The sequence below is a fragment of the Cornus florida genome, unplaced genomic scaffold (genome assembly GCF_030987335.1).
Source record: "Cornus florida cultivar Cherokee Brave unplaced genomic scaffold, ASM3098733v1 CherokeeBrave_3.0.0_Hap2_Chr05, whole genome shotgun sequence".
Classification (NCBI taxonomy): Eukaryota; Viridiplantae; Streptophyta; class Magnoliopsida; order Cornales; family Cornaceae; genus Cornus; species Cornus florida.
Window position 1 is genome coordinate 54,704,828 of NW_026775575.1, and position 66,498 is coordinate 54,771,325.

At 33.5% G+C, this 66,498-nt stretch overlaps 5 protein-coding genes across 6 annotated transcripts; 1 reads left to right on the forward strand and 4 right to left on the reverse strand.

Moving 5' to 3' along the window:
* Window positions 1-468: 468 nt before the first annotated feature.
* LOC132306501 (methylesterase 17-like) lies at window positions 469-5,539 on the forward strand. Its single transcript, XM_059803906.1, has 4 exons — window positions 469-1,923; window positions 2,034-2,174; window positions 4,694-4,816; window positions 5,021-5,539. The coding sequence occupies exons 1-4, from the start codon at window positions 1,555-1,557 to the stop codon at window positions 5,297-5,299; spliced, it is 912 nt and encodes a 303-aa protein (XP_059659889.1). The 5' UTR covers window positions 469-1,554; the 3' UTR covers window positions 5,300-5,539.
* A 15,579-nt stretch (window positions 5,540-21,118) lies between these two features.
* Window positions 21,119-29,576, reverse strand: LOC132306502 (eukaryotic translation initiation factor 2 subunit beta-like). Of its 2 annotated transcripts, none has more exons than XM_059803908.1 (10): window positions 29,421-29,576; window positions 28,920-28,993; window positions 28,298-28,406; window positions 28,120-28,175; window positions 27,968-28,025; window positions 27,761-27,852; window positions 26,133-26,278; window positions 22,541-22,683; window positions 22,083-22,168; window positions 21,119-21,531 (listed from the first exon to the last, which is right to left on the reverse strand). In XM_059803908.1, exons 2-10 carry the CDS (start codon window positions 28,977-28,979, stop codon window positions 21,454-21,456), a joined length of 828 nt encoding a protein of 275 aa, XP_059659891.1. In that variant the 5' UTR covers window positions 28,980-28,993; window positions 29,421-29,576; the 3' UTR covers window positions 21,119-21,453. The 2 variants fall into 2 exon arrangements, with proteins under 2 accessions (XP_059659891.1, XP_059659892.1); XM_059803909.1 differs by having other exon boundaries at window positions 29,381-29,565.
* A 10,709-nt stretch (window positions 29,577-40,285) lies between these two features.
* On the reverse strand, window positions 40,286-41,693 carry LOC132306503 (pathogenesis-related genes transcriptional activator PTI6-like). Its single transcript, XM_059803910.1, has one exon. The coding sequence runs from the start codon at window positions 41,348-41,350 to the stop codon at window positions 40,559-40,561; it is 792 nt and encodes a 263-aa protein (XP_059659893.1). The 5' UTR covers window positions 41,351-41,693; the 3' UTR covers window positions 40,286-40,558.
* A 6,503-nt stretch (window positions 41,694-48,196) lies between these two features.
* LOC132306505 (ubiquitin-conjugating enzyme E2-17 kDa-like) lies at window positions 48,197-52,941 on the reverse strand. Its single transcript, XM_059803912.1, has 5 exons — window positions 52,785-52,941; window positions 52,555-52,635; window positions 51,134-51,261; window positions 49,814-49,918; window positions 48,197-48,595 (listed from the first exon to the last, which is right to left on the reverse strand). The coding sequence occupies exons 2-5, from the start codon at window positions 52,622-52,624 to the stop codon at window positions 48,452-48,454; spliced, it is 447 nt and encodes a 148-aa protein (XP_059659895.1). The 5' UTR covers window positions 52,625-52,635; window positions 52,785-52,941; the 3' UTR covers window positions 48,197-48,451.
* A 1,721-nt stretch (window positions 52,942-54,662) lies between these two features.
* On the reverse strand, window positions 54,663-59,789 carry LOC132306504 (probable inactive receptor kinase At5g58300). Its single transcript, XM_059803911.1, has 3 exons — window positions 59,262-59,789; window positions 55,890-57,227; window positions 54,663-55,636 (listed from the first exon to the last, which is right to left on the reverse strand). The coding sequence occupies exons 1-3, from the start codon at window positions 59,269-59,271 to the stop codon at window positions 55,032-55,034; spliced, it is 1,953 nt and encodes a 650-aa protein (XP_059659894.1). The 5' UTR covers window positions 59,272-59,789; the 3' UTR covers window positions 54,663-55,031.
* Between the last annotated feature and the right edge of the window lie 6,709 nt (window positions 59,790-66,498).

Here is a 66,498-nt window from a genome sequence, read left to right on the forward strand (position 1 = left end):
ATTTGATTGGTGGGTGGATGGATTAAATGCATTTAGCATGTCATTAATATTTTAGGAGAGGGAGAAGATATTTTAGGATCATAAAAGGCAAAAGAGCATAAAAAAAATTTTATTTTATACTATTGTTGCATAATACCCCCTTTAAATTATTTTTGAAAATAAATTAACCCTTTAATTATAGAAATGTTGCATGTTACCCCTTAGACAACACTTTCCGGCAATCGAAGTCACTTTCCCACTGGCAGGAGGCACAATTACTAATCAACCCTTATTTTTTAATTTATTATAAAAAAAATTAGAAATATAATATATATATATATAATACCAATAATACCCTCACAAGACCCACAACTCCGTCGAGGCTATGCTGTACGATTTGGTGTTGCTTCAGTACTGTCCGATTCTGTCCTGTGATTTGAGAACGGGGCTATTTACAGCCAAACGATCAAGGACAAGTGTATCCACTGCCTACTGAAACTGACTTCTTCTTTCTCCACACATTTTCTACCCCCACCAACTCACTTTTGACTTATTCAGGTTCCTTTCTTCACTTACCCTCATTTCTTTCTCTATCCTCCATTATTCTTCTTCTCACATCATCTCACTTTCTGATCCTTCACATGCACCCACTTCATACACATTCTTTCTAATCCTTCAGTTGCTGTGCGATTTGGTGTTGATGTGGGTTTCAGTGTGTGGCAGGTCGATGGTAGCCGAAACAAGCTACCAGAGTTCCTTCGTATCACCGAGAGACTTGCAAGGGCTTTATCGATGTTTTGTGTTGCCAGAAGTTGCAGAGGGTCATCGTCGGAAGTTGCAGAGGGTCATTGCCTGAAGTTGCAGAGGGTCGCGATCTATGCTTACAACATATTTGTTTGAAGAGACGAAGAAATCCTAATCATCTACCACTACCAGTCATTGTTGTCGGAATCCCTCACAAGCTCCATCAATGGCCTCCTCACTAGCTCTCACCACCAGTCTCATGAAACTCCTCCGCTCACGCCTCTCACCCCATGTGGCCAGTTCCGAAGCCAACTCCGATCTCACCACCGCCGTTGATCACACAAAGCTTTGTTCCGGCAGAAATCACCGGCATCACTGTGGGCGATCGCAGCCTTTGACTTCGGCTTTATGCGGCGCCGAAGACTGAAGAATAAAAAAATAGAATAAAAAAATGAGAGCATTATTGGTATTTTATACCCATGAATTTCTTATTTTTTATAATAATTTAATAATTAATGATAAATTAGTAATTGTATTTGTCACTCCAAAAGTTGTCTCCACGGTCTTAAAGGGTATTTTAATTGCTTTTAATAGTTAAGGGGTGTAATTTACTTTCAAAAATAATTTAGAGGGGCATTTTGCAATAATTGTATAGTTTAGGGTTTTTTTTTAAATTTTGCTCTTTCTTCCTAAAATTATCAGATTTCTTTACAGATGGTTTTCGAGAAATGAGCCAGACAGACTTGTTTTATTTTTTTTTTGTCCTCTCTCTCTCTCTATCTATATATATATATATATATAGCTGAAGTTGTAGCAAGCGCCAGAGTGAAAATGTCCCAAAGGGTTTTTACATTTCCTTTCCTCTTCTTTCTTGTTCTTTTTGTCATCTCCTTCTCTGTTTGGTACGGAAGTGAATGGAGTGACGATCATGTTGATTACCTAAGAGTCATAAGTGAGGGAAGAATTACGAAAAGAGTGAGATGCCCAATGCCACACTTTGTTCTAGTGCATGGCTATGGAGGCGGAGCTTGGCAATGGTACAAAATCAGGGCCCTCTTGGAGACATACGGCTACAAAGTCACCTGTCTCGACCTCAAGAGTGCCGGTATCGATCGGTCCGATGCTTGTGAAGTTCGTAGTTTTGAAGAGTATAACAAGCCTCTCATCAATTTCATGGCCAATTTGAGTGATCATGAGAAGGTATCCTTTGATTTTTTTTTAATTTTTTTTTTTTTTTCTTTTTTGAATGGCCTTTAAATTAATTTGACACACAGTCACACATCTATACATATTGATTATATATGTTGCAGGTGATATTGGTAGGGCACAGTGCTGGAGGTCTGAGCGTGACGGACGCAAGTCGCAAGTTTGGTAAGAAAATTGGGGTAGCAGTATATGTTGCAGGTACAATGTTGGAGCATGGGTTCATGACAGATCAAGACAAGAAGGATGTAAAATTTCTATCACCTATTATTAAGTACTTTTTTTTTTTTTTTTTTCCTTTTTGGGTTTTGGTTATCTTTTTCTGTAGTTTTGACTCTAATGCAAATTAGTTGATAAATTAAGTGCAACATTTGAAAATTCATCTTAGGATAGAAATAGAATAGCAAAAATCTGGATTTCTTTAATTTTTTTTTTTTAGAATTGAAAATCAGAAAATTGTACAAAAATTTGTTTGGTTAAGAGTTTCGAAAATCAGTTTTTGAAAATTCGGTTAAGAAAATGTATTTTTCATAGAACCTACTTGTTAAAATCAGAATTCAACGTAGGCAATAGTTTTCTTATAATTGTTAAGTTTTGTGTTTTTTATACAAGTTTAAAAAATAATAATAAAAAAAAAGCTCTTCTTTAATTATCTGATGAAATAAGTTTAGGGGGTTGAGTTTTTTTTTTTTTTTTTTTTGTTTTGGGTAAGCAGGGCTTGAGAGTATTAATTATATAGGAACAAATGAGGTATTTTAATTTCTGAAGGCATCTGCACTATAGATGATAGATATACTGTATACTTGTGGCTTGAAGTTTCTATTAATATGGTTTAAATTTGACACCCATTAGTGCTTTGATATTTGGTATGTTGATAATGTGATTAATACCATGAACCTTGTGATATTGGTATGTTTGGTATTGTGATTAATTGTTGTCTTCCCCATTGACACCTGGTCAACCGTTTTTCCATTATGTGAGTTTTAACTTTCTCTCTCTTTCTCTGGATTAAACATTTACATTACAACTTTGTTAAGAACTTTTTTTTTTTTTTTTTGAAGTTTTACTTTTTAAAATCCAATTTTATAAAAAGGAAAAAGTTAGAAAAACACCCTTATTAATGTTTTAATTTTGGGCAAATAACATTCCTATAGTTTATTTAACTCCGTTAAGTTTGAAAAAATGAGCAAAAGAAATGCTTGAAGTTACCATTATCAAGATATAAAATTCTGAAAACACCCTTATCTCTTCCTCGAATGCCCTTATAAGGGCAAAGTGAGAAAAACACTCTTAATATTTACATTTTGACCAAATAATATTCATATCCTTTATTTTGAGTATGTAAGTCTGTTAAGTTTGAAAAAATGTGACAAAGAAGGAGTAGATGTCATTGTTTCGTTAAAAATGTATTCATATGCATTGCACGTGACATTTTTAAGATATAAAATTATAAAAATACCCTTGTCTCTTCTAATAATGTCCTTATATATGTATATATTTATATATATATATATATACACACACACATTTGTCACATTTAATTACTTTTTTTACCTATTTTTTATTCAGTTGTAGAGGGATGCTTTAGTCTTTTCGGCATTCAAGTCCTTGTTTGCACCAAATTTGAATGTTAAGGAGGTTTAGAATGTACAAGGGGTTATATACTTCATATGTATACCATAAGGGTGTTTTTTTCTTGCAACCCTATATTATATATATAAAAAGATGGACAGTTTAGTTATTTCACATTTGATTAGCTTTTTTACCTATTTTTTATTCGGTTATTGAGGGGCACTTTAGTCTTTTCAACATTCAAGCCCTTATTTGCTCCAAAATTGAATGTTAGTGACTTTTTAGAACGTATAGGGGTTATACACTCTATATGCATACCATAGGTGTGTTTTTCGTTTGCGACCCTTTATGTAATGAAAGACAATATAGCCCATATGGGCCATATTTATCTTTTTCCCCTTGTTTTACTATTTTTTAACTTTAGACTTTTTTTCATTTACAAATATATGCATGCCAAACTTAAAACATATTTTTGTATGCATGGGTTATAAAATACTTTTTCTTTATATTTGATCATAAATACTTTTTCTTTATATTTGATCATTCTTTTATATATATGTATATATATATATATTAAAATTTTTATTTATTGTGTACTAGTGCTTTGGGGAATGGTTTCTTGAAAATTTGTTTATAATTTTTTATATTTTTTACATTTTGTTACTAAGCCCATTTTTTCTAATCCGAGCATGGGTTGGACCGTAGTTTAAGGTTATCTCGCCAATATTTCTCTTTCTGAAGACATGAACGTACCCTCAACTTTTCACTTAAGACGTATTAAACCTTTGCATTATAAAAAATGATTGTTAGTCCCAACAGTTTGATGGATAGAGGTAGTTTATGGGTTGGTAGAGTAGGAAAAACACCCGTGTCCGATACTGATAGCAAGGAGATGGGCTCGTGAAATGGTACATGGTGAAAAGGTATATAAACGGTGTTGGTACTCTAATATTATAATATCGCTATGAATCATAGTAGAACCTCTTCTCATCCGTGGATGTAGACCGATTTTTGTTGAACCGCATTATATCTTGTGTTTGTGTTTGATTGCTTTTTTAGCTTTCATTGAATCTTTGTATTAATTTGGTTCCACTGCCCTGACATGTTTTATATAAATTTGTAAATTATAACACAACTTTTATGAAATTCCCTTACTCTGTTTATTTCTTTTTCCCCTTCTAATTATATGAAACAGGGAATTCCATATTATGCACTTAGCAACTTGAACAACTACAAATGTGTTTCGGGACTTGATCAGCCTTCAACCACCTTAAAGCATAGTCGCTATCAAATCAATGCTAATATAGGACCCCAAGAGGTAACCCCAGATTTCTTGAAATTATTAAGCTTTTTGAGTTCAAATCTTACCATCACCTCAATAACTACTAACTAGAACTATTAATTTCATATCCGGTATTGTTTCATTTATAATAAATAATATGATAAATACATTTGTAGGGTCTTTTCGTTATTTGCTTAGAGCAGTTGGTGGTTAACATGGTCGCAATTTGTATTCTATCAGGAGGAGGTATTAGGTTTGATGCTTCACCGGTCTGGACCACCATTGAAGGCAATAGTAGGAGCTCAATTCGAAGGAGATGGTGCAGATGATGTGCCACGTGTATACATCATGACAAGGTATGATCATGTTCTCAGACCGGCGCAGCAAGCCGCTATGATAAGGAAGTGGGCACCATTGAAGACCTATGTTGTGGAAAGCGGTCACGCCCCACTTTTCTCTGACCCTTTTGTGCTTTCTGGGTTGCTAGTCAAAGCTGCAAACTTCATCGAATGTAACTGAACTTGGGTCAGCATATATACGAATATATAGGTGTATATATGTATAATGAAGAGGCTGGTTGAAATCAGATGGTTAGGGTCGTGAAGAGGCTGTCTTGGACTAGTTCCTATGATGATGAGAAAAAGTTCTACTTGTAAAATGGAGTATGGTTTAATCAGTTGATAAAATTGAACTATTTGGCCATACTAAAACATATGGAGTCTTATTCTATGAAAATTGAATCAGCTTAATTTACTTTCACATTTCTTTTATAAGGCATGTACAGCTTTAGAAATCATTACATAAAGTCATTGCCAGCATCTAAAGCTTTCTCAGTGGAGAGTGATCACAGCCCATTAAAATGCCTCTAAAGCTTTCTAAGTGGAGAGAGATCACGGCCCATAAAAATGTACTCCGTAGTAATTAAATTCTAAGTAACATATTCTAATTCGCAAGAGTTTGACTCTCACCAATATCTTAAAACTTCACAAAAATTTGCTACATTTTAAACCTGATTTTTGAGTTAAATTATGTAAAATCAAAAGTTGTGACTTGAGCCATGCGGAATAGGTTGTGAAATTTAATGTTAAAAACCCTCAGAGGGGATGAATAAGTGAACTAGCTCATTTACCCAAATTTTTATTTATTTAATTTTACCAAAATAAAATTAAAATTAATCAACCCACAAAGTAAACATAAATGCAAGTAAACTAAAGAATAAAGTTAGAGTGACACTGGAATTTTAGTGAGTACACCCTGATTGGCATAATAGACCGATCGTTTGAAAAAAACCTCGAGGACTTTCTTAGTCCTAAGCAAAACGATCCATATATGTATGAATCAATGTACTATAGACTCGGACTCATACTCACACCCCCTCACTCTACCAAGAACTACCTCGCTAAACGCATTTGGCTGCAGAAGGATTGCTGGTTGATCAACAACACTCTCCACGAATGCTTTGAACCCTTCAAAGTGTGATCGCTCCCTCCGTTTCTTCAAAACATAATTTTTGAAGTAGAAACGAATCTGCTTGTTGACCGGTAGCAATGGAATATTCAATCAAGCAAACACCAATCGAACGATGAACAACAACCTAAATCAGTCAAGTGTATAGGTGTGTTCTCAAAAATAATAAACTCTGAAAAACTCACACAAAGATGTTTTCTAGGGTTTTGAAATCTTCAATGCAAAAGTCGAGATAAATTGTGTGTGAATGTGAGTTTATATAGAGACTTAGAGAGTCGTATTAGGGTTAGAATTTGTGCTTAGACATCCCCCTAATTCAGATAAAAAATGTAATTGAAGTTGGCAAAAACAAAACTTTCCTTTTTGGTTCAAGAGAAATACAACCGGTTCAATTTAAAATGCAACCATTCTACTTTTCCTGAGTGTTATTTTTGTGCAGAAAATGCAACCAGTTCGATTTTAAATGAAACCGGTTGGAAAAATCTTGAGAGTTATTCTTAGCAAAAAGTGTAACTGGTTCTAAACTGATACAACCGGTTTAACTTGTGAAAAACCCTAAGTGCTCTCATCCAACTCCAAACCTATACTAAGTGATCTTTACACACTCACCTTGAATATATGTTGTCCATTGTCGAACCGAAGTTGTCGTGAGTAGCTTTAGTTGAATTTTTCGCTTCCGAAACTGAGACTCAAAAAAATGGAAAAATTACTACTCAATACGGACTTTGTTTCGATCACCGAAGTATGCCCATTTCATTTTTATAACTTATAATCTCTCCATTTGGCAATTTTGTGACAACATCTAGACAAATCATAATCTACCTAAGTAGAAATATAAATTACAATTTTGTCCACAAAAAAAAAAATTTGTGGAACCAAAAATCTTCATGAGTAGCTTCACAAGTAGCTTTAGTCACTTCAAGAATCAAACCAGTAATCTGCACAAGACTTAAACAATACTTTTTTTTTTTCCTAATTGGTACTCACACACACTTGTCTTTTCTTAGATTTGAACCCCTGACGTCCCTTTGAAAAGTAAGAGGCTGATACTACTCAACCACTGATCCGTTGGTTGACTTAAACAATACTACCTGTGAAAGGTTAATAAATATAGCCAAAATAAATATAAATTATATCCCCCTTAAAGAATACATCTCCCCTTTAATCATGAATATTTCTCCCCCTTTTGTAAGAAATTGACAAAGCAATCAATCAAGAAAATAGAGAAAAAGTTAAAGCAAAATGGAGATAATATTCAAGAAAAGTAGATAAAAAGACATATTCTCACATGACTATAGATATAACATGAAAAACATAGCTATACAAGACAAAAGAATGTGAGAACCAATATATTAAAACGGTGAGTATCGAGGTTTAGAGGTGCGTAATCGCTTTTTAAAGATAGTTGAAGCCTCTCTCATATGCAACGGAAGCCAAATGACAGCACTATATCCGGGATTCAACTAAGCCTAGATATCAAATATGTATACTCATGAATGTTGCACTTCTTTCATGAACTTATGTATTTATCTCCGTCTAATCAACTGAAAATATGAAACTCACACACTCAAAGTCAATAGTTTGAAAACACTTTTTCAAATCCCTTTTGATTCACTCTAATTAGTTTAGAGAGAGTGTCCTGAGTAGGCTACATAGGCCTTCTCTTTTCTACTAGTATAAGTAGAGATATAATAAATTAATATTAATGAAGTTATACTTAATTTTTCACTTAAATAATACATAAGTAATTAAGGTAAGTTAATTTATCAGGTATAAAAAACTTTATTTATAGCATACTAAAACTTCATTAAAACATCTTTTAAGAATCAGTTGGAGTTTTAGTAATTAATAACTAATAAATTTGAAACACATAACTCCAACAAAGAATAGCTAAGCAGGACAAAAATATCGGTCATCCATGCAAGTAGCCACAATGGCGAAAAATAAAACCGAATGGTTTTCTTGAAAGCCTTGTAATATTGTTCACTATGGAACATGTCTAGCTTGAAGCTTATAGACCTTTCTTGCTCACTTCTTCCTCTGCTCTATTTCACTTTCACTTGAGAGCCATGACAAATTTTGAAGCAAAAACGAGCTTCAAATTCAACCTAACTTCACTGAGGCAATTTAGCAAACACTTGGCGTTATGTTTAGATATTTCGATTATTCTGCAATGGATTTGGTGAAAAGAAATTCCTTGGAGCACGATGAGGAGCTTCTGCGATGTAGTTATGTATATATGAAAAAACTTGTACATTATATAAAGATAGCAGCTATGAGGGCACTTTGCTTCATGGGTTTTCTTTAAGCAAGGATATGAATGTCTTTTTACATAAGCTTAAATGGACAGAAATATCCTCACAGATATTTCAAGGGTAGTATAGTCGTTTTGAGGGTGAGAGAGTGATGACGTCAGCATTAACTGCCTTTGATCGTACCGGGAACTAACCAGAGGGGTGTATTTGTCACAAAGGTATTAACTGGAGAGGAGGCAAGTAAGATTATCCAAATTAGAGGAGAAGCGGGAGTAATTTTCCCTATTTACAGGGGAGGTAATTGTAATTTGCCCTTTATTTCATAACTCTCTAAAGAATTAATTTCTAATTTCAGATTTCATTACAAAGATTTTCCAAAATGAACCAGACAGGCCCTTGTTTTTTATTTTCTTTTGTCCTTTCTTTTTTGTTATCTTTTCCAAGGTGTTGACTAGACTACCTCCTATATGGTTGAGAATATGAAGGTGAAGCTAGCTCTGGAGTGAAAATGTCCCAAAGGGTTTTCACATTTCCCTTCCTCTCCTTTCTTGTCCTTCCTCTCCTCTCCTGCTGTGTTTGGTACAGAAGTGAATCGAGTGATCATCATCATCAGCACCTAGGAATCAGAACGGAGGGAAGAATCATGAGGACATGCCCAAAGCCACACTTTGTTCTAGTGCATGGTTATGGAGTTGGAGCTTGGAGTTGGTACAAAGTCAGGACCCTCTTGGAGACATATGGCTGCAAGGTCACATGTCTAGACCTCAAAGGTGCCGGTATCGACCGGTCGGATCCTTGTAAAATTCATACTTTTGAAGCTTACAACAAGCCTCTTCTCAATTTCATGGCCAATTTGAGTGATCATAAAAAGGTTGTCCTTTGCTCCTTGATTGATTACTACATGTTTTTTATTTTTATTTTTTATACTATCATAAATTAATTTGAATTCTTACATACACATGCATGTGGGTTATGGATTATGCATGTTGTAGGTGATATTGGTAGGGCATAGTGCTGGAGGTCTGAGCGTAACGGACGCGAGTCAAAGGTTTGGTAAGAAAATTGGGGTTGCGGTATACGTTGCTGCTACAATGTTAAAGTATGGGTACTTGACAGACCAAGACAGGAAGGATGTAAAATTTCTATTCTCTATTTCTAAACCTTTTTGCATAATTTTCCTTTTTCTATAGTGTTTAATTAAGGTTACTCTAGTATTGACTCTTGTTGGTAAGTTAAGTTCAACATTTGGAAATTCATCTTAGGATAGAAATAGAATAGAAAAATTTTGGATTTATTTTTTATATATATACAAGTTAAAATACAGTTCCTTTTTGTAATCTAAAGAAATTTTAGGATACTTACCAAAAGAAGAAAAAAAAAAAAATTTGAAATTTATGATGAGAATCATATAGACAGAAATTTTAGGATACTTACCAAAAAAAAACAAAAAACCAAGTATATATATATATATGGTATAGAAACAAATAAGATATAGTCTCTGTGTAAAAAAAAAGAGATGTCCTGTTTTTGGAGAGTAGAAATTTTTAAGGTGACATTTGGACCATGTATTGGAGAGTAGAAAATATTTAAATCTAAAATTTTTAACTTCAATGACATTTATAAAAATATATAAAATATATTATTTAAAAAATAAATAAGTTTTGTAATACAGTCTTGCATACTCACTTAAGAGTAAGTCATTCCTACTTATCGGTAATATGAAAAGTGATAAATAAAGGACAAGACTTGCCTACTCATTGACAGGTAAGTCATTCATACTAACCCGTAATATGTAATTATAAAATTTAAAAAGTAATAAGTAAAAAATCACAAAAATGGTAATTAAATTTTATTCCTTACAAAAATTATTTTTATTATTTATTACTTTCTTAATTTTGTAATTATAATTAAATTGGACTAAACATTAAGTAGGGATGACTTACAGCAATAGGCAGGCAAGTCTTGTCCTTATAAATGCTATGTAAGGAGAGTAACTAATACATAAAAGATTGTTGCTGGAGAATACATACTTGGTAAGGACAGAACGTCCTTTCAAGGATAAGAACAAAAAAGGCTTAGTGAGTGGAATATGGTCAATTTTGTTTAAATGAGCCGGACAATCAGTGGGATTTCATTGAAAATGACAAGCATATCCTTAAATTTATGAATACATTGCTTAATTTATAATACCATAATTAATTAATTACCTTTTTAACTTATAAATTATTAATTAATTTATAAGAGTTATTTTTTTATAACTCTTTTTTACCTTCTTTACTTCTTTTATTTTTTCCTTCACACAAAAGAAATAATTTATTCAACAAAACAACATGGCATCAGAAATAAAATGAATTTTTACAAGGTATAAAGGTGTTCAAGAAATAGTAAAATATATAATTTTGCATACGTTAGGACTTTACCTAATAACAGTAAGACGTAATAGAAAACCTTGATACGATGAAGTTAGTCAAAATAAGAATAAAATGATATACTTGCGTGTTGAGAACTTTTATGTAGCAACACGAAGTCGCATACCCAATGCTAGCTCTATTGTGTTGGAAAAAATTAAAGGAATATACACTACCATGTTTTGGGAAACAACTGATAACAAGAAAATAAATATAGGATCAGATGAACTTAGAAAATAAACAACTGTGAATACATTGCTCTTCAGAGTGTATCCACCTGAGATGTCTCGGTGTAATGGGCTTATGGCATCCCACCTTTCGGAATACAACAGTTTAATCATATGTAAACGTACACTTTTAGTGTAGAGGAAGTTAAAACAACTTTAATATGGTCCTCTGATGAATGGAATTTCATAATACAATCGTAGCCAAGTGGTATTTGGCAAAACAATGGTAGCCGAATTGTGTTAAGCATAAAACACGAACAAGAGTAACCAAAATAGGGCTTAGTATTATATTCTAACCACAACAGGAATTGAATATAGCAACAGTCTTTTGAATATATATTGCAGAAGACCGAACGATTATATTTTTGTGTTATAAATGAAGAGACCTTGAGGTGTATTTATGGCCAAATATTACGACAATATATGTCAGTAGTTGCAAGATATTAGTATCTGCACTTGCAAGACATTAGGGTAACATTATATTGAAGCTATTCATAACGGGTTGACGAGAATAGGCCTTGAGGAGAGAGGGGGGCTAGGGGTGGCCATTGCCTCCCAAATTTTTGTGTAACTTCTATTAGTGGTGTATATTTATACTTATTAAAGGTAATTTAGTATAGAAAAATTTAAATTGGCCCCCTTAAAATTTTCTGTAACTTCTATTAATATTGTATATTTATAATTATTAATGGTAATTTACTATAGAAAAATTAAAATTGGCCCTCCAAATTTTCAAAAAATACTTATTTATGGTTATTAAAGATGGTTTGCAAAAGAAATTGCTTGTGTTCCTCAAAGTCTAACGAAATTTTTTTTTTTTTCTTTTCCGGAAGGTTAGTATTGCAATCTTGAAATAACATATGAGTACTCTATTCATATCCTTTATCAATATTCAGTTTTATTATTATATAGTACTCTATGCATTTACACACGCACACTACACACACACATATATATTGTTTTTTATGAATTAAAAATAAAAATAAAAATAAAAAATTAATTTGACAACCTTATTTATTGACTGTCGTATGTTCTTCTCTCCATTTTTTCTTTACATATCATTTATAGACATGTTCACGTAAAATCTAATTATTACATGAATTTCTTTTTTTTTAATAAATTAAAATCTAATTATTTAATTGAATTTTTTTTTTAAATTTTGCCATAAATATTATTTGTGTTTGTTCAAAAAGTTTGATAAAAAATTTCTTTAAATAACTAGTTTTTTTATTTAAATAAATTGGCAAAAGTTTAGATACATATATTTTTGTATGAATATAACAAATAGTAAAAAAAATTTGCCCATTTTATTTATTTATTTATTTTTTTTAAAGTTCTATCTAGCTAATGTTGCTTATAATTTTGGCCCCCCAACCTCAAGAACCTGGCTCCGCCCCTGGGCATGTAAGTTTCTTACCAAGAAAAAAAAAACACACTCAAAATTTGATAGTTTGCAAAAACAAAGAGAAAAATAAAATTAAATTAAATTAATCAAAATGGCATCCATATATTGTTTTATGAAATTCCCTTACTCTCTAATTCTTTTACCCCTTCTAATTACATGAAACAGGGAGCTCCAGGTTCTCTACTTAGCAGCTTGATGAACTACAACTGTGGTTTGGAATCTCATCAACTTTCAACCAACTTAAAGGGTAGGAACATGTCTCACCACCAAATCAATGCTCATGTGGGACCCCAAGAGGTAAGCCGAGATTTCTTTCTATAGCCCAAAGAACAATTCAAAATTTCTTCCATAATTTTGAATACAAAACATTGCATAAATTATCATCCATCACACAATAATGTATTTATAGTCCTTTTTTCTCTGAAGAGTTCAAATCTTACTATCTCCTTAATACTATAATTAATAGTTTGATACCCCATGTTGTCCACTCATAAAAAATATAATCCGTCATTTTAGAGCAGTTGATGGTTAACATGAATTTCGTATCAAATTTGAAGTGTCATGCATAACACGTACTAATTTGGTTTTCGCATCAGGAAGCTGTGTTAGCTTCGATGCTGTACCGACCAGGACCATTGAAGGCAATAATACAAGCTCAATTTGAAGGAGACGGTGCAGATGATGTGCGGCGTGTATATATCAAAACGAGGTATGATCAAGTTCTCAGACCGGAGCAGCAAGTCACTATGATAAGGAAGTGGCCGCCATCGAAGACCTTTGTTCTGGAAAGCGATCACAACCCACTTTTCTCCGACCCTCTTGTGCTCTCTGGGTTGCTATTTAAAGTTGCAGCTTCCATTGAATGTAACTGAACTTCGTATATGCAAAAATATATAATCGCACATATAGAATCCATCGATGTGTTCAGTTTGACACTGTTACTCATCAATAAAAGTTTACTCTTCTTTGCATTAGTTGAAATGTAATCAAATTCTAATTAGCAAATGCTAATATGTAAGAGTTTTGAGTATCTTAAAAACTTTACATAAATTCATTAGAAATCAAAGTTGATGGTTTGAGTTTTATGTAATAGTTTGTACCAGGCACCTCAGGTTTCATCTATGTCAGTCAACCCTAAACTTTTGTACTTTTTCTTAATTGGAATAAAATGTTTTACGAGGGTTGGTTCTCCCAAATATTATACTATTTTATTAGAGCTCTTGTTTCCAACCAAATGTACCTAAAACTAGAAAATTGAAACTGGGAATTTTGGACACCATCGGATGACGTTCAGAAACAAAAACATATTACTTTTTCCATTCAAATCATAAAATAAAAACCAATACTATTCCAAATAATCATATAATCCCATGTAGTATCAAACAAAAGTAAACATTTTATTCAATTTTGTGACCGATTTGTTTATTTGGTTGTGAAATGGTAAAGTTGACCTTACTGATTTAACTTGAATTTAAAAGCTGAAAAGTGTATATAAATGAGCATTTTGATCATATTGGAGAGTAAGTTGGTTAGTGTCTAAAGCAAACTAAGGGGAAGGAAGTAACTTGATGACAATTTGAAAAGTTAGGAGAGTTTTACAAGGTTTACTTAATATAAGAGGGCATAATTTCGTGATACGAGGGGTTATATGATTTTATCCCTACTATAGTAGTTAATGCACACAATGTGTGTGTTCGAGTAGATATTTGGTACGCCTGGTGCACGTAACGTATATCGGGCTAATTTGTGTCATGCATGCACAACACGCGTCGACGCGTGCGTAACACGAACTGTTCAGATTAGCGCGGTGCACCAGGCGAAATATTTATTCCATTCGAGAAATTATTAGTTACAACGATTATGTCAAGTCATTGATACAACTCATCAATAAAAATTTTCACTAACGTAAAATGGTTAAATTTACTAAGCTGTTGTGGAATCATTTACTTCAATAAAATTTTTGTATCGGCTTTAATTTAGAAGTTGGCGGTCAGGAATCTTTATTCCCGTAACTCCAAAAAATAAAAAAAATAAAAAGAGGTTGTGATTGACTACCAATTGTAAGCAAATTGGCTACTTCAATGAAATGAATTGAATTTTTACAACAATTGTCTACAAAAATCAAAATTTATAAGATAGCTCTTAGAATTTAACTGTGTTAATCGTTCTTCAATTAATGTCTCGCCTTAAATTAACGTTGACATTTAAAATTTATAATGTGCGACTAAGTTCCAAGCCAAACAATTATAATAAAAACAGAATGCATGCATGCATACATAGTAGTAATCACCTAGCAAAATTAATCCTCGTAAGATACAACCACTGTTTTGTCTTTAAATCCTAACAAAAACAGTACCAATATTACATTATTTTATGTTACAGTTTTGTCTGCTGGATCACTTTCATCACATTGTTCTTGTTTTTGACAATGACATATTCATCTATTTATCGATTCATATATTCTGAGCATATACTAGAAGTAGATGATTTTTCCTAGTTATTTGTGAATATCTGAGTATTATTTCTGATTATTAAATCATCCATTACTGCCTCTCTCAATGTATATATTGTTTTTCTGTCACAAATTTTCTATAATCTTCATTCAACTTTTATAGTATTTAGAGAAATCTTCTCAGAAAGATGGGAACTTGCAGGATGTTCGGTGACAGAGTTGGGTTTCTTTGGTTTCTCTTGGGAGTTTTCCTTCTATCCCATTGCGCAAAAGCAGAAAGTAATTTCATTTCCATTCTCTTTTATTACATTTCAGATCAAAATCTGTATAAATCATAGGCTGTGTTTGGTTGCTTGTGATTTGAATTAGTTGAGTTTCATCTGGTGCCTGTGGAATTATTTTCTGTTATGTTTAGGAGCACTGAATTGACGTTGTAGAATTGAAATTGAAGAAAAACTAGTTTAAACTTTGAACTAAATTTTCTTCGATTGCAAATCCAAGACTCAAGTTTTTATGGACCTAAGCTCAAGGGCACTTTTTAATGAGCACTTCCATTACATATATATATCGTCGCAAAAAACACGCAACACACTCACTTTGCCCTAGGAGGACCTTGGTATACACTTTTCTTGTTATTTTGTAACTGATTTTGATAATTACTCTTTTGGTTATATTTGTTTCAGACAGAACAGAGCCCACAGCCAATGTGAATTTAAGCCCATTTCAGGGTTTCAGAAGTGCATATTTTTGCATGCTGAATGTAAAGTATCTCTATCTTCATCGTCTTAGAAACACAATTTTGTTGAAAACATTTTCAGAGTTTTATATATATGTATGTGTTTGTAATATTGTAGGCGAGTAATATTAGGTGTCCAGAAAAGTATGTTCTAAAAGAAGCAGGGTGGCCAAACGTGACAACAAGTGATGCAGAGTCCTACTGTAGTTCAGGTTGTGCCGATCACACCAAGGCAGTGCTCAAATGTGTTCATTATGTGAAAAGAGACTATAAGTTTGCAGACAAGAACACTGTTAAAAACATCAATAAGACCATCAACCATATCTGCTACAACCCTTCAGGTATGCATTCCACCATATTGAAGGACATAGAGGAGGGCGTGGGCTCCACCACCATCCTCTTCAGTGGTGGGGCCTTCGCTCCCTGTTACTCTATAAATATGAATCAAGGAGGTACATATACTTATTCCAAGGGTGGTATAGAAATGACGGACATGTCTGGATATGTCTTGAAATTTAAATTATTTATTTTTTAATTAGATATATCATGAACATAGATGGAACACGTTTGGAACATAACAGGTTAATTTGTAAATATTTTTAATAAAAATGGGGTGTAATGGAATTAAAAATATATTATGATTTAATTAAGAAAATAATATAAAACTTTAGAAAATAAGAACAACAACAACCTCATTTCATTCAAAATTATACTGATAAAATGAGTAAAGATATTATTTTTATATTTTGACCTATCCTAGCCATATGTCCTACTTTCTTGAAATTTGCATAAGAAACAACAACTAGTTTGAAGCTTCCAATTAGTGATTTCATTCAAAATTATACTGATCGAATTAGTAAAGTAATTATTTTATATTTTAACCTATCCTAGTCGTAATTGTGTCTACTTTCCTCTTTCTTGAAATTTGTAGTATTGTCGGGTCTATATTGTATCGTACCCATGTCTCCAGTCAAGGGTGTATCCAGAAATTGTTAATAGGGTGGGCTAATATTTTTTTGGGTGGGCTAATACTAGTAATTAAAAAAATTTGGGTTGGGCTAAAATTACCTATAGTAAAAAAAAAAAAAAAAAAAAATTAAGCCTACTTAAACATACACATAGATCCGCCCTTGTCCCCAATATTGTCATGTCCCTATTGTGTCGTACCCGTGTCACATATCGGTATGGGTGCTTCTTGGATATAGATAAGATACATTGGAAACTAATTTTTATCTTTTTGTGTGGTTTAAATGCAGCCTTTGATGGAACAAATCCATACCTGTATAGTGGGCATGGAAAGAAGAAGGTCTCCTCTGTGTTGGCTGTATCAGCTTTGGTTCTTGTAACCCTCTTTCATATGTAATGATTCTCTACTTCCTCAATCTTCAGAAAGAAGCAGAGGTGGGGTGGGAAGTGGAGAGGTGGGGTGGGAATTGGAGGGAATCCAATAAAACCCTGTAACCAGGAAAGTAGATTGGTTGGGAATGACCAAATTATGTATAAGTTTTAGTGTTCCAATTTATTCCCAAGTTTGATCATAATAAGAAGGGGATATATAGATGAGGTGTGCATACCAAGCTTGTGGAAAAGCAGCTTCACAATCATAATTGAAGAAATTACATAAATGTTGTTAAAACAATTTTTCAAAAGTTCTTCTCTAAGGTTGTGTTGGTTTGCAATTGGAGTTTTAGAATTGAAATTTGTAGAATTGGAGAAAAGTAACTAACAAAATTGAACCAAGATTTTATCCAATTCCATCTATTACAATTTCAAGACTCCAATTCCACGTAACCGGCCTACATAAAATTTTTTTTTTTTTCACTTAATTAATCGTGTAGTGTTTTAATTTTAAAGTTTAATTCATTAAATATAATTATATCGGTTAATTAATGGTGTCATAATCATGTCAAGTCAATGTGATTCACTCTTAACTTATTCAACCCAATTATTATGCACACTTTTATTATTTCAATATAAACCCAATATGAAATGGTATTTTTCCTTTTTTGTAATTGCATTGTCCCAATTACCCTCATTTTTATGATTTTAGTCATCCATTATGTCAATTTTTTCATTATATTTACATTTTATACTTGTAATAAACAAGTTGCATCATCCATTTGATGTAAACAGATTAAGGCAAAAGTGCAAAAAAAAAAATAAATAAATAAAAAATAAATAAATAAATAAAATTATGTACTATCACGAAAGTAAAAATTATACCGATCATCGGACCACATTTTTCGACACCCAGAGGGTCACAATTATCAAAATACCCCAACTTATTAATTTATATAAAAGTTGAGGGCGATAGTAATAATAACAATAATTTAAAACGATAACAAAAATAAATTGTATAGTTGAGGGTTTGATTTGAAACCCGAGATAGTTCAAGGGGTTATTTTTCACTTCTTTTTTTTTTTTTTTTTTTTTTAGTTGGTACTCACACACACGTCTCTTCTAAGACTTGAACCCCTGACCTCCCTTTGAAAAGTAAGAAGTTAATACCGCTAGGCCATTGGCCCGTTGGTATTTTTTACTTTCTTGATAATTTAGGGGATTTTTTGCTCTTTTGCCGAAGGTATAATAGTCACTTAAAAGGGTAATTTGGGTATTACTTGAAAGTACATAGGCACCGTGAATCATCAGATGCCGAAATGTGTGGTCCGGTGATCGGAAGGGTCCTTTTGCAATGCTTTGTATAGGTGGGTTGATTTGCAACCCGATATAATCCAAAGGGTTATTTATCACTTTTGTGATAGTACAAGGGTTTTTTTGCATTTTTGCCACAGATTAATTGATATCTAGGATATAATAATATATCCACATTTCATACTTGTAAATCATATAAGAGATCGAGTTTAGGGATGGCAACGGGATGGGTTTGTTTAAACCCTACTCCGCCCGTTAGAAGATATGTCATAACAACTCCGCCCCTACTTCGGTAGACCAATAACTGACTCCGTCCCATATACTCCGTTTAATTACTAGGCGTAACGGAGGCGGGTCGGGTTATACCACTTTTATTATGTAGTAAAAAAAAAAAAACTAGCCCAATGTGTTCAAATTAGGCTAATAAATAAGTTGACCCAACTTTTAAATTACTAAAATATAAATATTAATATATTAACGGACACTCCCAATGAAGTAACAAAAGTCTTAAAAATATTAAATATATATTTTATATATAAAAAAAATTAAAAGGTACATATATAATCAGGGCGGGTTCATCACTAAATCCGCTCCCGTCCCTAACCCATTTCGAATTTTTAATTATTTTACCATATCCGTCCCAAACATATTTAGGGGAACACCAAATCCACCCCATTAGGGACAGGGCAAAAACCCACGGGTCGGAGGAAATTGACATCCCTAAATTGGAGCTATATGACATTAAAGAAGAGTAGTGATAGACTTCACCAAAAAAAAATAAAAATTTCAAGATTGTATCACAAATGATAAATATGATGTTGTATTTCTTCATTAAAGTCACTCTTTTCTCTTTTTTAGGCTAGTTACTCTCTCACAATATTTTCTTTACAAAAATATAAAGATCCATATTCTTTATCTACAATAGTAACATATGTTAACATTGAAGCCGATCAAAACAGTCCTCCTCTATAATAAATCAAACAATTGTCCATCACTAGTTTCGTTTATAAGTGCCTTAATTTTTTTTGAGCAATCATCTATAATCTCAAGCCCTAACTATGCATAATCCTAAATTTTGGAGAGTTAAAGTTTCAAAACAACACATAAAAATTATTTACATATCATTCTCTCCATGATTAATTATACATAACTTTAATATATAAACCGCGTGTCAACTGTCATGTCATGATTAGTCAGAAAGTCCTAGGCCGTTAATAATTTTTCCCAAGTGTGAGCCCCACGCAATGGTGGACCCCTTTTTCTTCTTCGATTTCCAAAAGAAAATTATAATTTTTTTGGATTTTGGTGTTACTCCCTCAGTTCCAAAAAGTACGTACATCTTTATTTTTTCAAACAATATATTTCACATCAATATATTTCATATCTTTACATATATGTCTTTGAAATTTAAAACTTCAAAAGTTGAATATTCAAAACTTAAAAGGGCAAGTAAGTAGCTTTTCATGAGACAATACATGGCTCACATGTCTCCTTAAAAATTTATACTCCCCAAAAAGAACATTCTTTTTGAATTAGAGGGAGTATAATTTTTTTTGGATTTTGGTAAAACTCAACAATTGAGAGAACGGGAGAAATTTGTACTCCAATGAACTTTGTTCAGGAATACATATTCGGTACACCCGATGCACTAGGCTAATCTAAGCCCCGTGCGCACCACATGTAATGACCCATGCACGTCATGAATAGGGTTTTTTAAATTTACATGTATAATTTCTTACCTTATTTCTTTACGAGATACTCCTTGTGCAAGGTCTTTAAAATTTACATGTATAATTTCTTGCATTCTTTTTTTGCGAAGTTGATATGAACAAAGCGTGTCTTGTAATTAAATTGAAACAATATAAACAAAGTGTAGTAGTTGATAATTTGCATGGTCAAGTCATTGTTTTGAGTGGACAATATATCTACACGTGCAGGGTATGCAGTGACAAACACACACCTCAACGATATAAACACGTTTTGAGCAAAACACATATTCTCGAGAAAATGAGCAATCAAGAACTCAAGAAGACAAAATATTATTTTTAAAAAATTATAAAAATTGGTTCTTCCTAAACAAGTGCACTTTTTTTAACTGAATTTTCGTCCTAAATCCATTAGGCTTTATTTACCAACTTCGCAACATCCAATTCTCAAAGCATCATAGAACTTTTATAAGAAACCAAATATAGAATTTCAAAGTTATTTCGACAAGTTCCTTTTTAAAGATAAATACTCAATTCCAAATCAAAAGTACAAGCAATAACCGTACTTTATATAGCATTTCAAGGAAAAAGGGTCATACAGACACCATCCGCACAATTAGAAGCCAACACATAATTTTCATCCTTCCATTTTAATATTTTGTATTCACAATGGAAGTCATAAAAGATCAAAAAGGTAAATCAAACTAAGAAATGTTAGGAAAATGTAAACTCGTACTTAATTCAACAAGGTGTGGTGTCACAGACCTAAAAAGAACCATTGGTCCTGCTAATCTCCATTTGACACGTAAGCAAAAAGAGCTAAATAAAACTTACACATTTCAAACACAATTACTTGCGTGTCCAATAGAGATTGACCCAGATGTTATGTCATTAAAACATTATCTATTAGCATTGCTTCCACCCACAAAATATGCTGTGACCCACCAGACATAGCCACACAACCACCAAAGCCTCAGCCTAAGTGGTATGTTCTTTCCCAGAGAGAAAGTCGAAGTTCAAACTCAGCATGTGAAACCAAAATTAAAAATTAGAAAACATAGGTACATAGCACAAGTTCTAAAAAGGAATTGGTTGGTCATTACCACGACATTGCCAGGTCAAACAATGTAACAGAAAGTAAGCCTTTAATCACCAAATTCACCCATGGTTACCAAGCTATAGAATAATTTAACACTATTTAACATGCAAGTCAGAAATATGCATAACCCACATCGCAAAAAACATGACACTCGAAATGACGTTCAGTGACATTTAGGGATTTCTCAACTATGCCTTGAAATGACGTTCAATGACACTTGGGGATTTCTCAACTATGCGACAAAAGTTCCCGAATTAACTGCCAGATCATGTTCCAGCCTTCCGGCGGCCAACACGAGCTACGAAACCAGCCTTAATCGGAGCAACTGATCGCCCAGAACCACACTACAAGAAGGCAAGAACAGAAAATTATCAGAAACAGGAACACAGTCTACCATTGGAAGCAGCAATTGCATTACAGAATCATAATAATTCAGCACTTCCAGTGATAGCTATCACCAAACTGGATTGACAAAGTTATCCAAATTATAGAAAACCTGAGGGTTCGCTATTAATGAACAAAACCCTTTAAATTATACACAATTTTATTTTTATTTTTTCCAATTCCATTCTTGAAACCAAGAAAGAGTAGTAGCATATTTCATACTAAGATAATTGAAAAATGCCGACAAAATTTTATATCAGCCATAGGAGCACAATACAAACACAGCAAGCTACAAATCCTTTATTAAAAATAAAAGACAGATACGAACAGGGATAATAATAGATATATAAATGATCCCATAGAGTATAAGAGCGTACTATTTTTAATCAATTGAAGATGCAAAAATTCACATATCATAATAACTATATACAGAGGAAGAACGGATTCAATGGACTGTCAAAGTAGATATATTATCCATTCAAACCAAAGGAAAGAGCTTGAGGACTATTACCTTCTCACATCTGAGGAAGAAAAGACGATTCTCTTTCGAAAGAATCGTGTCTGGACTTTTGCACCCATTACAAATCACATACTCATCTGGAAACATAGACAACTATCAATATTACTACTATTCCAAAGAACACACGAGTGTTCTGATATCCTCTCTTTTTTTAATCATTCCTTGTTCAAGCAATTCCAAAGAACACGGCAGAAATGTGCTTCCCAAATGGTGGGGGCAGACACCAACCAGAAATTTGCTTGAACAAGAAATGATTTAAAAAAAAGAGGATATCAGGACTCTTATGCAGTGTAGTTGTATTCAACTCCTTGCAGATAAAATTTACGCCGATTCTGATCAGCATTAAAGTCGGGCAGATAAGAAAGGGTCCCATTCTCAGCTATCAAGATCATATTTAACAACTGTCCTACTTGTTCTAACAAAGCAAAAATGGTATAGAAAGAACTTACTGACGTATCGCCGCAGGATTCCTTCAAAATTTTTAGGTGCAAATCTTCCCTTCACAACTAACCTTTGCTGTCCATCAAGTGATCCACTTGTCCCCATTTCAGCCAGCAAGAAATTCATGACATGCTCCGGCTGCCTGTGCATGCTGGAGTACAGGACGGAGAAACAAAAAAAGGTCATACACAATGGAAAAGGATGTATATACAGTTAGCATCAAACAATTAAAGAACAAATAATTTTAATTACTGACAAATCAATCATATAACCCATAGCAGAAACAGAAATAGCAGTAAAAAAATCACGATTTATGAACATGTAACTGACACTACAAATCTTGAGTGTGACGAATGAAAATGCATTTTTAATTATTATACAACAGTCAAATCATGGACAGACTTCTTCTATAGAGTTTGTGACTTGCTAGGTAATATACTTGGCATGTCAAGCGTATTTGAAAGCATAGCGAACAAGACGTGAAGATGGAGTGACTGTGCAGCCAGAGTACTCTTAGAGTCTAGAATCTTCTTCAGCGTTCTGGAGTTCCAGACATGTGGATTATATAAATTTGAATTGCATTGTCTACATTGTTCTGAAGTGATACATAAAGTTGAGAAATGCATGTAGATATGTACAAATATCTGTCTGAGGTTCTATGACATTCCTTAGAAAAGTTGGGAATCTTCTAGAGGATTATAATTTAGGTCATCCAAGTAGAAAGATATCCTCAATTCACTGAATAAGGGGAAGGCTAAATATAGAGTAATAGATAGAAGGACTTATGAGAGATCTCAAGCCAGTGAGGCCCCTAATTGGTGGCCAGTCAGGCCTTGGTACATTAAGTTTGAGAAAAGAATAGGGATGCGACTTGGGTCGTCCAACTTCAAACCCAGCCTGACTTTGCACATGCCCAGACGGTACATTACCCCCCCCCCCCCCCCCCCCCCCCCCCCACAACAAAAAAAACAACAAATGGCCACTGTGGGGTCGACACCTCACCTCCTCTTTGGGGTGGAGAGGTCATACAACCTGCAGTTATATTACAACATCGTATAATCAGATTGCGATGGAATCTTCTACTTTTTCTCTTACTAGTCACATAAAAGGTTTAATTAATCATCTTCTATTTCAATCTTGGCATTTTTTATTTATTTATTTTTAATGATGGAGGCTTCTCATTTTTCTTTTGGGTTTTTTATGGAGGTTGGCAACGATTTAAGAGGGTTCGGTTGAAGGTCACATTGAATAGCACTTGGGTTGGATGTTTGATAGGTTGAGCCTGTACTAACACATCAACGGTCAACCCACATAACCAGCACAATTGCAACCCTAGGGAATATGTCTTATATTCTCCATAATTCCATGTATCCACGTTTTCTGTGGTGGTCTCGTTACCATTGCATATGAGTGTGCATCTCAGACAGACTTTGAGTAGACTTAGTTGGCAAGAGGCACATTCGCAAGGTTGTCAAGCTCTAGGAAGAAGACACTGTGTCTTGGCTGAGTAAAAGCAAGAATATGGAGGATCTTCAGAAGAGTCTGTTAAGTGCATCAGGTGTACGGGCAACTGTAGTCAAAGGAGTGTCTTATGAAGGATGAGATATTTGAAGCATTTCCTGGAAGCTACTGCATTTGAAGCAGAGGTGGAAAATCAGTGGTTCATCCAACCAAAATTAAGAAAGGGAATCATGTTAGGACTGCTGGAAGGGAACCTAGACTGATTTGGCGGATAACTCGAGCAACTACAAGGATGAAAATCCTTCCAAAGGTGAGTTGAGTCATGAGTGACACCAAGGAATGGAACTGATAGGGAAAAAAACCTAATTGGGGATGGCTCGAAAGGAGATACAAATGCTGACAACGAAATTACGGTATGTGATGAAGAAAAAAAGTGACAATACAAAAACATGAAAAAGAAAACCTTATTTATGAACATGTACAGCCACTGCACTCAGCAAATCAAGGAGTTACTTCAAAAACAGAAACTTGACATAATGTACTGCTATTGCACTCAGCAAATCAAGGAGTTACTTCAGAAAGAGCAACTTGACATAATTTCTTATTATAACTAGCTCCCACCTTGTGCATTCTTTGTGCCTTGTGTGCATTTAACATAAGTGATTCTGCTGAGTTTCAGCTCTTATCTCGAGGACATTTGATTTTATTCAGCTAATAGTTCAACTATTGAAACAGCAACTTGACATAAGTTTGTGTTACTGCATGTCTAACAAAAGCATAAAAAAGAAAACCAACTAAATGGCACTAAAAAATCAAAGTGCATCACCTAACTAATGGTAATAAAAAATCAAGGTTAAGCACACACACGACACAGACACATTGTGAAGTTTGATTCTTAGAACGCACTAGGTATGCAACTCGGGTGGGTTGACTCCATCATAACTTAAAGAAGATGATAACTTAAAATATAGTCAGGCTAGAATTTGGATTAAACTCATGCTGTCAAATTCGAAGTGTGTCCAAGTTGCCCAAATCCTACACCCTAGTTCACAACGAAATGAATGTGTGAATAAGATATTCAAACAAGCCCAAACTTAGTTTCAAAAATTTTGCCCGAACCCATGAAAATCAGGTTAGATTTGGATTGGACTGCCCGGAACATACTAGTGATCCTCACCCGGCCAGTACTTTATTTTATCCAATAGTTGAACTATTAGCCAAATAAAATCAAATGTCCTCAACATAAGAGCTGAAACTCAGCAAAATCACTCATGTTAAATGCACACAAGGCACAAAGAATGCATAAGGTGGGAGCTAGTCATAATAAGAAATTATGGCATACAATCACGGTTGCATCCTACACAAACATAATGTCACCACACACATGGACTACAATCTCAATAAAAGTAAATGTAAGGTGCTGAAGATTAAGATGATACGCATGGTGGAAATCACAAAGAATGATACAGGATAACAAGATACGCAAAACACAAACATAGCAATACAACAGATACGACTAGAACATGGCAAAATATGTTTATATACAATTAAGCACATGCAAAAAATGAAAATAAATTAATGTCAATCTTCTGTGTTCATTTATTTAATTATTTAGTTTTGGGGAATCAACTAGACATTTTAGATTACTAAATTTCACATGAGAAATTACTAGAGTTATATTCCATAAACATGGACATCAGACCAAATTTGACATACTTCATTCTCGTATTATGTTTTGAGTCATTTTCTCTAAAAAAAATAGTCCAAACATTTGAAACCCTTTTTGTTTATCTAACAACCATATAAGGTTACACCAGAAAACTCCTATTCAAAAAGATACATGCTTCATAGCAAAAACTAAAACAATATTTGTGATTTTAAATAGAGTAGGTAATGAATTATATAGTATATGATGAAAACTCAAAAGCATACATGCTTCATAGCATAAACTAAATCAATATTTGTGATTTTAAATAGAGTAGGCAATGAATTATATAGTATATGATGAATACTCAGCATATACTATGTGAAAAGAATTTTAAAATAATAAATAAATCAAATAATTTTTGCAAGAACTAATTAAACAGACATCCCATAGTCCGGTATTAGTTAAAAGATAAAAAAGGAAATCGAACATACGTCTTGCACAGATCCATAAAATTCACAAAGACGGTTTTCTTTGTGCCTTCACGAAGAACTTGTGGAGGCCTCATGACTGTCCTTCGTCTATCACCAGCAAGCTCTGGATTATTCTCACGAAGAATATTAAACACCCGGCCCAGAAGCTGCACATATTTTGACCAAAGATCATTAATCATCCAGAAGAGAGTAACAGTGGAATAACAATCCTGACCCAACACAAACTTGGGAAAAAATAGAAAAAACTAAACCAAGAGATACCTAGTTATATGGCAGCTTAACGCTCAATCAACTTGAAGAAATAAAAGAATGGACAAAAAATGAAGATGACAAAACACCATGACAGACCATTCATTCATAGCTTCTGACATGAAACGAGAAAATAAGAAAAACCAAGACCAATCATTTAAACGTATTATCTGGTTATATAGGCTTTTCACAGTCGATAAAAAGCACTCAGTTTGATAATATATCCATGCTAGAACTTTTATATTGTCGCATAGACAAAAAATGTTATTACAGTTTACTGTACACAAATTATCATCACATGTACCCATTTATAGTTGAAATCCATATGTTGAGCCAAGCTGAGCTAGGCTATGCAATGGTAAGGTAGAACATACCAATAAGGTTCATGCCAGCCATAAAACAGCCTGCTAGGAGATAATAAGTTCAACCGAGTTCAGGCCATCCAACCTCCACAAGAACTTCCATTTTATGTGATATACATATGGTAAATCAGTAATGCCATGCATATGAATCTCACAAGTCAGGTTATTATGTTATTAATTAAACATCATCTCTTAAATTTAAAGTAGTTGCATCAACTCAACTAGATCACAGACTTGGCAAATTACTTGCACCAGGCCATGTGACCTCGCTGATAGTTTTAATATAACAAATATTAAGTATGTTGTGCATAGCCACAAAACATGGCCCAAAATTGTGAAAACTATGCAAATGCCCATCATCCTAGCAAACCAGATCACATACTAAACTGGCACAGATGTGGCCCAGCCCAATGTGTACTGACTCAATTCTTAACTAGCATTGATCTTGGTTGAGACTCCCCATGAAGCGTCAATTGTTAAACGGTGGCTAGGACTTCTCACTTTTCAGTTTACCCTCTCTATCTGTATTATAAAATGGCTCAAGAAAGAAGACCATTTTAACAGCTTTCGTTTTTACCCCTTGCTTAGAAATGAATGGCCTTCATATATCCACTTCTATTATATTAAATAATAATTATAAAAAAATAAAAAACAGGTTTGGAATGTTTCAGTTTGCCCGGTATTTCATTCAGAGGAGCTCATCTGAATGAAATACAGGTTGGGTCTGATTGAAATGCTGACCAAATTGCAACACTACGAATCATATTAGGGAGAGTTCCTGATGACTGCATAAATTAAGAGGTTCTGCAATATATTACCCAACATCAAAATGCAAATTCAGAAGTACTAATGAATTTGAGTATTCTATCATGAACACCACACATGAACGTTGAATAAAATATTAGAACCATAATCTAAGTATATTCGAGAAACCTTATCAAAATTATACTGACAGTTTGACAGAGTATTATAACTATATCTCATTACAAAAAAAAAAATAAAACAAAAAACAAATACCTCCTCATATTCATAATCACGGTCACTCCCTTCCCATGGGAGCTGTGATTGCAGGACAATTCCTTCACCTTCTTCATCCTCGCCAATGTGATCTAGAAAGTGAAGAAGCAATATCTTATATTCCATATAAGAACCACTATACAAATAAGGATACAATTATCATTTCAACCTTGAGTAATTGCAAGTGTTAATAACAGAACTTCTTACCATCCACCAGATCCTCCCCAGCATTTTCTTTTTCATCCTCTATGGCATCAGTCTGCACCTGTAAAATTTTGCAAGGACCACATGGTATGTCAATAAAGTTTTTAGTAAAACTCTGTTTGGTCATGGTGAAATGCATTATATTGATAATTTACCGGTTTCTTCTTCTTCTTTTTCAAACCGGAAAAGGTATTCTCGAGGCCATCAGAAACTGCATGGGTAAAGCAACACGTGTATCATCAGCATAATAACAGGTCCACTGGCAAGGCAAAATATGGAAAACAGGGTAGGGAATGAATTTTCCAGTAATTTTTTCTCATTATGTTCATATACCTGATAAAGTTTCAGTTTTCTCAGCCAAGTTATCCACAGGGTCATCTGCAGGATCTTGAATTACCACCTTCTTCTTTTTCTTCTTTTTAGTGGGATCAAATGGGGCAATCTGCTATAGCATAATAAATTAAGAGCAATGAGGTAATATCGAAGTCAAGCCAACACCTCAAAAACATCGGAGCGGCTACATGGATCTCCGAGCAGTCCAATAAGTATATAATATATCTATAGCAGTAAAATGGAACAAAAACATGGGATGTTGATCCTAAACAAAGATATGCAGTGTACAAATCAACTCTCTTATTTATGGTCATGGGCAACCTATTCTATAAAACAACTTTAAATTTTATAATTTAACAACTTGAACAATTCTCCGCTTACCTGTGCTTGTTGACAGAAAATACTTAATGTATTAAATAATTAAAAAGACAATCTAACAAAATCAAGTGTAATAATATTGCAACTTAGGAACCTCACCAAACCATGTCTAACTCATCAAATCTTGAGTAGATGTAGACACTCATAACATGGTAACATTCATATATGAACACAATGACAATGGCAACATCATCGGTTAACTAAATATACGCAATACACATAGAGGCTAGAGCAATGAACTTACATCTGCCGCATCCTCTTTCACCTCCACCTTCGTATCGTTTGAATTCTCTTCGTCCGCCATGATTGTATCAAAATCTACCAAATAGAAAACAAAAGTAAATAAATATAAAGCGCGCGCACACCCAAAAAAAAAACACCTACATCAAATCCAGCACTAAGAAGACAATCATCACCAAATCAAATAAAGCACCTAAAACCCATCAAATCAAACCCTGAAGTCGTTTTTGCCTCAGATGCGAATCTCAAATATTAACCCATCAAAACAGCTAATAGAACACTTGAAGCACATAAGAGGGAAAAAAACGATAGCAAAAGGAAGGAACAGAAACCCTAGAATTCAAATCAGGCCGACAATCGAAAAGTTTATTGTATATATAAGACAGATATGGTAGGAAAATATATAGAAGCAGACTCAAATATACATGTTTTTCCAATGAATTCACACACACACGAGAGACTTACTAGAACCACAGAATATCAGATCGATTTGGAGAGAGTTTACCTCCGGTTATGCTCTGATAACTCTCGCTGGTTGTTCTGTATACCACTCTCTGATTGCTGTCTCTCGCACTCCAAGTTGTTTCTGCTTATATATGTGTCTACGCGTCCGTGAATTAGATTAGGGCACAGCTCATCAGGAATATATAGAGAGAGAGAGATATATGCTTTGATGCCCGAATCCGGTTTTTTTTTTTTTTTTTTTCCCAACTTAAATAGGACTCTTCGACCCGTTACAATAGAAAAAGTGCTTTTTAAAAAGTATAAAAAAGTTTTTTAAAAAAATTCTTGTTATGTGGAATGTGCAAATATTCTTTCACGTCTTAAAAAATAATTTTAAAAAATCCTATATTTTTCAAATTAAGTACGCAATGACGAATTTTTAATTTAAATAAAATAAAAAACTGATTTCAAACATTATGGATTTTTATAAATAACAAATTAGGTTTTTTATAAAATAAAAAAAAAATTTGGGGTATTTTGAGTTCTTATAAAAAATTTGATATTTTTAGGGTTTTTATAAAAAAATTGAAGATTGAAAATTGAAATACCTAAAATGTTCTTAATGATGTTTTTGATTTTTTAAAAAATAAATGGTCAAAATTGACCATCAGGAGATTACAAATTTTCAAATTAAAAGGAATTTATATACACATACTAAGGATTTTTTTTTAATTTTATATTTTGCACATTTTTTATATAGCAGAAATTTTTGCATTTTACCCTGTATAAAACATGTTCGACCGTTTAGTGTTATATGAAGAATTTTTTCATAATGAATTTACTTTTTAATCTATTTTGTAACAGCATTTTTTTAAGCATTTCTATTGTTAATATTATAATATTGTCCTTTAAAAAAATTTACTATAATTGTTTTATAAAAATATATTATATATATTTATCTAAAGAAAAATAGTTACCTAACAAATAGAACCTCTGCCAACAGTTTTAAAAGATAGAAATTTTAGATTCGTTCAAAAGCACTACTAAACAAAAATTAAAAATTATTAAAAGTGCTTTTAATAGTTGTCAAATATATCTAAATGAAAATTTTCTAATACAAAAAAAATGCTTTTAAAGGATTGAAAAGCAATCTCAGTCTCTTACACCATAATCAATAAAATAGACTCTCTCCTTTTATACTATGTCAATCAAAATTTGACGATTCATTCCATTTTATAAACCAATGGGCACTTTTATCATTTTCTATGTATATATAATTGATTTTTAGGAAAGAAATTGAAAATATTCTAAAATATATATTTTTACACTCACTTTTAAAATGTTACATAAAAATTGGGATATTTAAAAATTAGAAAAAAGGGACAAAAAAAAATATTGGATGGAAGATATAATATGGAACCAATGAACTTTAGTTTAGATATTATAAACTTTCATCTCCCTAGGTTGAGTGTCATGGAGCTGCGTGGAGCAAAAAAATATAATGAGAACATACAATATGTATATGAATTTGATTCAACTTTAGAAAACAACAACAACAACAACAACAATAATAATAATAATCTTAATTAGTACTATTATTATTATTATTTCAAATTCAAATACTAATTACCTTGATTCTTAATTAGAAAAATATGTAGGCATAAACAATAAAAAGAGGAACAAATTTTGGTATTATTTATGGTAGTTGTAGAAGATGAATCACTTTAACAAATCTGTATAAAATAAAAATTAATAAAAATCAAAGAAATTAATGTATATGTAATTCTCAAAAAAATAAAAAATAAAAACAGATAAATTTCAAGGAAAAACCAAGATTTATATAAGTTTGAAGGCTGGATGAAAATGCAAATGTAGTTTAAATAATATTTAATGGTACATAATATATATACCATTATATTATGATACATATTATATATAATATTAAAATATCATAATATATATATATATATATATATATATATGGTGAGTAAAAGAGATTGAGCAAGAAGAGTATGTGCTGCTACAATGGTGGAGGATATACGGCTAAGAGTGATAATGAAGTAGATATATATATATGTGTGTGTGTGTGTGTGTGTTTGGGATATATTAACTCTCTTTCAGCTAACTCTTGTCAGTTAAATTACCCCCTAGAATAGCTGAGAGGATTTTTTTGACAAAAAAAGAAGAAGAAGAGAATTTAGTGCAAAACACAGATAGAAAATAAACGTTTAATGCAGTTCATCTTTTTTATTATTTTGGTTGTTTTACTTTTAAAAATGTCCAATAACACAATGCTACATCGAACACACCACATTCTCCCATTTGAAGGCGGGAACACAAGGCGAAGAATTTGATTGTTAGAACTAAGAGTAGTGCTATTGCGGGGTCGCTCGCGTCAAAATAAGGATGGCAATTTGACCCGCCCCCGTGGTTATCCGCCCCGTTTTTTGCGGTTTTAGGAGACCATTTTGCTTATTTGGGCAGGGATAGTTTGATGTAATAAAAACCCGCGCGGGTTTGGTGCGGGGGTGGCGGGAGGTCACCCCGCCCTGTTTAGATATGCAAATTACTACACTTATTTTATTAGTATATATATTTCCCACTATATATTAAGTACCCTATATAACAATATTAAAGTAATAAATAAATTTTATTAAAAGGAAAGTTGCAATGGTGAAAAATTGAAGACGAAGGGAAAAAAAAGAAAAGAAAAAAACAGTAAATCCATTTCAACAATAATTAAATTATAGTCTTAAACGGGGCGGGGCGGGGCGGGGCGGGTACCCGCGAGGTAAAAATGTAAAACGGTTACGGGGATGGAGTGGAAAGTTCCCCCGTTTTTTCAGTATACCCGCCCCCATTGCCATCCCTACATCAGAACACTCACGATATCCCCCATTTTAGTCGTAGGATCCAGTAATTCTCGAGATTGGAAAGATGTCTTCACTTCGTATATATTTATTTATTTTATTCCTAAACGGCGTTCATTTGAGAAATGTCTTCACTTCAAATCTCGAGAATTGCTGGATCCTACGGCTGAAATGGGGGAGCTCATGAGCGTTCTTACGCGAGCGGCCTCGCAATAACATTACTCTACAACTTAAAAGATATGCGTATTACTTATAAATTGATTTTATAATATTTAAGTTATCACTTGGAATATAATTTATAAATTTTATAATATTTAAGTTATTTATTGAAATAAAACTTATATTATTTGAAGATTTTATAACTAATATATATATATATATATATATATATATATATATAACTTATACTTAAATGAAAAACCAAGTTCAGTTCAAATAATATAACATATATTAGTTGTTGTATATACTACTATATATATATATATATATAAACCAAACGGATGTTGTGACTTGTTGACCCGTCTGACTCGTCAAACTTGGGCTTAGGTTTTGAAGATGGGCAGGTCGGGATGGTCCGTTGATTGTAAAGCCCAAAAACGAATTGGGCCAGGCCCAATTATGATACCTAACCCGCTCTAGTAGAAACCACCACAAAAGAACCTTTATCCATTCCATTGCATTCAAGAGCTAAAATTGTGGTATATATACGCTGTAAATTGTGGGCTATTGCACAAATACACACACCTGTCAAAGAACCATCAATTGAGATGATTTTCTTATGTTGCAAGAATAGCTACATTGATAAAGTTGTATGTATATATATATATATATATATGTATAATCATTTTTTATATAAAGGGCGAATGAAGCCGCATTTGTTGACCAAAGAATTGAGCACTTCTAGAAATCGAGTGGCTTAGCGGGGTGCTCAGGTTCCAAAGGCGGTGTGCTCAAAATTTGAGGTATGAATGCATAGAATTTGAGGTCTGATAAGAACCAAATACAGTGTATGAGCCATATCACGTCTTTAGATGCTATTAATTTGTTTAAAATGATTTTTATAAATTAATAAAATTTATTTTATTAAATGTTACATTTTCATTAGGTACGCGTCAGCAATGACTTGATAATATTTGGCACATCTGTTATTTATTTGATAACATGAGTTTCAATTGCACTGTATAATAAATTTGGACAAAAATTTATATAAATTGATCGAATTAATTGATTCATCGAGATGTATAATGTTATTCTTGAAAAAATATTACGAACCGACTGATACACTGGGAGGAGGGGCTGAAGGGCCTCTGCTAAACAAATAAGGATGCCAAAAACTGAGCATGTCCAAGGCTTAAGCTTTATGGAATGGAGGCAGGGCAGGTGCATCTAACGGTCCATAAACTTCACCCGACGAAAGTGAATTGTGGACCCTTCAATACAGTATTATACGTATAATTACAGTACTACAAAGAATTCAAAACTCTCAAAAGTGATTTTGTTTCTCGTCTCTTTAAAGCTGCAAGGGGATATCTTTTTGTTGTGCTAACTTAGATAAGGTCTCTTTTGTTAGACCGTCCAATATTTATGAAAATGGAAAAGCACTAATCGTTAATGATCATCATCACCCATAATTTGAAATTTGAATATTCTCAATTATGACCTGCCTTGTGCTTTTGCTATTATATGTATATTAATCTTTTCTAATATTATTTCTGTCTTGCAATAGTTCTTCACGTTGAGAACTATGTGAACAACTATTGCAGAACTGAAGGAGAGTACTAAAGTAGTCATAACTTGTAAAAGGGGTTAGATGAGTGAGTCAAATGATTTCAATTATCTATATGTATAGATGAGTGAGTCAAATGATTTCAATTATATATATATATATATATATATATATTTGTGCAAAAGGAATGGTAAGAAACAACCAATCTAGAAGACGACCTAATGGTTCGTCCTGTATTGACACGTTAAGTTGATTCATATGTGCAATTCAGTTCAAAGATGTCATCGACTGTGGGCCTAATACACCACCACTACCATGCACCCCCAAAATAACCATCATCATAGTATAGTATTAGTTGTTAAGGATGATGTGTATTCATTTATCACTTTTGGGCATTTCTACGTGCTTCTGTTACCCTATTTTGATTTTCCCTATTTTGCTTCCAAATGGATAATGTGATGGAATTCCAAGGACTTTACCAAATTATAAGATGTTTTGTAGGTTGGAAGTTTGAATTTCAAATTTTATTATGGCTATTCTGGAATTTTTTTCAGTAATTACTTAATGAATGTGATATAACGGAATATGTATTCGATGATGACTTATGAATATGTCCTATTAACCGTTTATGTGGTCCAATCACAAATGTACAAATAGTCTCTAATTTCAAAATTGGGAAAGTGACGAATAAGAAAATCAACGAGGGTAACTAGATTTATTCCAAAAAAAACATTATTATTTATCATTTTCTTGATTGATTTTGTAATTAAGAATTATTTGTACATTTATAATTGGACTACATCAGCGATTAATAAGATAATTTATTCATTGGTGAATAGACAAGTCTTGTACAAATAATTTGTAATTAAAAAATCAAGAAAGTAATAAATAATTAAAATGTTTCGGGATTTGGCTTAGGGCTCTAGTTCCCAGAAAGGCTGTTGGTTTGGCTATTGATTGGGACTTTGAGAAGGTGATTTTTGAGTCTGAAACCTTAGTAAAGTTGGTGACGGGTCGCTATAGCTCTTATGCCTATTTCCATGGTGGTGATTCATATTTGCTACTTATTGAAAGTCAAGGTAAATTTTCGGTAACAATTCATTTTCAGATAAGCAAATTCAGTAGTAGCACACGAATGTGCTTCTCCCACTTTTATTTGTAAGTACGATCATATTTTTGAAGGAGATGTTCACGAAGCAACATAGCAACTACCAAAATGCATCATACAACACTTGGTCTTTCTTACATTTTACAATATGTATTTATATATATATTATTTGAATACATTGATTTAATGATTTATGAACAATACTTTATGGGAAGAGACTGATAATGGTGATGAGTGTGTCCCTACAATACATTGACAAATGGGATTATTAATATTGATGATGGTGGAGGGCGGCTATTGCGTATGGGACGGTGATGACCAACAAAATTGGGCTCTTGTTACTTTCGTATCGTATCTGTTAGGTCACCAACCGTAGGACCCACCAAAATCCCTCCCTTTTTAACCATTCCATTTTTTCCCTCTTTGACTTTTTTATATATATATATATATATTATGTATAACGTACTCAGACAATATTAATATAAATTGACTTATACAAATATCATAGCGAATTTGACAAAAGATCACGTATTGTTCAATACGGTCAAAACAAAAATATATTTGATATCCAATCTAAGTTCCGAACTTTTGCTCACTTCATGAGCAGCCTACCTTATTACCAACTCTAGGAATCCAATTCATTGCACAAAACCTAGTTCTAAAGCTAAACAAGCTAGAGATAGAAGATTAGGTCGTGTTCCATCGTGAGCATTTAAATCGACAACATAAATAATTTTTAATATTAATTACAAAGTACGTTAATGTCGTGAATTTTTAATTTAATAGTATTCTAATATTGCAATATGAAATAATTGTGTTACATCATTATTGTATGAATATTATCAAAAAGTGGTGGCAGTAGGACTACTCATAAATCCTCATACGCTCCAATTTTACTTTATTGGGGGACGAAGTAGTAGTGGTGAAATAATGTAAAAAGAAACGTAGGGTTACTATTATTATTTTTTGTTAATCAAAATACGGTGTATGAAGGTTTGGGATTTTCAAAACGTAAAATATTATTTAGCGACCTAATTGATAGAGCGTCTAACTCCTTAAATAATTATACAGATTTACTAAAACAAGTCTGTGCGGGCAATTGCCCCCGCTGATTTTTTTTTTTTTTTTTTTTAAGTAATATATCTTACTATTTTATTCATTTTGATATATATATACATATAAAATTACTAAAAAATTATACTATTACCCTTTACACAATTTCCTTAATCCATCCATATTCGTGTTCAAATTTTTCCTCACCCTAATTTTGGTTTGCATTTTGCGGACAGCGGGTGACTTGTGTTGCGGTGTTCCAATTTTTTTTAGTACGCCTTGTCTATTCCCACCGTCATAAACGTGACCTAGAGAGGTAAGCTCTTACGTTTTCAATTGGCCACTGCCGTGCCGCGAAATTTCGTAGTCCGACTCTTTTTACTTTGGTATGAATGTTCTTCTGTCTAAATCAAATCAATTTTTCATATAAAAAATTCATTGTTGTTTGAATTTCGATTAGACCTATGCTACATCTCTATAGTAAAAATAATAATAATATTATATTGAAGATTAATTTAAGAGAAGTGGTTTAAAAGATAAAGACAAAAAATACCTAATTATTTGGAGGACCATGTCAAAGGAAATTAGAAATAGTAAGAGTTTTTGGTGACGTTGAGAGTAATTGAGTTGCCATTTTCTTGAAAGGTTCAGGAATGTTTCGTTTCCTTTTCTAAATACATTGTTTTCACTATTTTGAGGTTGAAAAAAATTATAGAAATTGATTTCCATTCGAGGGAGGTTTCTTGTTGGTTTTATAATGGGATCCAATGTGAACTAAATTGAATTAGGTATAGAACAAATAGTATCTAGCTCAATGATATAATCTCCCCGTACTTAAAGAGGAGGGAAGGAGTTCGAGTTCGGGTTTAGATAAAAAGTGTGTATAAAAGATGTTTGAGTGTGTTTCTTACAAATGTCAAAAAAAATTTGTTGGAGAGAATTATCTCCAGTCCAGTACAAGTGTTCTACCTCATCAAACGGGCAGTCGAACGACATAGCACTGTATGGAATCCTCACTGCTACCATGACAATTAATGAGAAATTATTCATTGCAACGATGACGTACTACAACGTACGGCTACAAACACTTTACCAAAACACATATATTAGTTTTTTTGGTTCTATTATATGTCCACTTTGCTTTTTTGAAATGTTTGTATCCGTCCGTTACAGTACATCATCGCTACAATGGTTACGATTGCAATGAGTAAGTTCTCACAATTATGAAACCATATGCGTGAGGGAAACACTTATACACTACTAATGTGCCACCATGACAAGATAACATGTGTTATTTTTTAAAATTTCAAATATATTAAAAAAAAAATCTTAATTTTTTCTTCCTTATATTTAGAATTTAAATTCAATATGTATCATTTTGACATTAGGTCGGTTTGATGCGCATTTTACTTTTGCTTTTTTGTTTTAACCCAAAACAAAACTAAGTCTTTCTTTGTATATTATTTTGAATAGTAATCGGAAGCATATTTGGTAACGTCCATTTGTTACAAGAATTTTTAAAACAAAAATATGAAAATGTGTTTGGTAAAAAAATGTTAACAAGTTTGTACACAGGTCAATGAGCTTTGCTACGTGTCCATTAAACACTTCTAGATAAGAGATTGTAGAAATGAGGTCAACTTCATCAAGCGTCTCTGTGACTATGTTGTGATCCGATATATATATATATATATATATATATAGGGAGAGAATATCAATGGCATCATTATTTTGAATAGTAATCGAAAGTATATTTGGTAATGTCCATTTGTTACTAGATATTTGAAAGCAAAAATATGAAAACATGTTTGGTAAAAAAGTGTTGTAAATTTGAAAAATATAATGGTTAGAAATGTTATTTAAGAGTTTTTAAACAAATATGAAATAAAAAAATTACTCCAATGGTTAGAAATGTTCATCACTATATTATTCATTACTATAACGGTGAAACATGTAAAAATACTAAATCAATATGATTGTTATTCACGAAACATATTGACACTATATAAAATAAAAAATATATTTTTTATTTTTTCTATTGTTGACTGAGGATTCGATAAAAAAAAGAAGAAGAAAGTATTAGTGGTATCATGGTATGAAAGATGTTATGCTACGTTTGATATGCAGGAATGGAATGCCCATTCCAATCATTTCTTTGTTTGGTATGCTACTTAAAGTTGGAATGGCCATTCCATTAGAATGAAAATTCATTTCTGGGAATGAAAATTCATTCCACAACTAAACCTATGGAATGGTCATTCCATTATCAAGTAATTTATTTTAAAAAATCGACTTCCCAAAACACCCTCATATTCCAAGTCTAAAAACCACCATTACCTTCCACCACAATCATCTTCGCCTTTCACCACACCACCACTACCACTACCACTACCACTACCTTCCAACACCACCGACTTTCGCCATCGCCCACCACTTTCTACCACCACCACCACCACCTTTCACCACCGCTACCGTCACCGTTTGTCGCAACCACCGCCACCGCCTTTCACCACCTCTACCGCCACCATCTTCCACCACCACCATTCCATTGCCTTTCACCACCTTCCACCACAACTGCCGCCACCGCCTTTCACCACTGCCACCACCACCACTGCTACCGCCTTTCACTACCACCACCACCTTCCACCACCGCCACGCCATAACCCTACACCACCGCCGCCGCCACCGCCACCTTTCACCACCACCGCCACCTGCCACTGCTTTCAACAACCACCAACGTTGCCGCCATCGCCTTCCACCACCACCACCTTCCACCACCGCCACTGCTACCACCGCCACTGCTACCACCGCCACAGCCACCTTCCACCACCACCTTTCACCTTCGCCGCCACCACTTTTCGCCATCGCCGACCACATTCCGCCACCACCTTCCACCACCGCCACCACCACCTTCCACCACAGCCTTCCACCACCACTATAATTACACCACTATCTCCTTCCACCACAACCACCACACTACTGCCAATGTCTTCCACCAACACCACTGCCACCTTCCATCACCACTGTTACCACCAATTTCCACCATTGCCACAACCGCCGCCTTCCAACACCACCACCTACACTACCATCCACCACCGCCACTGTCACTATTTATTTTTAAAAAATTATTAGAGAATATCGTTTGTTAATTTAATTTAATTTAATTTATTTGTTATTAAGAGGGATATTTTGGAGAATTCAATTAGAAATTTATTCCATTCTAAATTTTAAATTGGTTCAACCAAATACTAGAATGGTTATTATCATTCTATTCTTATACATTTCATATTTACAACCAAATAATAAAACAAGAATGACCATTCCATTCTATTTTCATTCTCATTTCATTCTTACTTATATTTCATTTTATTCTTACATACCAAACGTTAGTAATATTAGTGCTAGCTTGCCTGGCGGCAAAAATTGTTGGTTTGAGTGTTGCTAAGACAACGAAGGTTTGAAGGTAGTGAGAAAAGTCAGTCCGTAATTGTAGTTGATCGGCCAATTTAGACTTGAATTTGTGGGGCCCACAATAAGTGACAGGCCAGCTTCAATGTGCAAGACATAATCCTATGCTGCTGCTGCTACTAGAATCGGCCTTGTTTTCAAACACGTGACCACATTACCGTTGAATAGGTCCCCTCTCCACTAACCGACAACGAGGGGTGTGACACTTTATTGGAAGATTCATAAAAATGCACCTCTTACAAACCATAAAACACACGCACACACAAATTTTCATTTATTATTATTATACAATATATAGAGATGTTGTACTATGTGAGACATGGATTTTGATTAAAATTAAAATTATGAAATAATTTTTATCATATTATTAAGTGATCTGGTTGATTATCCAACTATGTGAATTCATCATTCTTTAATTTGTAGGATATATATTTTTTTTCTTTTGATTTGAAATTACGGAACAAAACAACTTTGAAATAAATTTACACCTTCTTGTTGTAAATCCCGTGATAAGTCTCGTAACCTGAATTTGTCCAGACGTATTATTAATTATATTTACTAAAAAAAGAAAAAAAAAAAAAAATGCGACCTTGAATGTCTCCTCAACCATTCTATTGAGATATGTATATTAAATTCAGACTGACTTTAATATAAAAGAAAACCACTAATAATAAATTCATGAATTTTCTGACACAAATATCTTTGCGTTCCGAACTTGGCGTGACATTAAAGGGATCAACTTAAACACACACACTCTCACTCTCTCTCTCTCCACTAAACATCGAGTGGCACTTTGGTCCTTTAATATTCACTACATAATTTAAAGAAATTATACAAATATTTAACAATAAAATAATTACTAGTACTACAAAAATCCTAAACGCCACAAAATCGCCGTATACTATCGGCTGACTCACGATTATATAACACTCAGAAATGTAAACTACTACTTATATTTTGTGCCACGTCACGCATCATAACACTTCAACGAGGAAATCGTTGAGGTCAAACTCGCCCAAGTCCTCGTCGCCGTAGTATTTCTCCGACAGCTCGATATCCGGCAGACGTAACGGCATGTCGATGTCGAAACCAAAAGCGTCTACGTCGCCGTAACTCAGACTATCAAACGGCGTTAAGTCGTCGTCGTCGAAGCGGAGGACTGACGTCGGCGACAAGGCGGTGTCGTTTCGCAGCCCTTCTCTGTCCGTTTCGCAGACAACGGCCGTTTCCGTTATAGCGACCTTGGTGGGGATTGGGAAGTTCGTAACGGCGTCAGGACCCTTCAACCTAACGGCGGCTTTGTCGTACACTGTGGCGGCTTCTTCGGGCGTGTCGTAAGTCCCGAGCCACACCCGTTTCCGGCAGGTCGGGTCTCGGATCTCCGCCGCCCAGCGCCCCCACGGCCTCTGACGCACGCCTCTGAACTTCTTCCGGCGAGCGTCGTCAGTTTCCGGCGAAACCCACCTTCGCTTCTTACTCTGGTCTTGCTTCGGTGACTTTGGCGAGAGATTGAAGTTGATCTCTTTCACGTGTCGCTTCACTCTCCGCACAACTTCTTCGTCGTCCTCGCTGGACGAGTCGGTGGCGTCGCCGTCGGTGACGGTGATCCTCACTACTTTCCGCCGGAAACTCGTCGGGAACTCGCCGGAGGTTATCAATAACCGGTCGTGGACGATCTTGCTCGTCGTGACAACATGCTCGGAGAACTTCATCTCGGAGTTCATGCCGATAACACTGTTTGTCGTCAACATGGAGTTTCCATCCATATTCAACACATAATCTGATGTTAATTTGAAGGATTAAAGCAAGATATAATCAGATCCAAGCTTAGAAAAGATGATTTTAGAGAGAGAAAAGAAGATAGAGAAGCGAAATGAAAGAAATTTCAGGAACTTCTTCTGGGGATATGTATATGTATGTATGTATGTATATAATTAATTATAAATATGAGCTTTTATTTTTTTGGCGGGAATCGCACTTCTGTGTTATGAAGCTCCGTGCAGCATATATGTATATGTGTGTATGTATAGAGAGAGAAAGAGAGGAGAGAGAGAGTTAAGAGGATGGGGTTGGGGGAGAATGGCAGTAAGTGGTACATTTATAGTGCACGGGGTTTAACAAGTGAGGAGAGGAGAGAGGGTATTGCAGTTTCTGGCCACTATGCCACTATCTCATGATCGAGTGGGACGACAGGAGTGGGCCCTACATTGGAGCTGGTTTCGATGACGTGTCTGAGGGTTCTTTTTGGAAGGTTCGTGCTTTGATTTCTTTATTTACCAAACTGTACATTCTAATTTGTTAAAATACAGAAAATAAAAAACAAAAACAAAAACAAAAGAGGTGGCTACAAAAATTGGAAGGAAATAATGGTTAAAGTTTGAAGGAAAAGGAAAGCACTAGAATTAGAAGAGACTGCAGAAACTATCGTTACAAAATGGAAGGGATCTTTTTTGTTATGAGCCGAATGCTTCGACTTAAAATTTCTAATTATTATGTGAATTTAGTACTCAATTTTATATTTTGAAGATTCTTCATTCGGATTCAATAATGACGTTGACATAATTAGAATAAGAAAATATTTCAAAAACTATCCTTATAAATGGAAAAGAATTTTGTGTCACGGCCCGAATGCTGCACGATCCGACTCACACACTCAATTTTATATGCTCAAGATTCATTCTATCCGGATCCATTAATAACGTGTACATTCTCCTATAATCAAACTCGTAACGTTTTTGTTGCCATTAGTCCACCTATGGGGGACTCGGTAACGATTCTGACACTTTCATGAGAGTTTATTAAGTGTGTGTGTGTGTATATATATATAAAGAGTTTATTATAGATTAGATCAACCTGTTCTAATATCATTTGTCACTATTCAAGAGCCTAGTACTTTATAATACGACAAATTTTTTTTAAGCTATTAGATAATATTTACGACCATCGTTACATGTCAAAGACCATTCTCACCCGGTCCATTTAATTGAAGTTTTATTAGGAAAAAGGGGAATGTAAAGAGTTTTTCGTAATCCGTCCATTTAATTGAAGTTTTATTCGAAGGAAAGAAGGGATGGAAGGAGTTTTCGTAATTTTATTATCATGACTATACTTTTTAGAGCAATACTGATGTCTAAAGGACAAGATATCATTTTTTAAAAAAAAAACTCATTTCCTTCCAAGGTGGAAGGAAAGGAAATAATCGTGAGTACAATAAATAAATAAATAAATAAATATATAAGAATAGTTTGTATTCAACTTTCAGATTGTTTTAGTATTATTTTTTAAAATTTGTATGAGCAACCTATTCTAAGGTGAACATGAGATCAACAAAATTTTCAACCCTAGTTAAAAAAAACGTGGGACATGAGTTGCGCCTGAATGAAAGTTTTAGCCTCTAGGTGAAGGTTGGGTTAAGTTAATCTTACAATTTAATATTGCGTTTGGTATTCATGAATATAATGAAATAGAATGTCTATTTCAATCATTTATTTATTTGATATGTAATTTAAAGTGAGAATGACTATTTCATTGACAACTAAACGTATGAAATGACCATTCCATTCCTAAGTAATTTTTTTTAAAAAACTCAACTTTTCAAAAAACCCTCATTTTCTAAGTCCAAAAATCACCATTATCTTCCACCACAATCACCTTTGCCCTTCACCTCCACCACCACCGCTTTCCACTACCACCACTGTCACCACTGCCACCGACTTTTATTATCGTCCACCGCTTTCCTCCACCACCACCGCCACAGCCGCCACTGACTTTCACCACCGTCCACCACCACTGTCTTTCACCAGCAACACTGCCTTCTATTTGCCGCAACCACCTTTCACCACCAGCGTCGCCATTGCCTTTCTCCACCGCTACCTTCCACCACTGCCACCACCACCGCCTTTCTCCACCCCCACCACTTTACACCACCGCCTTTCACCACTACCACGGTCACCGCCTTTCATCGCCACCGCCTTCCACCACCATTGCCACCGCATTCCATCCGATATCACATTCCACCACCACCTCCACTGCCACCACCTTCCATCACTGCCACCGCCACCACCTTCCACCATTGTCACCACCTTTAACCAATTTCCACCATCGCCACCACCTTCCGTCACCGCCACCACTACCACCATTTATTTTTTTAAAATTATAAAAGAAATTAATTTTGTTAATTTAATTTATTTATTACTAAGATGGATATTTTGAAAAACTCAATTTGAAATATATTTTCTTCTAAATTTTAAATTGGTCCAACCAAACAATATAAATGATTATTATTATTTCATTCATATACATCTCATATTTATAATCAAACAATAGAATGAGAATCCATTCTCATTCTATTTCCAATTGCATTCTATTCCGTTCTTACACACCAAATGCAACATAAGATTTTATATTTTGGGTTAACATCTCAATTCACAATGCATTCCTAGTTTCCAGCAATGTAATTTTGGTTGCTTTTAAGAAAGTTAAATTATCAAAAAATAAGAGAATTTGTGGAAAAGTCATTTTTTATTTAACATATAATAAAAATCGGGTTCTTTTGAATTTTCATAATCTTTACCTATTTGTAAATTAAAAAAAACAAAAACAGTCTAAAGTTGATAAAGGTTTGATTGATTTTTACTGAAATAATCAGTCTAATTAAATTTTAAGCAAACCGTGTTTTTTTAACTTAAATTTGATTTAATTATTTTTATACTATTTTTGATAAAATGAAATCAGTGTTTTGAAATTAAGATCGAAGAAAATTAGATAAAATTGTCACATAACAATTTTCATGTTTTTACAAAAATAAAAATTATAAGTTACTATATATATATATGGTACAATTCCATTTATTTATGAATGATGTATATGACACAGATTATGTTTTCATGGTGTGTCTAGTTCAAGTGGCAACTTGCCATTTGGATAAGGATTGAACTATAGTAAATATTAAAAAAAAAAAAAAAAAAAAAAAGATAGAATAAAAACAAAAAAGGAATAATTTCTCCCAAAGATGGAATTCTTTTTGGTGTGTTGTTTTGCTTTATTTGGTCATTTCACTTTACTGTATCTGCAAGCATATAACCACGTGGATTGAAACATTTTAGAGGGTTGAGAACAGTTCTCTTCACTACCGTACAAAAAGCATAATGCACTGGATTTTATTCGAATTATTCTCAAATGGATCATGTTAATCAAAAGTTATATTTATTGGAATTTGACTCATTTTTGAGAACCAAGTTGGATACGGAGAGGTCTTTGAATATATTAGAATATGTTATAGAATATATTATTATTATATTATAGAATATATTCTCACATATTCTAATTATGAATAAGTTTATCATATATGATTTAAGTTTTTTACTTTCTACACGTCTTGTCACCTATATAAATTCTTGTGTATCTTATATCTCAAACACATTAATACAATACACAGTTTTTTTCTTTATTTAACACATTAATACCATTAGCACATCCTCGGCGTCAATCCTCGGCGGCACCGATCAACCTTCGACGATCAACCTTCAAACTTCTACTTCCACACTCAACCTTTAGTCTCAAGTTCATAATCAGCAAAAACGTTATTTGGCCACCCAATTAGCCTTCAAGACACATTAACAGTTGTGCCAGCAGTAGTGCATATCGTAGCAATATCAAACACAGTCAACAGTGTCGCTTTCAAGATCTTAATTATTTCCAAACTCAAGGTAGTTTATTCAATCCATCTTGATTTTGAGGGGACGGTTAGAATATATTATTACTATATTGTATAATATATTCTAACCATGTATAGGTTTACCATATAGGTTTACGTTTTTTACTTTCCACACATTTGGTCACATATATAAACCGCTATATATCAACACACCATGGTCACCTATATAAACCACTATATATCAACACACCAATACAATATATAATTTTTCTCTTTTATATTTAACAGAATATATGAACTATTTGTCCAATGGTATAACCTCTCCTTTTTTATAGAGGAGATGAGGGAATTCTTAATGGATAATTTATAATCATTTCCTTTCACTCTATACAAGATTTGCCCACTCAGCCAAGAAGAGACTCCTATGTTGAGAAGGTATTAAATATCCGAGGAGTAATAGCGGTCTTTGAATCGTAGATGTGATGGTAGGCCCCACAACATTCAAGGGTTGGAATGACCCGAGCATTTAGAGAAAGTATTAAATATCCCGAAAGTATGATACCGGGGCAATGACAACCCTTTGAAAATTCTCAATTTTATTCTCCATTAATATTACAAACCTCCACTGTTAGTGTGGGCAAAAAAGAATACCTAATAAGTGTTTTTCCTGTCTATGTTAAAAAAAAAAAAATAAAAAAATAAAAAATAAAAAATCAATTTCTACTCCAATCAAATAGAAGGGAGGAAGAATTAGGCTTGCAAACATGTTAGAATTGAAATTCCACATAAAAAGGTTTCAAATTCTGGCAGATCTACAACTACAATTTACCCATCAAAGTCACTGTCAACCTAATATTCTTCTAACAATGACTTGATTTTGAATGCCATGTTCTTGATAACCACATTGATATTTTTGGCAACTGAGCCCACTAAAAGCAGAAGCCATTTCAAGCCCTCACTCCTATTAATTTGTTAGTCAAGTTAACTCATTAGAGTGGTTTTTTTTTCCTCCAATTATTTGAAGTCAGTTAAATAAATTTTATTTAATTTTTCTATTTTTTATATTCAAAAGAACTCAGATTCATAATTATTGTACGATTAAAAATATTAATTATACCAAGAATTGTAAACTAGCCTAGTGGTATCTCCCGAAGGAATACCCTGGGATATGGTACCCCTGGTAATCCCAGCCCTTATATGTGGTGAGACTCACCACTACATTCATGATCCAAGTTCCAACGGATGTCAGTGTTTTGGTGCCGAACGATAACATGGTGCAATAAATGAGTATAAATACTTTATCAAAATAAAATAAACCTAAGATAGAAGAAAAATACTAATATATGTGCTTTGGTAAAATATTTATAAGCGATGTTGCATCAAGTCATTGTTGCAACGGTTATAATAAATAATTTTTCACAAATTGTACGGTGAGGGAAGTTCGCACATAGACAATTGGGTGTGTATTTCTCTCTCTCTCTCTCTCTCTCTCTATATATATATATAGTATAGGTCCAATAATTTGGAGGAAAAAAAGGGCAATTAATTAAAAGGTTGAAAAGTAAGAGAGAGTTGGTTGTTGTCTTGAAGAAGCAGCAAAGTTAAAGAGAGACACCACGTGAGCAATTAGTATTTTTCCAAAGCTGGATTAGACTCATTGCTTGTCAACCAAGCGATATTTTTTTTTTGTTTTTATTTTATATTCTCAAAGTAGGTAAATCAAGGCCACACAACATTCATTTCCATATTAAAAACCCAACCCACCCCAATCTTTCATTAAAGAGATATATTATTTGAACAAAAATCATATTAATATTAATAACCAAGTACAAGTACTGTAATTGTTTACACATCTAAGGTAATAATAATATTTGTAGTACAATAATAGAAAATAAATAAGTAAAAAATCATTGTTATTAGGGCTGACTTTGTAAACCTACTTCATAAGTCATTAAAGTCATTCTAAATTACACGCATTCAGAATTCACAAACCATTGGAAAGTTGAAACTGTATATCATCGTGATTAATTCTTCATTAAAAAAAATTTTTTTTACGTAAATTCATAAGCTACATCATGTCACCGATTAAGACAGATCCACTTGAAAGTGTGATCAAATTAAACCACCCATAATGTTGAGTGATTGGCTTAATTGGTCCAAGCATGTAAGAGCTTTATCATACTCGAAGGCCTCTACAGCTTGTAAAAAACCTCTTGTACAATAATTAATGCAACCAAAAGTCGAATAATAAAAAAAACGTCGATTGTTAAATTAGCGAGAGACATTTTTCTTAATTTTTTTATTTGATTCTGACAACACAACCATCCAAACTCTAGTAAATTTCCGGAAAAAAAAAACATGCTAATGTCGTACACATGGAGACCCTACACATTCACTAGATCTAACGACATATGGAATATCTTTGTATCCAATCAAACCCAAAAATATCAGACATCATGAGTGGGCGTTAATCCGAGCATCGATCGCTGTTGAGAGTTACCAATTCGTGTAAATGAAAATGTTGTTGGGCCTATCCCATTCCCAATTCCAGAGCAACCAATGTTAGTGTGTGAGAGAATTTTGGTGCGTGTGGAGAGAGAGACTGCGTGAAATAGATAGATCATGGCTCTTTCTTAAGCAGTGAATTGCGTGCAAGCATAGCACAAAGAAAATTTGTGATTCAAAATGTTACGAATAGAACACCTTTGGCTTCTGATGAGAATGTGTATAACCACCACCACCACCACGTATTTTTCCTAATTAACTGATTTTCTCTCATTTTATCGATAGAATATCCCTTTCGATCATAAACAAATACACCCTACTTTTAATAAGATACATACATCACACAAAAAAAACATAGAATTGACAAGAAACGCGCGCACACTACTCACGCCCACATTGCCAGCCTTGGTTATGAAGGAATACTTATAGAATAGACTGATTCACCATTCACTTGAAAAGAAGGGGAACAAATAAAATAAATAAAAAAGCATCATTAGACAACACATCTTTTCCCTTCTGGTGACTAAAAATTAATATTCACAAATTAAGGTATTCCTTCCTTGCAAGCTTAAGTTTGGAAGAAGAAAAAAGAAATATACTAGAAAATAAATTAGGTTACTTGACAAATTTGTTCTTTCAACAAATTTTATTCTCACTCGAGGATTTCTTTTTTCTTCAGAAACTGCCAGAGGGATTTTTTCTGCAATCATCCCATGGCATACTTCTGTGTCCAGCTGCGGGCGGTGCCTTCATATTTGGCCTTGTCGGTCTTGTACATATGAGCGATTTCTGGCACGAGCGGATCATCTGGGTTGGGGTCCGTCAAAAGGGAACAGATAGACAGCAACACCTGACACATGGAGCTCATTTAGCTTTAACAACCAGTAAAAGCAACATCTCCTCTCGGATTTACAGACTTACAAATATCAAACACAATTTTTAAAAATAAATAATGTCTTAAGAAATCCATCAAAAGCAAACAAGTCAATATTTGAGGTTACTTCAACACACACATAATCTTTAGCAGTAAATAGTACTAGAATGGTTGTGTATGTCGGACACAGTTTTAAATTAGTGTGAGCTGCTAGAGGTGGTGTCACCAGAGACAACAGATGGTAGTATATCTGTATTTGTAAACAAAGGTGGCATGATGTCAATGGGGGTTAATGTGATGGTGGTGCTGCTACTAATAGTTGCAGCAGCAGTAATTTTTGGGTGCTGGGGGCATTCCACTGCTCCTGATAAAAGAGAGGGTAAAATTGTACTAGTTGTCGACTAAAGTGGTCGCAGAACTGACTTCTAGTAAGATGTGGCGTAATGTCAGGTTGGGGGAGTAGTAATGGCAGTGAAACTTATTTTAGTGTTTTTTCTTCTTTTTTTTTTTTTTTTTTTTTTTTCTTGTTCCAATACCATCCCATTCTCCTTTTTCCTTTCTCAGTTCTTCTTTCAATTCCAAGACTAGCAACTAACAACTCTCCCTCCAAGTTTTGTAGACACCATCTTTTTGACTAAAACTTAAAAAGTTACTTCACAGTTGTGTTCTTAGGGTATCGAAAGAGACAAAAAACAAGGAGCCCCATCTCGAAGTAAAACCCAGGATCTCAATTCAGTCCTGAACACACTGACAGACACAAACAAGAACACCTCAGCTTAGAAGTAAAAACCAATGTTTAACAAGGCTTAGAGTTTGGCAAAATCCAAAGACCAGGGATATTTCAAATTTTAAGTCCTGATGATAGCAGGAACAAGAGCAAATGTGCTTTATTCTTATTTTTATAAATCCTAATGTAAGTAATTTATCAAAATAAATCTCTCATGCAAGTGGTAAGAACAGTGTTATGGAAAAAGTATTGACCATAAGGTGACGACTGGCATGTGCCTGCACTAAAATATTATTCAAAATTTCATAACATGAGCAGTATGATGTACCACATCTCAAATTTCATGTGTGCAGTTGGTTCAACCTACGTACTACAATCACACAAATCTCAGAGTTCATGTAATTTCAAATACAAAACATGCACAAAAGGGATCTGAACTTCAGAAACAGCGATATAAAGAGACAAACCTTAGATATGGTTAATGCCGGGCTCCATTGTTCTTTCAGAATGTCAAGACAGATGCTTCCATTACTGTTAATGTTTGGGTGGAAGACCTTAGTCCTAAATGCGACCTGTACAATTCACAAGGTCAGCCTTTCAAATCTCCAAAGCAATGAACAAGATGATAAAAAAGCTACAAGAACATACAAGAATCGGCTACTTCGGAACTTAACAAACCAAAAGTTGGGCACCAGCACTTGAACATGTTACACTAGAATTAGATATAAGACATGCACGCAGTAATGGGCATGATACTATGAAACATTTCTGTAAAGTTTCCATTTTCAGTCTATTCATCCAAACACGCATAAAAAGAAAATTACCGCACTCGGAAGAATATAATTTATTTACTCAATCTTTCTTTTCATCATCCTATTTATTTAATAAGTATTATATATTATTTGGTGTTTTTCTTTGGGCGAGGGAGGGGTAGGGGGGTTTGAGATAAAGCAGATAATCCATAATATTTTCTTCCTCCATCCCTCAAGAATAATATGCAGATAGCATATTAACACCATATATCCAACTCCCTCCCCCCTTTTCTCGGTCTCAATGCATCTGCCTACTGAGCCTACCCTTACATGCATATCTCACATCATGTTGATTGCCTCACCTCCAAAAGCCCTACCTAGTAATTTAAGTTTTTGCCAACCTACTAAATTTTGTCTCATCCTCTTTTCAATCCATCATTACATGCAACCATACGAATGAATCGAATGATATAGAGCCAACGCTTAGTGTTGACATGGTTAAACGAGGGTGATCAAACCTAACCTTTGGCAGCAATTGCACAAAATGCTACTCCCAAAATTCAAACCCACATTCTCATGCTTAGCTTCTCGAAGTTTCTCTTTAGCATTCTCAATCATAAATGTCTTTCTGACATCACAGTTACAACCTTTTTGTTTCTGCTTCAATACTATTAGACAAAGGCTTCTAGAAATATGACATTGAATACCCTTTCCCCCAAAACATATCTATCAAATAAAAGTGTCAAAAAGCAGCAAACAAATTTTTTTTGATAGATCAATAGTCTTATTTGCATGTTATCTATTGCTTATTCTTCATTAAGACAATGACAACCAATTATGTTGCTCCTAAACTAATGGTAAGACAATGGAATTTTTTCCCTTAATAAAAGAATAAAATAGACATTCTAATGTAACTATATAAACGATGGTGCAATTAATGGAAAAACTCCAATTTTAGAGAAGACAATGTCATAATAGAGAACTAATGCAAATTATATAAGATTTTGACTCCAACAAGCAGAAAGGAAAATATACCTTAGGGGGCTTAAATGGATAATCAGGAGGAAAATGAATAGAAACTAGAAATACGCCTCCAGAATATGGACTATCAGTAGGGCCCATGATTGTTGCTTGCCAGTGGAACATATCTTCAGCCACAGGACCTGTAAAAATGAATTAAGCATTCATACAAGTTTAGAGGAAGATAACAGAACAATAAGCAGGGTAGCAGAGGAAACGGTAATCAGATTTCATGAAAAAAGAATAATAATGATAAACAACAATTCCACCGACGACATCTCATGTTGCATTCCCCCAACCCACCACAACACCACCAAAAACACACGCAATGATAATTCATATGCAACTAGCAAAAAGCATGACACGCTGTGTACACAAATCATGATTCCCAATAACTCGGACGTAAATTTTTTCAGTAGTTAGTTCTAATGACCTCAATTTGAGGGGTTATGTTTGAGGAACTTTGGTCCAAGTAACTACAAGGAAAAAAAATAAAAATAAAAAACTTTGGTCTGAGTACACCAATCATGATTCCCAAGCAGTAAAATATTAAACATGGTGAGAAAATATTAAAAAAGATACAATGGGAGTGGATATTCCCTACAATGCACCACATGGGGTTATTGGTATCTGGTTAGCAGCATGATCCACGGTTCACCAATCGAGGAGACAGTATAACAGAAAAGAAAAAAAAAAAAAAAAAGGTTTCCACACCACAAACAATTTCCATTATCGTCTTTCCAATCAAGTGTTCTGATAATACAATTTTAGTGTAACTTTAAAAAAAACTTCCACTTACAAGAGTCAAAATTTTAAGTGAAGAGAAGTTCACTTACCAGATAAAAGTCTTTTTAAACTTGAAAAATTTACCCTCAAAAAGAAATAAAATCTCACAAATTCAACCATCAACTTTAAGATTTAAAATTCAACTATTCAGTTTTTTCATATAGCATCTTAATTTAGATCTAAATTATTTACTCCCTTGAGCATAACTAGTCATAATTTAGATCTAGATTATTTACTCCAGCCTAACTAGTCATAGTACTAAATCCCAGTAATCAGTTTTCTTGTTGGGTCCTTTTACAAGAGTAATAATCATAAACTGCAATTTATCAATGAATATTCAATGGATGTTATCCAAACGTTCTCCACCTATCTGTTTAATATCCTTAAAAAGGAACACGAACTTGAAGAAAAAATCGCTTTACTTCCTAACAATATGCAAGGAATAGGAACTATGTTAATCCAAACAATATGCAAGGAATAGGAACTATGTTGAACCAGCACCAACAGGTAACCAATTTTTAGCCAAAAATTGAAGTACTTGCAAGGATTCACCATAAACATTAAAAAATATATGTACATGATATATGGACACACATACATAACAATATGTGTATGAATCCATAATAATAGTAAGGGTACAAACAGCATACCGGCACTGCATGATGTAGGAGGATCCTTCTGCAAATCCTTGAGCTCCTTCAAGATCCGTTTTGACGCCATAAGTACTAAACCTATATCATTCTTAGATCGTTAGCCAAATATACAAAAACTCAATAATTACACCACAAAAGTCAAGATCTGATCAATTCTTCACCCATCGAAAAACTAGAATTCATCCAAACCACATATACACAAATATATAGAGACAAAGAGAGGAGACCTTAAGAGGGAGAGAGGGATTTGAAAGCGATTTATTGAATTGGGCGATCGGACCAAGATTCCAGAGCGAGAGAAATTAGGCGCAGAGCCAATCCCTGTGAAACCCTATATATGCTAGTATTTTTTACTTTTCTTTTTGTGTCTGTGAAGCCCTATATATGCTAGTATTTTTTTTTTTTTTTTTTTTTTTTTTTTTTTTTTTAAGTTTGATTTGGATTTGGAAGACTGACTTGACCTACTGTTTCAAGAACTTTCGTGGAAGTCATTATTGGCGTACAATCAACGCCACCGCCTTTATACGTTGCCCACGGATTACTACTCTATTTGGAGTCTGAACCGGGTTTGGATCTTCTTATTTTTAAAAGAGTTGATAGGTCGAATATAATTTTTTTTATAGCTTTAACCGGAAATATGAGAATGAAAGTTATGTTCGTTTAGGAATAAACAAAAATCAAGTTCAAATTCAACTATCTTTACAAATTCAGAAAAAAAATAATAATAAAAAAACCCTACTTATTAAAAACTACTACTAAATACCAAAATAGAAAATTTCTAGTTTGTTTACTTCTATAATATAATTTTGTTTTTGGAAATATTCAACACTCTTCTTATACGATTAAAAACATGATAGGAAAGATGCTATTTTTATTTCTTGGTTGTCTCAAAAAAAATTTATAAAAATTGTTTTGAAAATTGTGTTATCATGCCTTTTTGAAATTTTAGCCATTCAAACGAGTCATATAAGTTTAAGAAAAATAAATAAATAAATAAAGAAATTTAAAAAATATTGAGGGAAATTTAAATTTTCACCCACTGGGCTAAGTGTATAAGTGCCTCAAGAAAAATTAAGGTTCGATGACTTAAAAAAATTCGAATATTTTGAAGTCGCTTTCGGGGACTGACCCATAAGCATAAAGGTGGTTAATAATATTATTGTATATGTATAATATATATATATATATATATATATATAAACTCTAAAAATATTAGGGTATAATACTATAAAAAAAAAATTTCAATGCAGCAATTGCCCCCACTCGGCACACACATGGGGTCCGTGCCTTGTTACTCTGAAGTTAAAATTACTGATCATAAAGATCACTCAAAAAATAATTTTTAAAGAATTATAATAGACAAATATCTAAAAATAGATATTTTTAAAACCAGTTTTAATATAATAGTTTTTAAAAAGTTTATTTAAGCAAACAAATTTGTACGATTTCAGAACTTTTAGTTCTTTAAAAATAAAATTTGTGCCCCGACAATTTTGTTATCTAAATTGTGGGACATTTTAATTTTTAATGGACCAGAAGAGATTGAACTTTGGGTGGTGGGGGCCTATTCATATCACAAAATTCAAGATTTTTTCATAAACTTGAAAATTATAGTATACGTCAAATTAAGCTTGATTCGAGTTCATCCAAGTTGAGCTTAAATTGATTCATGATTAGTGCTTGAATATATATATATATATATATATAACTGATTTTATCAATCAATTCAACTGCACTGATCAATGCATCGCCGTAGCATCACATAGATCTAATTGCATAATGATAAATCAGAATTTATGTTGAGCAGAATGATAAAACTGATTTCACGTAACCGAATCTAAATATTTGAGAAAAAAACTTTATTGAAGCAATTGGGCTAGTGTAGGTTCCTTTTTAAGTCCCCACCATAAATTATTTGGTTCTCTTTTAATATTTGGTTTCAACTTTGCCACATCTCCTGTAACAACAGCAGCTTCTGTAACATAGGTCAACTCAATGCATGATACTTCTGCAATTGCGGGGGGTGGAGGGTCAGATGTACACAAACTTAACACAGACGTACACAAACTTAACACGGTTTCCGAATTCCAACTACACAAGGTGAGTGAAAGAAAAAACTGGAGACAACCCTCTTTTTAATTAAAGAATACAAAGATCATCAATCAAATGGTGTTGGTTTTGAAATAACTTTCTTAGAACAAATCATGAAAAAAAAAAAAAAAAACCCTTCCTGAAGAGAGCAAAATGAACCTACATAACTAAAGAAAAAACATAGGAATTGGATAGATTCACACTTTGACACCTTACATGCACATAAGATTTGATTCTCCTTGGGGATACCTAATTAGGCAGTGTATGGTTTGGGAGACAATCTTGCGTTTCTGAATCAGATGAATTCTGAGAAATGATAGATGGAAGCTTGAAATCAGAGAGCAATGAATTCAATGCAATTATGGAGTCTGCACATTCGAGTCCTAGGATTTGTTCTCTTCTGAAGATGCCCGGTTCTCCGAGTCAGATTGCCGGATTTCTTCAATCATTCGAACAACTTCGTCCATGTTGGGCCTCATGTCTGGAACTCTTACCACACACGCCATGGCAATTTGCAGCATCTGCACCATCTCTTCTTCAATGTTCTGGAACCTCATCAACTCAACATCAAAAACTTCAGCTGTCCATTCCTCCCTCACAACTGACTGGACCCACCTAGGAAGATCAACCATTTCATCACGCCCTGGTGATTGTTGTGGTTGTTTTCCAGTTAACATCTCAAGTAGGAGGACACCAAAGCTGTATACATCTGATTTATGAGTTTGCTTTTTGGTTTCTATCACCTCAGGAGCACGGTATCCTGGATAACGAGTTGGAGCAGTAGGGAAGTTCATAAGAGGTGCCAGGCCAAAATCGGAGACACATCCATCTTGATCTTGGTTGAGAAGCACATTTGAGGACCTGATGTTGCCATGAGTAAATTTCCCACCACCAACAGAATGTATATGGGCAATGCCTCTTGCAGCTCCAAGGGAGATCTTAATTCTGGAGTCCCAGTCTAGCGAAGTTCTTCCTGTACTCCTGTTTCCTGTAATTGCATTCGATTCAGAGTAGTCTACGATCAGAATAGTCAATTCAACATGACTGAATTTGTGTTCATCAAGTAAATTTCTCTTTGATGTTTGCATGTGAGTGAGTGTCAAAGAGTTTTGGGTTTTATGAACATTTAAAATTCATTATTATGCTCGACTGACAAGTGAGAAGGTAACTTCTATAAACTGTTTCTATTTATTTATTAAATTTTTTTTTTTAAAGGAGAAAAATGAGAAGGGTATGCATACCATGCAAGACTGCCGACAAGCTGCCATTGGGGATATAATCATAAACTAGGAGCTTCTCATCCTTAGAGTAATAGTAAGCGCGGAGTGGCACAACATTGGGATGTTGTCCAACTCGACCTATAATCTCCATCTGTTGATCAAAATCCTTCTTCCCTGCTCCTACTTCTTTCAACCGTTTTACCACCACCGTTGTAGCCTCCTCCAAGACAGCCTTGTATGCAGTCCCATAACTACCCTTTCCTAGGACCTCAGCTGAAGCCCTTAACAAATCTTCAAGATCAAAATTATACGAACAGCCTTCAAAGAATACTAGCTTGTTCTTCTCAGGCTCTTGCACCCCACTCCCAAACTCCTCTGGTTTATCACTCCTCCCACCACCGGTAGCCTTTCCTTTCAACACACTGCTGCCCTCTCTATTCTTCCTCTTCAAACAACAGAAGAATATGATTAGAGCCAAAATAAATAGCACTGCAGCCCCTCCAACTGCAATGGCAATAATAGCTGCTCTTGTGAGTTTCTTTCCGGAGCTCGGTTTTTGAGGCACTTTTGGTGGGGGTGGAAAGAAATTGGGTGAAGGGGAAGGTGGAGGGAGAAAGCAGGCACTAAGTGGTGGTCCACATAATAAAGAATTCCCTACAAATGAAGAGTTGGGGAAATTTTGGAGGGAAGATGGGATAGAACCATTAAGATGGTTGTAGCTTAAATTCAAACGCTTGAGCCTTGGGAAGGTGAAATTGGGAATGGGTCCAGAAAGGGAGTTGTTCTGAAGATTCAATCCAGTGAGTTGCGTCAAATTCTGGATTGTTAGTGGAATGTTGCCTGTGAAGCTATTGAATGAGAGATCCAGAACATTGAGTTGGGAAGAATAGGAGGCCGGAACATCACCAGAGAAGTTATTATGCTGGAGGAAGAGGTAGTGTAGCGATGGAAGGGAAGTGATATCAGAAGGAAGAGTTCCGTTGAGGAGATTGGATCGAAGGCTGAGAACACTCAACGCATCTAATTTTCCAAGACTGTCGGAAGGGATGGGACCTGTGAGTCCAACGCCAGGAAGTCGAAGTTCAAGCACACGGGTACCATTTGGATTGCATTTGATGCCTACCCAAGATGTGCAAATTGGGGTACCAGGGCTCCAGTTGACTTTCCGACCATGGGGCACAGCATTAGCAAAAGCCAGAAGGGCTTGTTTATCTGAATACAGATCAGCAAGAGCTAGAGGAAGAAGAGTGATAATGACAAAAATGGAAGGAAGCAATGGAAAACTAGAGCAGAGTTTCATGGGGAGTTGCTCAATATGAGGCAAATGAAAGTAGAAGTGATACGGGTCTTGCTGGTTTCCTGGTTCAGAAAAGATGATAAAATAAAATAGCAGAATTAAATAACGAATGTAGCTAAAAAATAATGAGAATATAAAGGCAACATATTCCCTCACAAGAATGAATTGTTCCAACAATTACCATATAATTCACAACTTGAAAAGGAAAGCAACAACGTTTTGTCCATGCACTAGTCCAGAGTATTTAAAAAGAACCGAAAGCAGAAATATTTCATAGGACCTCTTATGTAGAGTGTACTTCATCAATATGTCCATTCATAAACCATACCATAGGACACTTCGCCATCAGCAGAAAAATTAGGAAGAAACATCATCTTTTAGCTCTTCAAGGAGAACTATAACTTCAAAGTATGTAAAAAGTTGAAAGAAATTCACAGCTGGTTTTCAATTTGCCAAAAAACTGAAAATAGGAACTGTTTCTTTCGGTCTCTTATGCTAATCTGTATGTCAATATTTCATATTATCAGGTTTGACTCTTTTTACTTCGTCATTGAAAACCTAAATATTGTACAGTATGACTCGCGTGTGATATGTAACAGTCAAACCAAAAGTAAAGACCTATAATTATTTACTTGCCAATGTGTAACAGTCAAGAGAAACACCTGCAACGACTTTTACAAATTACATCATCATATATACACCTGCCAATAGGACTTCAGCTTCTTGTTCTATAACAATGCAGCACCATCATTTTGCAGATACAAAGCAATAAATTTGTATTAAGAGGAAGAAAACATTAATAATTATGACTATAGGAATGTTAAACTCCTTGACAAAGGCTATATACATGCTTTCATGTCCAAGGACACCCAAAACAAGGGAAATAGTTTCATTTCTGTGTATTAGCAGAGCAAGGCTGAAAAAATTGAAGTATCCGAACAACAGAGTTAGTGACATCTTTTTATAAGTACTTTTTATAGGGCAATTTCTCAACTATCCCACCTCAAAAGCAATTCATATCATGTCTAAAATAAATTAATCAATATCCAAAAGCAAGAGGATAAGGCATCTTAGAACAAAAAAGGCCAAGGAATGATTTTTATTTTATTTTATTTTTATCACCTTCTTCACTAAAAAAAGGAAAAAGAATAAAGGCTGCTTGCCATTATACTAACTCAGAGGCCCAGGAAAGTAAACATAATGCGGGGAAAAATATTCTTATAAGAAATGGGAAAACGTGATGAATGAAGAGATACATGTTTTTGCTCACTAAAATGCTTTAAGTGCAATTTTAAGCTAACTGCTAAAAACAACTACTTTATGTTTTGATAATGTGGGTGAAAAGATATTGGAGACAGAGACTCACCAGTGAATTTTAGGGTTATGCCAGAATTCATGTTGGTTAGACCAGGATGGCTAACATGTCATCCAGAATTTCGACAAGATCAACACATTTATGCAGAAACTAAATGAGAGGAATGCATTCAACTTGCAATAATCCAAATCCTAAGTTCACTATGATAGGAGTTGAAAAGTCAATTCCTTACTAATTGCCTAACCTCTTCCATGTGTGTGAGAGAGAGAGAGACAGAGAGAGAGAGAGAGTTCAGCAAATTCCTTCCTGAAAATGCACTTAAGATTTGGATTAGTTGGAGTGGTTAAACAACTTTGTTGCTTTATGCAAAAGAAACTATTGAGAACTACAAATTGAATCAAATACTAAATATAGATTATTTAAACAACAAACAACCTAACTCATTCAGACCCAAATGATCTTCACACACACTTTTGCTAAAATTAACATCTAATTACAAAGTTTCACATAATCACACAGCCAAACAAGCACTAGTCTCAACACAAAGTTTGACATACGAACCATGAACAAAAAAAAAAAACACCATACATTCCCAGAGAGTTGCATCTACAGATAATTTCTTGATACCAATTGACAATGTCTAATTTTTCTATCAATGTTTTACTCAAATCTGTCACTACCCACTTGCGTTTGAATCAAAACTCAACAAGAACTTTATATATATATATATATATATCAGTACATTATTTAGCTATGAAATTTATAAGGTAAAGAAGAAAACCTTGAAACATTCCGGTCAGATATGATGTTTATCTCTGAATTCTGAGCTCAGGCTTTGCCATATAAGCTCTTTCTAAGCTTGAAACTCCGGAATTCCAAATGGGTCAATGGGGAAGAAATCACCGGACTCAGACCATGATGTTCTAACCGCATTTTCCCACAAATTCACTCCATGAAGATTTGCAGATCCGAAACTGAAAACCCTGTTCAGCTAAAGTTAGCTACTCCATCGCATCAAGGTTTTGGAAATTTCTCCGGATACGCGAGCATTATACACACACACATACATATAGTGTGTGTGTATGTGAGCTTTGGAGCTTAGGTTTGCAGTCAAAGAATTTAGATCTGTGTCACTAAGAAAACAAGAATGATTTTGGGGTAAAGTGTTGTTTGGGATGAAAACAAATTTGCAGAAAAATGGAGAGAAGGAGAAAAAAAGAAATAAAGGGAACAAATAGGGGAACTGGTGGATTAGGTACACTGTGTCAGAGAGAGAAACATGGGGGGAGGGGGAGAGAGAGTATAGCTAGTGACTCCTACTAGGCATTATTAATTAATAAAACCCTATTTTCACATCTGGCAGCCTGTTTGGAGTGAGAGAATTGGAAAGAAAAGAGAGGGAAAATGAGAGATTCTAGAAACCGGACAAGGATTTTCTACATCTGTACAATGGTTCATTTCTTCTATTTTTGTGACTGAAAGTGCATCTTAATATTTTTTTCGATGCATTCTAATTATTTCAGGATTACTCATTTCAAAACGAAAGAAATGACACACTATTTTATTAAAGGTGATTTTTACCCTCTAGAAACCTTGTTTGTTTGTTTGAGAAATGAGAGGATTAGGAAGAAATTGAAAAATAGTCAAACTATTTAAACAGTGTTTTGAGTTTTGACTGTTCTTTTAAATTGGGGGATTTGGAAAGAAATGAGCGGAGAGTTTGGGGGTGTTTGGTTTAGTTTCTTTAAGAATAATATTTTTTTAGAACTACTAATTAAAAGAAAAAATATATATAAAAATTAACAGACGTTTTTTGTTACTTTGCATATTTTTCGTATTCATAATTTTTAAAACGCATTCACAAAGATAGGAGATCTGTGCGATGTGAGACGCCACAATGACCCGTCTTGAAAAATTAACTACTCTTTAAAAGTTGTGAAGGCTCTCTTCATTTTTTTCATTAAAGATCAACAACTTTCCATATTTTTTATACTAATAATTTGCAAAATACGTCTAATTAGGTAAGAAACATTCTCCTTATAAATACTAGCAAGTTCGACCCAAGTCATCTTGAAATGTCACAATAACCTTTTATAAAGTTGATGTATACATATATATATAGATGATACACTATCCTCTGAACAGTCGAGATCTTCGTAGTGTTTTTAGTGATCTTTCACTTTCAAGTCAAAATAGTCAAATGCGCCACATAGTATTTATTTAGAAAAATAAGATAAGCAGCTGGCTGAGTTAGCAATTGATTCCCACAAATTTGTCGGCCAGTTTATAATTTTTTTTCAAAAATTTGATACCGATACATATATTCATGAACTAATTGATTTATACCGATATTGAATTGAATCGTTATATTGCGCTCGCAACTACAAACCATGCCTATAACTAAACATTGTAATAACTTCAGTGCCATGAAAGTCTCGCTTTTACATTAGATCTCACGTGTTTACACTTTTTTTCTTTGATACATAACACAATTTCATTGTGACCACATATTGAAAAGTTTAATTAAAATGAAAGCTACTAGATTTGAATTCCTTTAAATTATTCATAATTTCATAGATATTAAAGTTTTCAAAAGAACAATACAAAAAATATTTTGTGATATGTTCATATATTAATTTTTATTTTTATTTTACGTTTTTTAAAACTTAAATTCTCAATATTTTACTTTACTAACAGCAAGAAAATATCGGAATGATTTTGTAGCATTTCTTGAATGTCAAATGGGACTAACTTTTATAAAGTTGATGTACTATCTTGAGATGATGCATTGATACTCTTATCAACAACATAGAATTTGAGAGACAGTCAAAGCATTGGGTCCCCAATGGAATTTTCCAGCATCATGGTGGCAAGAAAATCAAACATGCATACTAGTCTTCGCGAAGCTTAAAGCATATCTTTTATATATTTGAATCCCCTGAAATCATTTCATATAAGTTTATAGATATCTTTTATAAAGTAAATGGACTTCCATTCTTGAATAATCTATGACACGGAAAATGCCCTTATTCATAATTATGATTTTACTTATGCATAATTCCTTAATATCTTGTCATTCGTAACAAAATATTCGTTACAAAATATTTTCGTTGTGAGTCAGTAAAAAAAAACATGCTTTTGAGGGAAGAAATACTATTTCACCGATGAAGTCACAGGTTTTTAACATATTCATACTCAATGATTTTTCACAAAGTGGTGACGAAACTTATAGCTTGTACAAATTTTTTCATTTGGCAAGTCAATCCGATCTTTTAATTCGTAGAGCTATTTACTCGATTGTAGACATTTTTGAAACACCTCTAAGAAAAACAAATAATCAATTTTAAAATAACTTGTTATCAATCGTTGGTGGCCAATTCGTAATTCTTTTTTAAAAGTTGGATTTATACATATTCGTTCGAGTCTGTTACGCTGCGACTAAAAATAATTCTGCGATTGTGAATCATGACACACGCATAATTTTATATATATATATATATATATATATATATATATATATATATATATCATTTCCTTTTGCAGATGGTGGCCGGAAAAGTGGTTGGCATTCAAATGGGGATAATTCATGCATTCCCTTTTCTCGTGAGCGGTTTGGTGAGTCATGTATTGACCATTATTTATAGCACGAGGTTTGAAAACTTTGAAACCAACTCCACAATAAAAGCTGAAATCTAAAATAATTATATGGGCTTTTTTTACAGAAAAAATTAATTATTATTATGGACCCCATATATATATGTATATATTCAACTCATTGACATTGCTCCTTTGTTACTTGTCTCTCTTTTATTATAATGCTCATTCAATTCATGTACGGAAATTCCATGTGATGAAATTAAATATTCAATAATTTCTTTTTATGTAAAGTACTAGGCTTACAAAGGGTTTAACTATATATATATATTCCAGTTTAACTATAATTGACTTAGCCAATCTGAATCCATTTATATCATGTACAGCAGTTGTAGATTTTGGTCAGCCTTCTCCACTAGCAAAATTTATTCTCGCAAAGGTGGCCCAAGCCATTGTCACGAAATTAAGACCACGTAGTCTAGGTGGTGGAGGAATTTCATTATAATGATAAAAACATAATAACATAGAGTTTAGAATGAATAAATATCATTATACTAAGGCAATATCATAAGTGTAAAAATTACCAAAATATCTTTCACAAAAAGTTGAATCGATAGAGTTGGACTTTGGTATACAATATCTATAAGGTTTCACACTATCTATCAATGATTAAGGGATTTCAAAGGGCGAGTCGTAAATTCGGATTTTGAGTTCGATTCTCACTAGGTACAAAAACATTCAAATTTAAATGATATGTGTGGCTTGTGGGTGATTGCATTTGATGTTTACCTTGCATCCATAAGTTTAAAGGATCCAATGATTTCGTTTTTAAGAAAATATTAAAAAATAAAATAAAATAAATTCTCTGAGTACATAAGTGGGAGCCTCACCCCCTGAGGCTACTAAATTTAGGTCATACTCTCCCACCACCAACTATTGTTGTGAACATAGGGGAAGATGGGACATGTTTGGTAACATTAACAACAAACACCTTTGATTGCCCCAACCACTCCCTTGCCTCTTCAATTTGAATGGTGTTTGTTTTTCCAATCCCATTAAATGCGGAAAAACTTAGTTTTGGTCCAATGTCATCTATTTAATGTAATTAAATTGAGAATGTATTACACATCGTAACATTAAATCAAAGATATAAAAATGTGTACATTTTTGATGCAGCAGTGTTGCATAAATATTGTATTGTTTCATTTCACAATGCATTGGAACATTCGTGCATTGGAGAGTATCCCACACCTTGCTAAAAGTCCAAAATTTGTACATGCATGCATATAAAAATAAAAATAAAGATAAAAATAAAATGAATATAATGAATTATAAACATGTTGGGACATGGTTACTATGTGATAATGTGGGTGCAATATTTTGAACTACAAAATATATGTCTTGTTGAGAAATTTACTAAAACTACAGTTCAATTGGTTGGTTGGATAGGACTTTAAGTGAATATATATATATGTTTATTGAATTATTGGATCAATACAAAAACAATGCTAGCTTTCACAACAAAAATCAGGCAAGAGAATATGAGTTGTCTGAAGACATTAAGATTACTTGATATGTAACCTTACCCTATGCACATTATATATTGAAATTCAGGTATTAAATAACATTAAATAGAGAATGTAGTACCACGCAATAACATTAAATTAAAGATATAGAAATGTGTTATATTTTTAAGTTGTAATTCAATGTAATATGTTACATACTCAAAATAAATGTATTGTGCCAGTGCATACATCGATGTTACGTAAATATTGCATCGTTCCATTTTAAAATGCAACAGAACATTCGTGCATTGGAGAGGATCCCACACCTTGCTAAAAGCCCAAAACTTGTACATACATGCATACATACAAAAAAAGAAAAAGAAAAAGTACATTGATCAATATATGAATTATAAACATGTGGGGAAATGGTACTACTATGTGATAATGTGGGTGAAATATTTTGAACTACAAAATATATGTCTTATTGAAAAATTTACTGAAAGTACAGTACAATTGGTTGGTTGGATAGAACTTTTAAGTGTGTGTGTGTGTATATATATATATATGTTTATTGAATTATTGGATCACTACAAAAACATTGCTAGGTTTCACAACAAAAATCTGGCAAGAGAATCTTTATGAGTAGCTGTCTGAAGACATTAGATTACTTGATATGTAACCTTACCCTATGCAAATAATATATTGAAATTCAATAGATAAATAAATATGTCAATAATTGAGTATGTTACTGAAAGGTAGTGGGCCTGGAAAGTCCATATGCCTTACAAACTTTGAAACTTTTTCGTTTTTTTTCTTTTTCTTTAATTTTTTTTTTTAAAAAATTGTTGTCCTGACAAGTAATTTACTTGCTTTTTTCTCATGAAAATTTAAATCTTCAATCTTTCAATTTGTAAGATAAGGAAAATATCACTAAATTACAACATTTAATAGATGAGTTAGACTCATTGTCTTCTTAGAGTGTTTATCTCAGAAATTATCGCATTAGTCATTCATGAGTTACGATAGAATCCCACAATAAGATGAATCCAACTATTTTTTTTTTTTTTGCGAATAACAATATCATAATAATTAAGAAATGAGTAATTTTTCCTCTTTTCAACAAAAAATTTGAGGTTGTGGGAGGTGCACCACGTGGTTGGTAAACTTTGTTGTGTGGAAGTTGTTAGCATATTTTGTAGTGGTTAATTATTGGCATGACATTTAAAATAAGAAGAAAACATTTTTCAAAATAAGAACAAAGTTGAATAACCAAATTGAAAAAAATATGTTATTAACATGAGATAATGCGAGCGACCAATTTTATTATTATTATTATTTTTATTTTCAAAACTTGGCAAGAAAAACTCACACAAACTTTATAATTATTTCACTGAAGCTTTAAAATTATTTTATAGGGATATTTTTCCCTCGATCCAATCAATTCAAATATATATTATCATGGATGTCAAATTAAATTTAAAGGATACACAGAAAGTTCGACTCATGATTTCATATTTCTCTTTATTAAAGTATATGTAAAAATATATATATATAATTTAAAGTGTGATGTCAAATGTCAGTTCTAAATCTTTGGGCAAATTGAATTTTGCTTTGCATTATAAACATAAGAAGAACACTTAATTAAATGGTTCAATACTGAAATGATGAAACTTAAAAAAAAAAAAGTTATTAACATATGTAAGATTCGCTTAGGTCCAAATTAATGAATTAATTACTCTCCAAGTTTTTTTTATTTAAAACAAAGACATGGTTATAATTTTGTTAATATCATTTTTGAGGGAGAGAAATGATGTACCTCATGATTAAAAATAATTACTGTACTAATTATGAATGTTTATGACTTTTCATTCCTTTGGCATAAAGTTAACAAAAGCCACATGGTAGGCCTTCGTTTTATAACCATTCTAGCGCCTTTATTTTGTGTTGCAATTTTGTACTAATTAAGTCAAGGCCATGGTTCCACAAATTAGGAATAAAAAGTTATTCACCTAATAAACTCTCTATTTTTAATTTTTCATTTTATAAGTTATTTTCAATATTTAATTTCTTCAAAATGGAGTGGTGATGTTTCATGGCTAACATGGGTGTTGATTAAGTGAGTATTAGGGATAGAGAAAGAGAATATATAATGAAAAAATAATAATAACGAGTTCGAGAACCCGACAAATTTAACCGATTTATATGCGAATAGAAGATGATGTCATCTTGATGGTAGAGATATTAATGGCATCAGTCCACACACACATAAATCGGCGACCGACAACGGACTCTTAATCGATTTTATATGTGAGTAGAAGATGATGTCATCATGATGTCACATATATTAATGACATCAGCCCCCACTTACATAAATCCGAGACGGACTCTCAATCAATTTTATATGTGAGTAGAAGATGATGTCATCATGATGTCACATATATTAATGACATCAGCCCCCCCTCAAAATTTAATTTCTTCAAAATGGAGTAGTGATGTTTCATGGCTAACATGAGTGTTGATTAAGCGAGTATTAGGGATAGTGAAAAAGAATATGTAATGAAAGAATAATGATAAGGAGTTCGATAACTCGACAAATTCAACTGATTTTATATGTAAATAGAAGATGATGTCATCATGATGTCAGAGATATTAATGGCATTAGCCCCTCACTCACATAAATCGATGACCGACGGACTCAATCGATTTAATTCGTGAGTAGAAGATGATGTCATCATGATGTCAGTGTTATTAATGACATCAACTCCACTCACATAAATCGATGACCAACGGACTTTCAATCATTTTTCATAATAAAAGGATCTACATATCAGTTGGTTCTCTTCTTTCTAGCATTTTTTTTTTTTTTTCAGTAACTAATTTTTTAAAAAAAAAAAAACAAAAAACCTTTCAATTGTTAAG

Coding starts and splice junctions, on each gene's coding strand:
- LOC132306504 (XM_059803911.1), bottom strand. Junction 55,637..55,889: donor CTTGTCGGCAGTCTTGCATG/GTATGCATACCC, acceptor ATGCAATTACAG/GAAACAGGAGTACAGGAAGA.
- LOC132306502 (XM_059803908.1), bottom strand. CDS start 28,979: ATGGCGGACGAAGAGAATTCAAACGATACGAAGGTGGAGGTGAAAGAG. Junction 28,407..28,919: donor TGAAAGAGGATGCGGCAGAT/GTAAGTTCATTG, acceptor ATGCTATAGCAG/ATTGCCCCATTTGATCCCAC. Junction 28,026..28,119: donor AAAAGAAGAAGAAGAAACCG/GTAAATTATCAA, acceptor AAAATTTTACAG/GTGCAGACTGATGCCATAGA.
- LOC132306503 (XM_059803910.1), bottom strand. CDS start 41,350: ATGGATGGAAACTCCATGTTGACGACAAACAGTGTTATCGGCATGAAC.
- LOC132306501 (XM_059803906.1), top strand. CDS start 1,555: ATGTCCCAAAGGGTTTTTACATTTCCTTTCCTCTTCTTTCTTGTTCTT. Junction 2,175..4,693: donor CAGATCAAGACAAGAAGGAT/GTAAAATTTCTA, acceptor TATATGAAACAG/GGAATTCCATATTATGCACT. Junction 4,817..5,020: donor CTAATATAGGACCCCAAGAG/GTAACCCCAGAT, acceptor GTATTCTATCAG/GAGGAGGTATTAGGTTTGAT.
- LOC132306505 (XM_059803912.1), bottom strand. CDS start 52,624: ATGGCGTCAAAACGGATCTTGAAGGAGCTCAAGGATTTGCAGAAGGAT. Junction 49,919..51,133: donor ATCCATTTAAGCCCCCTAAG/GTATATTTTCCT, acceptor TGAATTGTACAG/GTCGCATTTAGGACTAAGGT. Junction 48,596..49,813: donor CGGCATTAACCATATCTAAG/GTTTGTCTCTTT, acceptor TCCATGTGTCAG/GTGTTGCTGTCTATCTGTTC.